This window comes from Crinia signifera, chromosome 1 (assembly GCF_055691185.1).
Source record: "Crinia signifera chromosome 1, ASM5569118v1, whole genome shotgun sequence".
NCBI classification, from domain to species: domain Eukaryota; kingdom Metazoa; phylum Chordata; class Amphibia; order Anura; family Myobatrachidae; genus Crinia; species Crinia signifera.
Genome location: NC_139217.1, coordinates 19,941,908 through 20,013,996, shown reverse-complemented (window position 1 = coordinate 20,013,996; position 72,089 = coordinate 19,941,908). Strand labels below are relative to the sequence as shown.

General features: G+C 43.2%; 1 long non-coding RNA gene across 1 annotated transcript; it reads right to left on the bottom strand.

The window, feature by feature from the left end:
• Positions 1 to 39,381: 39,381 nt before the first annotated feature.
• On the bottom strand, positions 39,382 to 65,545 carry LOC146025611 (uncharacterized). The gene is made up of 3 exons (XR_014454249.1): positions 65,469 to 65,545; positions 41,126 to 41,174; positions 39,382 to 40,082 (listed from the first exon to the last, which is right to left on the bottom strand). It is a non-coding gene; the product is annotated as an uncharacterized LOC146025611 (long non-coding RNA).
• Positions 65,546 to 72,089: the final 6,544 nt, after the last annotated feature.

Here is a 72,089-nt window from a genome sequence, read left to right as displayed (position 1 = left end):
CGCAGGAGAGTTTGTGAAAGAGACCATCAGGGATATACTTAAAGAGACAGCACAGGGGAGTTAGTGAGAGAGACAGCAGGAGAGATAATGAAAGAGACAGCAGAGTAGATGGAGAGAGTGAGAGAGACCACAGGGGAGTTAGTGACTGGGACAGCAGGGAAGAGGGAGATAGTGGGAGAGACCGCAGGGGAGATATTGAAACTACAGCAGGGGAAAGGTACAGATAGACCAGGGGTCAGGGGGTACATTTTTATTATGATGTGCAGTTGATCACAGGTCCAGCCTTCTCCATCCTGTGCAGTGTTGGAGGAAGCAGGGATCGGAGGAGATCAGTAGAAGACAGGAAGAGACTTGGGGGCGGGGCAACTGTTAGAAGGGGGAACCTTACAGTTGGTGCTGCTGCTGTCCTTGCTTGGACAGGCTGAGTGTCAGCCCAGCTCTGACACACACTCACAGAGCTGAGCACAGGCTGAGACAGTCTCCAACCACACAATGTGGTAAGGCTGCCTATGCGCGGCCGTATCACAGCTCGGTAATGACTAGGGACCTATAGGGCTTCCGTAGTTACTAGCAGTCTGTGATATGGCTGCGCATTGTCAGCCTTTCTACACTGTGTACATAGACCTGCATAGTGGGTTGTGCCTCCGACTGCCGACGGTGCGAGTCCGATCGCAGCCGCAGGTACAGAATCCGCTGGACCACCAGGGTACTTCTTACAAAAGAGGTGGCCCACTGGCCTTGTACACTAGATGGCAGAGTGGCCCGGGGGGGCATATGGCATCCTGCCCCCCAGCCCAGCCCGCCCCTGCAAGTGCTTTATGTCACTTTAAAAAAAAGTGTAGAAAAAAGTGACAGTTACAGCTCTGGGACCAAGGCCCTGATTCATTCTGTATTGTATGATAAAATGTCTTCAGCAGCTTAGCATCTGCGATCCATGAGCAATATAAATGCAAGAGGAGGTAAATACTGTTAGCTGCCTGCATTTGCAATCATATCAAACAGCAATGTGATCACAGTACAAGAAAATCATCGTGTCCATCAGTTAAGGTTTTTTTTTAATATATATATAAGGTTCCAAAATCTCACTAAATCGCATGTTTAAAAATTGCTAAATTTTCGCCCAAATCACAAATGTTATAGAATGCGGTTTTAGGGGTAGAAATGTATTTCAAATGTGACTTATGGTGATTTTTGATCACGGAAATGTGCACATTTTTACACATGGTAATGTGTGGTTTTTGGTCATAATTTAAAAAAGGTGTGGGGTCCCCCCTCCTGAGAGAACCAGTCTCTGACTCATTGAGCCGCTCCTGGTTCCAAATATATGGGATACAAAAGTATATGGGTCCCCCATATTTCTGAAACCAGCCCCGGGCTCTTAGACTTGTCCTGGTTCCAAAAATACGGGAGGCTAAAAACTGAAAGTTTCCCATATTTTGGAACCAGCACCAGGCTCCAACAGTCAGAGGTGTCATGCCAGAGCTGGGGGACACTTTTTAAACATAGTCCCCCGGTTGTACAATGAGCACTGTAGTGGTTCCATGGGGGAGTCAGAAACCCCCCATTAAAGGGGAGGCCCACATCCAGGGCTGAAGTCTGGTGCTGTCCCCAGCATCCCAGGAAGTGTGTAAAAAATAGGGGGAAAAAACACATTGCTTTGTACAGGGTATGCTCGCTGGGTTTCATAAAATAATAATAATAATAATAATAATAATAATAATAATAATAATAATAATAATAATAATAATAATGACACACACACACTCAAAAATGTAGACTCCTTTTACACTTAAAATTCAATAACACACACTCACCTGGTCCAGTGTTGTCATCTCTGCCACTGCTCACTCTGCACTGACAGCCACCGAGTCAGCAAGCTTTTCTGTAGTAGAGACAGGGTCCCCATATCCACTATAGGACACCCTGTTCACTCAGCGGCTGTCAGGCTGCTGGTGCTGTAACAGAGATGGATCCCTGTCTCTGCTACAGAAGCAGCCTGTCAGTGTTGAGTAAGCAGTGGCAGAGATGACAGCTCTGGCCAGTAATGACCAGCCATGGTGCTCATGGTATGGCTGGGGAACTTTGTTTAAAAAGTATCCCCTGGCTGTGGCATGACACTGCTAGCTGTTGGAGCCCGGCCTGGTTCCAAAATACAGGGGACACCCAGTTAATTTGTCCCACATATTTTTGGAACCAGGACTGGTCCAAGAGCCCAGGGCTGGATCATGAATATGGGGGACACCTACACTTTTTGTCCCCTATACTTTTGGAACCAGGGCTGGCTCAATGAGTCCAAGGCTGTTTGGGGTGTTTTTGTGTCAAATTTTCAGGATGAGAGAGACAGTCTGAGTGAGAGAGACAAAGTCAGAAGGAGAGTGACATTATGAGAGCTACAGATGGAGCGCCTCTCATTCTATCCCAGGGATCGCCAGAATCTGTCCACTTGCGATCGCTGGCGGAGAGGCGCTCCATCTGACTGGGACGCGCGTGCCTCCCACACGCACGCGCCTCCCAGTTTCCCGTCGGCGGGGAGACGGAAACCCTGTCTGTCTCCGCTTCAGGGAGACAGACAGGGTTAGCGGGGTGCGGCAAGGCGGTGGGGACCCGGGGCGACCGTCGGTGAGGCGGCGGGGACCCGGGGGGAGCCCCGTTGTAAGGGGATGCACGCGCATCTCATGCGTGCACTTCCCCTTACGGTGGCTGGCGTGGGATGGCGGATGGCGATTCTTCCGCCATCCCCTGCAAAGATTACTCCTGCTCCATCTGTAATACTGAAAGATAGAGTCTGGGGAGAGAGACAAAGGATACAATTACAGTAGAGACAAAGTCAGAAGGAGAGAGACACCGAGACAGAATCAGGGGGAGATCAATAGAGTCAGGGGAGAGCAATAAAGAAAGAATTAGAGAGACAATATCAGAGAGACACTGAGAGACATAGCCAGTGGAGAGATAGAGTCAGTGGAAGAGACACACTAAGTGATAGAGTCATAGGAGGGTGATAGAATCAGGCAAGGGCAAAAGAGTCAAGGAAGATTGAAAGAATAGGGGGTAGAGAGAAAGTTAGAGAGAAAGTACAAAATACATTGGGATAGAGACACTGGGAGATAGATTCAGGGGTAGGGAAACAAAGTAAAATGGAGAGAGAGAGACACTGAGACACAGAGTCAGGGGGAGGGCTAATGAAAACATACATTTGTTGTTTTTCTGTGGAAAAAGTAAAGTTTATACAAATGAATGCCTCCTTACCCCTGTGTGTTGAGTCAAGCATTGAGTCAAACTAGAAAAGAAGATGAGATCAGAAACAGATTGAGTATTGTTATATTTGCATGAAATACATGATTTACAAGAAAATTATAATAGTATTAAAATATATAAATCTATTCTTTAAATAAAAAAAAGACACATAAATACTTGGATTCAAACCTGAAACAACTTCTATGATATGCAGTGACTATAGCAATACACCACAATATTTTTAAGTGAAAACCCATTGGCTTATGATTCCTACATAGTCCAAATGAACTGAAACTGATAATTTTTCTATTAGATTAGCGACTCTGAAAACAGTTTTCAACAACCGCTCTGTCAGGTACTGAAAGCAGTTACAGCATGACATTTTACTATACAGTACTTTATGTGTAGGTAAAGTATGCAGGGCATTTTGTAAGCCTGCCTACAGTATCACAGTACATGATATTTTCTACTTACACAGCCACAGTATAGTTTTCAGAAAATATCACCTGCTGTCTGAAAAGTGATACTGCACTATAATTCAGCCTCTTTAGACATGGCCCCTCAAATATGTCTTGTCAGAGATTTTCTTGTGACATGAATGGCAGGCCATGGCATCTCTAGCAAAAATGTGTTGTTTTGTATGCACCTATCACAGTGCAATTGTCAGGACTGCCATTTATGTCATGTTTGGCATGCAGTACCTCTGGTTTGCCAGAGGTGCCGCTATTGTGTTTGGACTGCAGTACCTATAGATGGCCAGAGGTGCTGCTATTATGTTCAACTTGCAGTACCTCTGTGTGGCCAGAGGTGCTGCTTTCATGTCCGGTCTGCAGTACCTATGGGTGGCCAGAGTTGCTGCTGTTGGGCAGAAGTATTGTTTCTGAGAGCAGTCCCAGCTGGTATAATCAGCTGGACTAGGCTGATACACCAGCTGGGACTGCTGCTTCTGTACCTGATGCCTGTTGCCTGTACCTGTACCTGATTTATTATCCTGATAATACAATGAGTTAACATCCGTCTTGCCTCCGTTGTCTGTTCCTCCAGCAAGTATTATTACTATTAGTCTTGCATTCCACTGGGACTCCTTACATTATAACTGGCCATACAGACTTGCTGGAGGGGGAACAGTGAATTTTGCTGTGTGTCAATATGGAGCCTGTTAACCGCCATCAAGTCCTGACAGATCAGGTCATGGCCTTGGCTTGTTATCTGTCAGACTAGTGTCAGAAGGTGCAGGCCCCTGGAGCGGTGTCCGATGTGCACTTCCCTGAAACTGCATCCAATGTTTTGACCGCAGGAGGGGTTACCAATGCCGCAGCTGGTGGTGTGTCACTAGGAGGGTTGGCCGATGCCTCAGCCAATGGTGTGTCCCCAGTAGGGTCGTTGATGCCTCAGCCGATGGCATGTCCCCAGGAGGGGTGGCCGATGCCACAGCCGAAGGCATGCTTCTAGGAGGGGGTCCGGTCTGCCTAGCACCAGGAGGGGGTCCTGTCTAGCACCAGGAGGGGGTTACAACTGCCCTGGCCTCCGGGTCAGAGGACGCTATTGCACTGGCCTCTGGGTCAGAGGACATTATTGGCCTGGCTTCCGGGTCAGAGGATGTTACTGCCCTGGCCTCTGGGTCAGAGGACGCTATTGCCCTGGCCTCCGCATCAGAAGACGTTACTGCCCTGGCATCCGGGTCAGAGGACGCAACTGCCATGGCCTCCGGGCCTGAGTCTGTGGCCTATGGGCCTGAGTCTGTTGCCTCCTTGGCCTCCGGGCCTGTGTCTGTTGCCGCCGCAGCCTGAGACCATTTTTGCTCACGCCATTGGGCATAGATTGAGGGCCATCGTGCCGGCTGTCAGTCACAATGTCTTTTCTTTTAGTGTACTTATGCCTGACGCGCCAGAAATCCGTGAGGAACCGCCTGATGTGCAAGAGTTCTGTGAGGGTCCGCCTGCTGTTTCTGATGGTCCAGCCCCAGGTTGGGTTTCAAAGTTTGTCACCCCAGAAGGGGGGTCCATATATCATAGACCGAGAAGGGAGTCTATGTATCATAGACCCAGGAGGGGGTCTATCTGCCCTTGCCTTTGGGCATGAGGTCCTGTCTGCCCTTGCCTTCAGGCATGAGGACGTGGTTGTACCTGCCGTGACGGCTGTCAATCTCTGTGAATTTTTTTTCAGATTGATCAATATCCAGCCAGTGTCTGCCATGTCGGAGGTCCTGTCAACGTCCGATGTCCTGTTGGTGCAGAAAATGACTGTTGCTTTGCCCACTGAGAAAAGCCTGAACTTGAATTTCCAGGAGACGTCTGGAATCCACCTTCTACAGGGGGCATTATGTCAGTACTGCCATTTATGTCACGTTTGGTCTGCAGTACCTCTGGTTTGCCACATGTGCTGCTGTTGTGTTTGGACTGCAGTACCTATAGATGGCCAGAGGTGCTGCTATTATGTACAGCTTGCCATACCTCTGTGTGGAATCCACCTTCTACAGGGGGCATTATGTCAGTACTGCCATTTATGTCACGTTTGGTCTGCAGTACCTCTGGTTTGCCACATGTGCTACTGTCATGTTCGGTCTGCAGTAACTATGGGTGGCCAGAGTTGCTGCTGTTGGGCAGAAGTACGGTTTCTGAGAGCAGTCCTGGCTGGTGTAATTAGCTGGACTAGGCTAGGCTCAGAATACCATTTCCAGCTGCAGCACATATTGAGGATTGAGGGGACAGTCTCTGTGTACTGCAGGGATTGGCTTGCTCTGGCTTTAACCCCTTCCCGACATTTGACGTACATTTACGTCATGGTCGGGATGTACTTCCCGACACATGGCATAAATGTACGTCATGAATGTAATCTGTCACCACGTCTATAGACGTGGTGACAGAGGGACGATGGCTGCTGTCCCTGACAGCAGACATCTTCCCTCGTGGCCCAGGGGGAGCAGCGATGCCCCCCCCCATCGGCGATCGCTGTGATTGGCTGTTCAAATGTGAACAGCCAATTACAGCGTTTTCTGTGTACCGGCGAATAACGTCGCTCGGTAACACAGGGATCGGTGGTGATTGGTGCTGTTAAGTACAGCACCAATCACCACCGGGTGTAAAGGGCTCACTGGTGGTCACTGGTGGTCACCCCACCTCACATCACCTGCCCCCAAGTCTGTGATTGGTCCGTCGACCAATCACAGCCATTACACCTCACAGAAAATAACGGAGACAGCCCTGCAGCCGCCATTCCGGTCAGGAACAGCGTGCAGAGCGGTCTCCGTGCCCATCTGTCCTCTATACTGACCTGATCTGCGTTGGTGGCATCCGTGCTGCCAGCTGCTGTTGCTTACTGGTTGCTGTGGTTGCTGTTGCTTCCTGGTGCTTGTGCTGCTGCTGCTGCAGCGTCATTGTGTCAGAGAATATAATATTGTGTGATATAATTTTGTCTCTGCTGCCCCCTGCTGCCCCCCTTTTGTGCTGATCAGTATAAATTAACTGATCAGCAACTTTTTTGGGGTGCAGGGGTTTTTTTTATATATACCCTGTCAGGTTGCACCAAAAGTTGTGTGCCTGCTGCCCCTCACTGCTAATCAGTGTTGCATCACTGATCAGCAGGTGCTGTGGGGGTTTTTTTTTTTAATTTTTTTTACACCCACGGTGATTTTGTGGGTGTCCTGTGGCCGCTGAGCGCTGATCAGTGACGTACATCACGTACATCACTGATCAGCATTTTTGGCACAGGGTTGATCTAATTTTTTTGGGGGGGGGATCAAATTCCTGTTGCCTTTGACTCATCAGCAGTTTTTTTAAATTTTTTTTTTTGGAGGGTGCTGTGGGGTCTATTTTTTAAAACATTTTTACACCCACGGTGATTTTGTGGGTGTCCTGTGGCCGCTGAGCGCTGATCAGTGACGTACATCACTGATCAGCATTTTTGGCACAGGGTTGATCTAATTATTTTTTTTTTGGGATCAAATTCCGGTTGCCTTTGACTCATCAGCATTTTTTTTTTTTTTTTTTTTTTGGAGGGTGCTGTGGGGTCTATTTTTTAAAAAATTTTTACACCCACGGTGATTTTGTGGGTGTCCTGTGGCCGCTGAGCACTGATCAGTGACGGACGTTACTGACCAACATCTGTGCTCAATTTTTGGCGCAGGAGCTTTTTTTCTTTTCTTTTAACTTACACGTGTTAAAGCACTACATACACACTACATACCCCCCGTGTTGAAATAAAGTTTGTACCCCCCCTACACTATACACGTGTTGAAACACTACACTTACACAAACACAAAAATAATAAAAATGTCCCAATCATCGCAAAGACTGTTTTTAGCGGAGGAGGCATATGCCCTTATTGCCTCTGACACTGACACAGCCAGTGAAGAAAGCGATGAATTTGCATTCGTCTTAAGCTCCTCTTCCTCCTCTAGTGATGAGGGACCCCCTCAAAGACGCCCCCGTAGAGCAGCTGAGACCCCCCCCCAATGATTGATCTCGTATGGACCCCACCACCAGACAATTTTGAGCCCCAGGTTCCTGAGTTTTTGGCCAACCCAGGAATCCAATTTGATACTACAGGCCTCAAAGAAATTGACTTTTTCAAAGTCTTTTAATCTGATGATTTTATAAATTTAATGGTGGACCAAAGTAATTTATATGCCCAGCAGTTTATTGCCCAAAACCCCACGTCATCATTTGCTAGGTGGACCCCTGTAGATGCAGTAGAGATGATGACGTTTTGGGGTCTGGTGTTACATATGGGCATAGTTAAAAAGCCAGAAATTAGACAATATTGGAGTACAGATGTTCTGTACAGCACCCCACTTCATTGTATGGCCATGACCCGGACTCATTTTGAGACGATCCTTAAATTTTTGCATTACAACGATAATGCACAGTGCCCACCCAGAGATGATCCCACCTTTGACCGGCTATTCAAAGTCAGGCCGGTCATTGATCATTTCAGCGCCAAATTTGCTGAGATGTACATCCCCGAAAAATTCATTTGTGTAGACGAGTCACTGATACATTTTAAAGGAAGGGTTAAATTCCGCCAGTACCTTCCCAATAAGAGGGCAAGGTATGGCATACAAATGTATAAGCTGTGCGAAAGTACCTCAGGGTACACCCACAGGTTTAGGGTATATGAAGGGAAGGACACAAGAATTGAACCGCCAGAATGCCCCCCCTCCCTCGTAGGTGTTAGTGGAAAGATTGTCTGGGATTTAGTGCACCCCTTCCTGGATAAGGGTTATCACCTCTATGTGGATAACTTTTACACCAGCATCCCCCTGTTTAAGGCCCTTGGTTCAAGAGGTACAGCAGCTTGCGGTACTGTGCGCAAGAACCAAAGAGGCCTCCCAAAAACGCACGTTGCCCAATTACTGAGAAAGGGTGAAAGCAGGGCACAATCCACCGAAAATATGTTGTTGGTCAAATATAAGGACAAGAGGGATGTCCTTATACTGACAACAATTCACGGAGACAGTACCACCTCCGTCCCTGTACGAGGTACCAGTACCCACAACTCAAAACCTATTTGTATCCTAGATTACAATAAGTACATGGGCGGAGTGGATCTTTCAGATCAGGTACTGAAGCCGTACAGTGCCCTGCGGAAAACAAAAATATGGTATAAGAAGCTGGCCGTGTATATCATCCAGATGGCACTGTATAACGCTTACGTACTATTCCGTTCTACCAGCCAGACGGGGACATTTATGCACTTTCAAGAGGAAGTCATAAAGGGCCTAATATTTAGGAACCAGCAGGCAGAGGGCCCCAGTACTTCTAGTACTGGCCCCAATACTTCTAGTACTGGCCCCCGTATTGTATCAGGGCAGCATTTTCCTAACGAAATCCCCTCCACTGGAAAAAAGGGCAGGACACAAAAAAGGTGCAAAGTTTGCTATAAAAAGGGAATAAGAAAGCAAACTATTTTCCACTGTGAAACTTGCCCCGACAAACCCGGCCTATGTATGAAGGAGTGTTTTAAAATATACCACACATCTATGGATTATTAGGTTCATCATTTCACCGTGCTTCGGGGGTCTTGCTAATGCGACATAGCACCCACCATTCATTCCACCAGAATCTTTGCTGCAAAATCCAAATATCACTCCTTCCCTTCGGAGTCCTGCCATGCACCCAAATGGTATTTTTTGGTCACATATGAGGCATTGCCGTACTTGGGAGAAATTGCGGCACAGATTTTGGGGTGCTTTGTCTCCTTCATTCCTTGTGAAAATGAAAAATTTTGAGCCAGAACTGCATTTTTGTGTAAAAAATGAAATTTTTCATTTTCACAGCTCAGTTGTACCAAAATTGGAGAAACCCCTGGGGGTTTGAAATGTACACTATACCCCTAGATGAATTCCCTGAGGAGTGTAGTTTGCAAAATGGGGTCACTTGTGGGGGGGTTCCACTGTATTGGTGCTTCGGGGGTCTTGCTAATGCGACATAGCACCCACCATTCATTCCACCAGAATCTGTGCTGCAAAATCCAAATATCACTCCTTCCCTTCTGAGTCCTGCCATTTTTTGGTCACATATGAGGCATTGCCGTACTCGGGAGAAATTGCGGCACAGATTTTGGGGTGCTTTGTCTCCTTCATTCCTTGTGAAAATGAAAAATTTTGAGCCAGAACTGCATTTTTGTGTAAAAAAATTTAATTTTTCATTTTCACAGCCCAGTTGTACCAAAATTGGTGAAACCCCTGGGGGTTTGAAATGTACACTATACCCCTAGATGAATTCCCTGAGGGGTGTAGTTTGCAAAATGGGGTCACTTGTGGGGGGGTTCCACTGTATTGGTGCTTCGGGGGTCTTACTAATGCGACATAGCACCCACCATTCATTCCACCAGAATCTGTGCTGCAAAATCCAAATATCACTCCTTGCCTTTTGAGTCCTGCCATGCACCCAAATGGTATTTTTTGGTCACATATGAGGCATTGCCGTACTCGGGATAAAATGCGGCACAGATTTTGGGGTGCTTTGTCTCCTTCTTTCCTTGTGAAAATGAAAAATTTTGAGCCAGAACTGCATTTTTGTGTAAAAAAATGTAATTTTTCATTTTCACAGCCAAGTTGTACCAAAATTGGTGAAACCCCTGGGGGTTTGAAATGTACACTATACTGCTAGATGAATTCCCTGAGGGGTGTAGTTTGCAAAATGGGGTCACTTGTGGGGGGGTTCCACTGTATTGGTGCTTCGGGGGTCTTGCTAATGCGACATAGCACCCACCATTCATTCCACCAGAATCTGTGCTGCAAAATCCAAATATCACTCCTTCCCTTCTGAGTCCTGCCATGCACCCAAATGGTATTTTTTGGTCACATATGAGGCATTGCCGTACTCGGGAGAAATTGCGGCACAGATTTTGGGGTGCTTTGTCTCCTTCATTCCTTGAGAAAATGAAAAATTTTGAGCCAGTACTGCATTTTTGTGTAAAAAAATGTAATTTTTCATTTTCACAGCCCAGTTGTACCAAAATTGGTGAAACCCCTGGGGGTTTGAAATGTACACTATACCCCTAGATGAATTCCCTGAGGGGTGTAGTTTGCAAAATGGGGTCACTTGTGGGGGGGTTCCACTGTATTGGTGCTTCGGGGGTCTTGCTAATGCGACATAGCACCCACCATTCATTCCACCAGAATCTGTGCTGCAAAATCCAAATATCACTCCTTCCCTTCTGAGTCCTGCCATTTTTTGGTCACATATGAGGCATTGCCGTACTCGGGAGAAATTGCGGCACAGATTTTGGGGTGCTTTGTCTCCTTCATTCCTTGTGAAAATGAAAAATTTTGAGCCAGAACTGCATTTTTGTGTAAAAAAATTTAATTTTTCATTTTCACAGCCCAGTTGTACCAAAATTGGTGAAACCCCTGGGGGTTTGAAATGTACACTATACCCCTAGATGAATTCCCTGAGGGGTGTAGTTTGCAAAATGGGGTCACTTGTGGGGGGGTTCCACTGTATTGGTGCTTCGGGGGTCTTACTAATGCGACATAGCACCCACCATTCATTCCACCAGAATCTGTGCTGCAAAATCCAAATATCACTCCTTGCCTTTTGAGTCCTGCCATGCACCCAAATGGTATTTTTTGGTCACATATGAGGCATTGCCGTACTCGGGATAAAATGCGGCACAGATTTTGGGGTGCTTTGTCTCCTTCTTTCCTTGTGAAAATGAAAAATTTTGAGCCAGAACTGCATTTTTGTGTAAAAAAATGTAATTTTTCATTTTCACAGCCAAGTTGTACCAAAATTGGTGAAACCCCTGGGGGTTTGAAATGTACACTATACCGCTAGATGAATTCCCTGAGGGGTGTAGTTTGCAAAATGGGGTCACTTGTGGGGGGGTTCCACTGTATTGGTGCTTCGGGGGTCTTGCTAATGCGACATAGCACCCACCAACATTCCACCAGAATCTGTGCTGCAAAATCCAAATATCACTCCTTCCCTTCTGAGTCCTGCCATGCACCCAAATGGTATTTTTTGGTCACATATGAGGCATTGCCGTACTCGGGAGAAATTGCGGCACAGATTTTGGGGTGCTTTGTCTCCTTCATTCCTTGAGAAAATGAAAAATTTTGAGCCAGTACTGCATTTTTGTGTAAAAAAATGTAATTTTTCATTTTCACAGCCCAGTTGTACCAAAATTGGTGAAACCCCTGGGGGTTTGAAATGTACACTATACCCCTAGATGAATTCCCTGAGGGGTGTAGTTTGCAAAATGGGGTCACTTGTGGGGGGGTTCCACTGTATTGGTGCTTCGGGGGTCTTGCTAATGCGACATAGCACCCACCATTCATTCCACCAGAATCTGTGCTGCAAAATCCAAATATCACTCCTTCCCTTCTGAGTCCTGCCATGCACCCAAATGGTATTTTTTGGTCACATATGAGGCATTGCCGTACTCGGGAGAAATTGCGGCACAGATTTTGGGGTGCTTTGTCTCCTTCATTCCTTGTGAAAATGAAAAATTTTGAGCCAGAACTGCATTTTTGTGTAAAAAAATGTAATTTTTCATTTTCACAGCCAAGTTGTACCAAAATTGGTGAAACCCCTGGGGGTTTGAAATGTACACTATACCGCTAGATGAATTCCCTGAGGGGTGTAGTTTGCAAAATGGGGTCACTTGTGGGGGGGTTCCACTGTATTGGTGCTTCGGGGGTCTTGCTAATGCGACATAGCACCCACCATTCATTCCACCAGAATCTGTGCTGCAAAATCCAAATATCACTCCTTCCCTTCTGAGTCCTGCCATGCACCCAAATGGTATTTTTTGGTCACATATGAGGCATTGCCGTACTCGGGAGAAATTGCGGCACAGATTTTGGGGTGCTTTGTCTCCTTCATTCCTTGAGAAAATGAAAAATTTGGGGCCAGAACTGCATTTTTGTGTAAAAAAATGTAATTTTTCATTTTCACAGCCCAGTTGTACCAAAATTGGTGAAACCCCTGGGGGTTTGAAATGTACACTATACCCCTAGATGAATTCCCTGAGGGGTGTAGTTTGCAAAATGGGGTCACTTGTGGGGGGGTTCCACTGTATTGGTGCTTCGGGGGTCTTACTAATGCGACATAGCACCCACCATTCATTCCACCATAATCTGTGCTGCAAAATCCAAATATCACTCCTTGCCTTTTGAGTCCTGCCATGCACCCAAATGGTATTTTTTGGTCACATATGAGGCATTGCCGTACTCGGGAGAAAATGCGGCACAGATTTTGGGGTGCTTTGTCTCCTTCTTTCCTTGTGAAAATGAAAAATTTTGAGCCAGAACTGCATTTTTGTGTAAAAAAATTAAATTTTTCATTTTCACAGCCAAGTTGTACCAAAATTGGTGAAACCCCTGGGGGTTTGAAATGTACACTATACTGCTAGATGAATTCCCTGAGGGGTGTAGTTTGCAAAATGGGGTCACTTGTGGGGGGGTTCCACTGTATTGGTGCTTCGGGGGTCTTGCTAATGCGACATAGCACCCACCATTCATTCCACCAGAATCTGTGCTGCAAAATCCAAATATCACTCCTTCCCTTCTGAGTCCTGCCATGCACCCAAATGGTATTTTTTGGTCACATATGAGGCATTGCCGTACTCGGGAGAAATTGCGGCACAGATTTTGGGGTGCTTTGTCTCCTTCATTCCTTGAGAAAATGAAAAATTTTGAGCCAGTACTGCATTTTTGTGTAAAAAAATGTAATTTTTCATTTTCACAGCCCAGTTGTACCAAAATTGGTGAAACCCCTGGGGGTTTGAAATGTACACTATACCCCTAGATGAATTCCCTGAGGGGTGTAGTTTGCAAAATGGGGTCACTTGTGGGGGGGTTCCACTGTATTGGTGCTTCGGGGGTCTTGCTAATGCGACATAGCACCCACCATTCATTCCACCAGAATCTGTGCTGCAAAATCCAAATATCACTCCTTCCCTTCTGAGTCCTGCCATTTTTTGGTCACATATGAGGCATTGCCGTACTCGGGAGAAATTGCGGCACAGATTTTGGGGTGCTTTGTCTCCTTCATTCCTTGTGAAAATGAAAATTTTTTAGCCAGAACTGCATTTTTGTGTAAAAAAATTTAATTTTTCATTTTCACAGCCCAGTTGTACCAAAATTGGTGAAACCCCTGGGGGTTTGAAATGTACACTATACCCCTAGATGAATTCCCTGAGGGGTGTAGTTTGCAAAATGGGGTCACTTGTGGGGGGGTTCCACTGTATTGGTGCTTCGGGGGTCTTACTAATGCGACATAGCACCCACCATTCATTCCACCAGAATCTGTGCTGCAAAATCCAAATATCACTCCTTCCCTTCTGAGTCCTGCCATGCACCCAAATGGTATTTTTTGGTCACATATGAGGCATTGCCGTACTCGGGAGAAATTGCGGCACAGATTTTGGGGTGCTTTGTCTCCTTCATTCCTTGAGAAAATGAAAAACTTTGAGCCAGTACTGCATTTTTGTGTAAAAAAATGTAATTTTTCATTTTCACAGCCCAGTTGTACCAAAATTGGTGAAACCCCTGGGGGTTTGAAATGTACACTATACCCCTAGATGAATTCCCTGAGGGGTGTAGTTTGCAAAATGGGGTCACTTGTGGGGGGGTTTCACTGTATTGGTGCTTCGGGGGTCTTGCTAATGCGACATAGCACCCACCATTCATTCCACCAGAATCTGTGCTGCAAAATCCAAATATCACTCCTTCCCTTCTGAGTCCTGCCATTTTTTGGTCACATATGAGGCATTGCCGTACTCGGGAGAAATTGCGGCACAGATTTTGGGGTGCTTTGTCTCCTTCATTCCTTGTGAAAATGAAAAATTTTGAGCCAGAACTGCATTTTTGTGTAAAAAAATTTAATTTTTCATTTTCACAGCCCAGTTGTACCAAAATTGGTGAAACCCCTGGGGGTTTGAAATGTACACTATACCCCTAGATGAATTCCCTGAGGGGTGTAGTTTGCAAAATGGGGTCACTTGTGGGGGGGTTCCACTGTATTGGTGCTTCGGGGGTCTTACTAATGCGACATAGCACCCACCATTCATTCCACCAGAATCTGTGCTGCAAAATCCAAATATCACTCCTTGCCTTTTGAGTCCTGCCATGCACCCAAATGGTATTTTTTGGTCACATATGAGGCATTGCCGTACTCGGGATAAAATGCGGCACAGATTTTGGGGTGCTTTGTCTCCTTCTTTCCTTGTGAAAATGAAAAATTTTGAGCCAGAACTGCATTTTTGTGTAAAAAAATTTAATTTTTCATTTTCACAGCCAAGTTGTACCAAAATTGGTGAAACCCCTGGGGGTTTGAAATGTACACTATACTGCTAGATGAATTCCCTGAGGGGTGTAGTTTGCAAAATGGGGTCACTTGTGGGGGGGTTCCACTGTATTGGTGCTTCGGGGGTCTTGCTAATGCGACATAGCACCCACCATTCATTCCACCAGAATCTGTGCTGCAAAATCCAAATATCACTCCTTCCCTTCTGAGTCCTGCCATGCACCCAAATGGTATTTTTTGGTCACATATGAGGCATTGCCGTACTCGGGAGAAATTGCGGCACAGATTTTGGGGTGCTTTGTCTCCTTCATTCCTTGAGAAAATGAAAAATTTTGAGCCAGTACTGCATTTTTGTGTAAAAAAATGTAATTTTTCATTTTCACAGCCCAGTTGTACCAAAATTGGTGAAACCCCTGGGGGTTTGAAATGTACACTATACCCCTAGATGAATTCCCTGAGGGGTGTAGTTTGCAAAATGGGGTCACTTGTGGGGGGGTTCCACTGTATTGGTGCTTCGGGGGTCTTGCTAATGCGACATAGCACCCACCATTCATTCCACCAGAATCTGTGCTGCAAAATCCAAATATCACTCCTTCCCTTCTGAGTCCTGCCATTTTTTGGTCACATATGAGGCATTGCCGTACTCGGGAGAAATTGCGGCACAGATTTTGGGGTGCTTTGTCTCCTTCATTCCTTGTGAAAATGAAAAATTTTTAGCCAGAACTGCATTTTTGTGTAAAAAAATTTAATTTTTCATTTTCACAGCCCAGTTGTACCAAAATTGGTGAAACCCCTGGGGGTTTGAAATGTACACTATACCCCTAGATGAATTCCCTGAGGGGTGTAGTTTGCAAAATGGGGTCACTTGTGGGGGGGGTTCCACTGTATTGGTGCTTCGGGGGTCTTACTAATGCGACATAGCACCCACCATTCATTCCACCAGAATCTGTGCTGCAAAATCCAAATATCACTCCTTGCCTTTTGAGTCCTGCCATGCACCCAAATGGTATTTTTTGGTCACATATGAGGCATTGCCGTACTCGGGATAAAATGCGGCACAGATTTTGGGGTGCTTTGTCTCCTTCTTTCCTTGTGAAAATGAAAAATTTTGAGCCAGAACTGCATTTTTGTGTAAAAAAATGTAATTTTTCATTTTCACAGCCAAGTTGTACCAAAATTGGTGAAACCCCTGGGGGTTTGAAATGTACACTATACCGCTAGATGAATTCCCTGAGGGGTGTAGTTTGCAAAATGGGGTCACTTGTGGGGGGGTTCCACTGTATTGGTGCTTCGGGGGTCTTGCTAATGCGACATAGCACCCACCATTCATTCCACCAGAATCTGTGCTGCAAAATCCAAATATCACTCCTTCCCTTCTGAGTCCTGCCATGCACCCAAATGGTATTTTTTGGTCACATATGAGGCATTGCCGTACTCGGGAGAAATTGCGGCACAGATTTTGGGGTGCTTTGTCTCCTTCATTCCTTGAGAAAATGAAAAATTTTGAGCCAGAACTGCATTTTTGTGTAAAAAAATGTAATTTTTCATTTTCACAGCCCAGTTGTACCAAAATTGGTGAAACCCCTGGGGGTTTGAAATGTACATTATACCCCTAGATGAATTCCCTGAGGGGTGTAGTTTGCAAAATGGGGTCACTTGTGGGGGGGTTCCACTGTATTGGTGCTTCGGGGGTCTTGCTAATGCGACATAGCACCCACCATTCATTCCACCAGAATCTGTGCTGCAAAATCCAAATATCACTCCTTCCCTTCTGAGTCCTGCCATGCACCCAAATGGTATTTTTTGGTCACATATGAGGCATTGCCGTACTCTGGAGAAATTGCGGCACAGATTTTGGGGTGCTTTGTCTCCTTCATTCCTTGAGAAAATGAAAAATTTTGAGCCAGAACTGCATTTTTGTGTAAAAAAATGTAATTTTTCATTTTCACAGCCCAGTTGTACCAAAATTGGTGAAACCCCTGGGGGTTTGAAATGTACACTATACCCCTAGATGAATTCCCTGAGGGGTGTAGTTTGCAAAATGGGGTCACTTGTGGGGGGGTTCCACTGTATTGGTGCTTCGGGGGTCTTGCTAATGCGACATAGCACCCACCATTCATTCCACCAGAATCTGTGCTGCAAAATCCAAATATCACTCCTTCCCTTCTGAGTCCTGCCATGCACCCAAATGGTATTTTTTGGTCACATATGAGGCATTGCCGTACTCGGGAGAAATTGCGGCACAGATTTTGGGGTGCTTTGTCTCCTTCATTCCTTGTGAAAATGAAAAATTTTGAGCCAGAACTGCATTTTTGTGTAAAAAAATGTAATTTTTCATTTTCACAGCCAAGTTGTACCAAAATTGGTGAAACCCCTGGGGGTTTGAAATGTACACTATACCGCTAGATGAATTCCCTGAGGGGTGTAGTTTGCAAAATGGGGTCACTTGTGGGGGGGTTCCACTGTATTGGTGCTTCGGGGGTCTTGCTAATGCGACATAGCACCCACCATTCATTCCACCAGAATCTGTGCTGCAAAATCCAAATATCACTCCTTCCCTTCTGAGTCCTGCCATGCACCCAAATGGTATTTTTTGGTCACATATGAGGCATTGCCGTACTCGGGAGAAATTGCGGCACAGATTTTGGGGTGCTTTGTCTCCTTCATTCCTTGAGAAAATGAAAAATTTTGAGCCAGAACTGCATTTTTGTGTAAAAAAATGTAATTTTTCATTTTCACAGCCCAGTTGTACCAAAATTGGTGAAACCCCTGGGGGTTTGAAATGTACACTATACCCCTAGATGAATTCCCTGAGGGGTGTAGTTTGCAAAATGGGGTCACTTGTGGGGGGGTTCCACTGTATTGGTGCTTCGGGGGTCTTACTAATGCGACATAGCACCCACCATTCATTCCACCAGAATCTGTGCTGCAAAATCCAAATATCACTCCTTGCCTTTTGAGTCCTGCCATGCACCCAAATGGTATTTTTTGGTCACACATGAGGCATTGCCGTACTCGGGAGAAAATGCGGCACAGATTTTGGGGTGCGTTGTCTCCTTCTTTCCTTGTGAAAATGAAAAATTTTGAGCCAGAACTGCATTTTTGTGTAAAAAAATTTAATTTTTCATTTTCACAGCCAAGTTGTACCAAAATTGGTGAAACCCCTGGGGGTTTGAAATGTACACTATACTGCTAGATGAATTCCCTGAGGGGTGTAGTTTGCAAAATGGGGTCACTTGTGGGGGGGTTCCACTGTATTGGTGCTTCGGGGGTCTTGCTAATGCGACATAGCACCCACCATTCATTCCACCAGAATCTGTGCTGCAAAATCCAAATATCACTCCTTCCCTTCTGAGTCCTGCCATGCACCCAAATGGTATTTTTTGGTCACATATGAGGCATTGCCGTACTCGGGAGAAATTGCGGCACAGATTTTGGGGTGCTTTGTCTCCTTCATTCCTTGAGAAAATGAAAAACTTTGAGCCAGTACTGCATTTTTGTGTAAAAAAATGTAATTTTTCATTTTCACAGCCCAGTTGTACCAAAATTGGTGAAACCCCTGGGGGTTTGAAATGTACACTATACCCCTAGATGAATTCCCTGAGGGGTGTAGTTTGCAAAATGGGGTCACTTGTGGGGGGGTTCCACTGTATTGGTGCTTCGGGGGTCTTGCTAATGCGACATAGCACCCACCATTCATTCCACCAGAATCTGTGCTGCAAAATCCAAATATCACTCCTTCCCTTCTGAGTCCTGCCATTTTTTGGTCACATATGAGGCATTGCCGTACTCGGGAGAAATTGCGGCACAGATTTTGGGGTGCTTTGTCTCCTTCATTCCTTGTGAAAATGAAAATTTTTTAGCCAGAACTGCATTTTTGTGTAAAAAAATTTAATTTTTCATTTTCACAGCCCAGTTGTACCAAAATTGGTGAAACCCCTGGGGGTTTGAAATGTACACTATACCCCTAGATGAATTCCCTGAGGGGTGTAGTTTGCAAAATGGGGTCACTTGTGGGGGGTTCCACTGTATTGGTGCTTCGGGGGTCTTACTAATGCGACATAGCACCCACCATTCATTCCACCAGAATCTGTGCTGCAAAATCCAAATATCACTCCTTGCCTTTTGAGTCCTGCCATGCACCCAAATGGTATTTTTTGGTCACATATGAGGCATTGCCGTACTCGGGATAAAATGCGGCACAGATTTTGGGGTGCTTTGTCTCCTTCTTTCCTTGTGAAAATGAAAAATTTTGAGCCAGAACTGCATTTTTGTGTAAAAAAATGTAATTTTTCATTTTCACAGCCAAGTTGTACCAAAATTGGTGAAACCCCTGGGGGTTTGAAATGTACACTATACCGCTAGATGAATTCCCTGAGGGGTGTAGTTTGCAAAATGGGGTCACTTGTGGGGGGGTTCCACTGTATTGGTGCTTCGGGGGTCTTGCTAATGCGACATAGCACCCACCATTCATTCCACCAGAATCTGTGCTGCAAAATCCAAATATCACTCCTTCCCTTCTGAGTCCTGCCATGCACCCAAATGGTATTTTTTGGTCACATATGAGGCATTGCCGTACTCGGGAGAAATTGCGGCACAGATTTTGGGGTGCTTTGTCTCCTTCATTCCTTGAGAAAATGAAAAATTTTGAGCCAGAACTGCATTTTTGTGTAAAAAAATGTAATTTTTCATTTTCACAGCCCAGTTGTACCAAAATTGGTGAAACCCCTGGGGGTTTGAAATGTACATTATACCCCTAGATGAATTCCCTGAGGGGTGTAGTTTGCAAAATGGGGTCACTTGTGGGGGGGTTCCACTGTATTGGTGCTTCGGGGGTCTTGCTAATGCGACATAGCACCCACCATTCATTCCACCAGAATCTGTGCTGCAAAATCCAAATATCACTCCTTCCCTTCTGAGTCCTGCCATGCACCCAAATGGTATTTTTTGGTCACATATGAGGCATTGCCGTACTCGGGAGAAATTGCGGCACAGATTTTGGGGTGCTTTGTCTCCTTCATTCCTTGTGAAAATGAAAAATTTTGAGCCAGAACTGCATTTTTGTGTAAAAAAATGTAATTTTTCATTTTCACAGCCAAGTTGTACCAAAATTGGTGAAACCCCTGGGGGTTTGAAATGTACACTATACCGCTAGATGAATTCCCTGAGGGGTGTAGTTTGCAAAATGGGGTCACTTGTGGGGGGGTTCCACTGTATTGGTGCTTCGGGGGTCTTGCTAATGCGACATAGCACCCACCATTCATTCCACCAGAATCTGTGCTGCAAAATCCAAATATCACTCCTTCCCTTCTGAGTCCTGCCATGCACCCAAATGGTATTTTTTGGTCACATATGAGGCATTGCCGTACTCTGGAGAAATTGCGGCACAGATTTTGGGGTGCTTTGTCTCCTTCATTCCTTGAGAAAATGAAAAATTTTGAGCCAGAACTGCATTTTTGTGTAAAAAAAAATGTAATTTTTCATTTTCACAGCCCAGTTGTACCAAAATTGGTGAAACCCCTGGGGGTTTGAAATGTACACTATACCCCTAGATGAATTCCCTGAGGGGTGTAGTTTGCAAAATGGGGTCACTTGTGGGGGGGTTCCACTGTATTGGTGCTTCGGGGGTCTTGCTAATGCGACATAGCACCCACCATTCATTCCACCAGAATCTGTGCTGCAAAATCCAAATATCACTCCTTCCCTTCTGAGTCCTGCCATGCACCCAAATGGTATTTTTTGGTCACATATGAGGCATTGCCGTACTCGGGAGAAATTGCGGCACAGATTTTGGGGTGCTTTGTCTCCTTCATTCCTTGTGAAAATGGGGTGTAGTTTGAAAAATGTGGTCACTTGTGGGGGGGTTCCTAACTTTTAGCATCTTATGGTGCCTAGAAACCTACATGGTGCCTAAAAAATAATCTCATAAAAAGGAGGCTCCAAAATCAAGTAGGTGCTCCTTCTATTATGAAGCCTGTGGTTTGGTCAACGTGCACACTAGGGCCACATATAGGATATTTATGAAAACAAAAGAATTGGGGAAATCAATTTATAGTCACATTTCTCTAGTAAAATCTACTGTGTTCCTTAGAAAAATGTATTAAAATTGAAAATCTGCAAAAAAAATTAAATTTTGAAATTTCACCTACACTTTGTTTTAATTCCTGTGAAACACCTAAAGGGTTAACAAACTTCCAAAATGCTGTTTTGAATACTGTGAGGGGTGCAGTTTTTTAAATGGTCCCTCAAAGTCACATCAGAACTGAACTGGTCCCTAAAAAAATCAGTGTTTGAAATTTTCTTGAAAATTTGAGAATTTGCTATTCATATTTTAAGCCTCCTAGTGTCCAAAAAAATTAAAAGGAGGTTGAAATAATGATGGCAACATAAAGTAGACATATGGTCTTTGTTAGTTATTAACTATTTTGAGTGGTATGATTATTTGTCTCACAAGCAGAAAATTTAACATTTTGCAAATTGCAAAATTTTCAATTTTTTTACGACATTTTGGTATTTTTCACAAAAAAACACAGACTGTATCGACCAAAATTTACCACTAACTTGAAGTACAATGTGTCACGAGAAAACAATCTCAAAATCACTGGGATAAGTAAAAGCAAAAAAAAGTTATCCCCACATAAATTGATACATGTCAGATTTGAAAAAAAGGGCTCTGTCAGGAAGGCAAAAACAGGCTGCGGCGGTAAGGGGTTAAAGCTGCATTTGCCCTGAGTTTCAGGGCCAGTTATAGTCTTACTAGCCTTGTCTGTAGTGCTGTACCTTGGCTGTTCCTGTACCTGATACCTGTTACTGTACCTGATGCCTGATACCAGTACCTGTACCTGCTTTATTATCCTGACAATCCTACCTCCGTTGTCTGTTCCTCTAGCAAGTATTGTTACTATGGGCCTTATTCTGATCGGATCGGTGAAACGTGCGTACGGACGTTCACACCGAGCATTTTCCGTACTCTCACAGTGAGCATGAGTCCGCCCACAGAACAGCCGCTCACGGACAGTCACAGACACTGACAAAGGGGAGTGGCATACATTTGAGCGCATGCCACCGTGCACGGACGGCTCTCAGCCTTTATCCCACCGACACCTGGCGTACATATGAGCGTACGTCACCGTGCATGGACGGATCTCAGCCTTTTTCGCTCGGAGACTCAGCGTGTCTCCCCGATCGTGAAATTTATGTCCAAGGTAAATATTAGTGAGATTGTGGGCAAAATAGTGTCCATGAGCATACGACATTTAACAAACATTGCAAGAAGAAATGGTGACCCAAAAAAACATTGTTGGTGTTAGAAGTGATAGATTTGTTAGAAGAAAAATTAGACTTGTATGTTTGTGTTACAGTGAAAAAGTTGACACATGTCGACTCCCAGGGGCGGATTGGGAATTTAAACCAGCCTGGGAAATATCTCGAAGCAGCCCTAATGGGTGGAGGGGAGGGGAGCGGTTTTGCTGCCAGAGGCGCGCCAATTTTTGGGGGGGTGTAGCCTATCAGTATGGGGCATGGCCTATTTCACCAAGGCCCATTATACATATACCTCACATTGTGATGCCATTATACATATGCCACACACCGTCATGCCATTGTACATATGCCACACACCCTGATGCTCCATTACACATATGCCACACACCGTGATGCCATTATACATATGTCGCACACCGTGATGCCAATTATACATATGCCGCACACCGTGATGCTCCATTATACATATGCCACACATTGTGATGTCCATAATACATATACCACACACCGTGATGCCATTATACATATGCCGCATACTGTGATGCTCCATTATACATATGCCACACACAGATGCCCATTATACATACGCCACACACCCTGATGCTCCATTACACATATGCCACACACCGTGATGACCATTATACATATGCCGCACACCGTGATGCCAATTATACATATGCCGCACACCGTGATGCTCCATTATACATATGCCACACATTGTGATGTCCATAATACATATACCACAAACCGTGATGCCATTATACATATGCCGCACACTGTGATGCTCCATTATACATATGCCACACACAGATGCCCATTATACATACGCCACACACCCTGATGCTCCATTACACATATGCCACACACCGTGATGACCATTATACATATGCCGCACACCGTGATGCCATTATACATATGCCGCATACTGTGATGCTCCATTATACATATGCCACACACAGATGCCCATTATACATACGCCACACACCCTGATGCTCCATTACACATATGCCACACACCGTGATGACCATTATACATATGCCGCACACCGTGATGCCAATTATACATATGCCGCACACCGTGATGCTCCATTATACATATGCCACACATTGTGATGTCCATAATACATATACCACAAACCGTGATGCCATTATACATATGCCGCACACTGTGATGCTCCATTATACATATGCCACACACAGATGCCCATTATACATATGCCTCACATCGTGATGCTCCATTACACATATGCCACACACCGTGATGACCATTATACATATGCCGCACACCGTGATGCTCCATTATACATATGCCACACACAGATGCCCATTATACATATGCCTCACACGGTGATGCTCCATTACACATACGCCACACACCGTGATGCCATTATAAATATGCCGCACACTGTGATGCTTCATTATACATATGCCACACACAGATGCCCATTATACATACGCCACACACCCTGATGCTCCATTACACATATGCCACACACCGTGATGCCCATTATACATATGGCACACACCGTGATGCCCATTATACATATGCCACACACCGTGATGCTCCATTATACATATGCCACACACAGATGCCCATTATACATATGCCTCACACCGTGATGCTCCATTACACATATGCCACACACCGTGATGCCATTATACATATGCCTCACACCGTGATGCCCATTATACATATGCCACACACCGTGATGCCCATTATACATATGCCACACACAGATGCCCATTATACATACGCCACACACCCTGATGCTCCATTACACATATGCCACACACCGTGATGACCATTATACATATGCCGCACACCGTGATGCCAATTATACATATGCCGCACACCGTGATGCTCCATTATACATATGCCACACACCCTGATGCCATTATACATATGTCACACACCCTGATGCCCATTATACATATGCCGCACACTGTGATGCTCCATTATACATATGCCACACACAGATGCCCATTATACATATGCCACACACCCTGATGCTCCATTACACATATGCCACACACCGTGATGACCATTATACATATGCCACACACCGTGATGCCCATTATACATATGCCACACACAGATACCCATTATACATACGCCACACACACTGATGCTCCATTACACATATGCCACACACCGTGATGACCATTATACATATGCCGCACACCGTGATGCCAATTATACATATGCCGCACACCGTGATGCTCCATTACAAATATGCCACACACCGTGATGACCATTATACATATGCCGCACACCGTGATGCCATTATACATATGCCGCACACTGTGATGCTCCATTATACATATGCCACACACAGATGCCCATTATACATATGCCGCACACTGTGATGCTCCATTATACATATGCCACACACAGATTCCCATTATACATATGCCACACACCCTGATGCTCCATTACACATATGCCACACACCGTGATGACCATTATACATATGCCGCACACCGTGATGCTCCATTATACATATGCCACACACTGTGATGCCCATTATACATATGTCGCACATCGTGATGCCCATTATACATATGCCACACACCATGATGCCATTATACATATACCACACACTGTGATGCCCATTATACATATGCCGCACACTGTGATGTCCATTATACATATGCCAAACACCATATGCCATGGGTCCTCAAACTGCGGCCCTCCAGATGTTGTGAAACTACAAATCCCAGCATGCCTTGCCACCGTTTTAACACTCCCTTATAGCAAAACTGTGGCAAGGCATGCTGGGATTTGTAGTTTCACAACATCTGGAGGGCCGCAGTTTGAGGACCCATGCCATATGCCCATTATACATATGCCACACACCGTGATGCCCATTATACATATGCCTCACACCGTGATGCTCATTATACATATGCCACACACCGTGATGCTCCATTATACATATGCCCCACCCCGTTATGCCCATTATACATATGCCACTCACCGTGATGCCCATTATACATATGTCACACACCGTGATGCCCATTATACATATGCCACACACCGTAATGCCATTATACATATGTCGCACATCGTGATGCCCATTATACATATGCCACACACGGTGATGCTCCATTATACATATGCCACACACCGTGATGCCCATTATACATATGCCACACACCGTGATGTCCATTATACATATGCCACACACCGTGATGCCCATTATACATATGCCCCACACCGTGATGCCATTATACATATGCCAAACACCGTGATGCCCATTATACATATGCCCCACACACCGTGATGCCCATTATACATATGACACACACCGTGATGCCCATTATACATATGCCGCACACCGTGATGTCCATTATACATATGCCGCACACCGTGATGCTCCATTATACATATGCCACACACCGTGATGCTCCATTATACAGATACCACACACCGTGATGCCCATTATACATATGCCACACACCGTGATGCCCATTATACATATGCCACACACCGTGATGCCCATTATACATATACCACACACCGTGATGCTCCATTATACATATGCCACACACCGTGATGCCATTATTCATATGCTGTACACTCTGATGCCATTATACCCATGCCACACACCGTGATGCCCATTATACATATGCCACACACCGTGATGCTCCATTATACATATGCCACACACCGTGATGCCATTATACATATGCCACACACCGTGATGCCCATTATACATATGCCACACACCGTGATGCCCATTATACATATGACACACACCGTGATGCCATTATACATATGACGCACACCGTGATGCCCATTATACATATGCCGCACACCGTGATGCCCATTATACATATGCCACACACCGTGATGCCATTATTCATATGCTGTACACCCTGATGCCATTATACCCATGCCACACTCCCTGATGCCATTATACATATGCCACACACCTTGATGCCATTATACATATGCATATATACATATACATTGACTGCACGTGCATGTGATATGGGAGGGAGGAAGAGCCAGCAGGGTGGAGAAGGTGCAGAGAGGTTAGAGAGGGACACAAGGAGGCCATGATGCACGCGTCTTCAAACAAAGCTGCGTGCCAGTGCCACTGCCATGCAGCAAGCCAGGGCCAGACTGCCAGTGAGTGCTATAATTAATAATAACTGTCTACTGCTGTCCGTGTGCTTTACATTGCAATAGTACATAGTGTGCCATATTTGGCTGGATATAATAGAGTTTTCCTTGCACTACAAGTCCCAGCATGACGTGTCAGTTTCTACTAGCAGTCTTTTGGCAGCTGCCAGAGGAGAGGACCACAGGCTATCTGCTCCTCAGCATATAGGTATACATGAATGACCAAATCTGTGTACTAATCAAAACTAACTGGTCATGATGGGACTTGTAGTGCAGATAACTAACTACTATCTATATTCAACATATAGTTAATTAAAAATTAAAACATTTTGTGTGGTATTTTTTAGTTTTTTGGTGGGGGGAGGGCGCAGCATCAAATTACTGCCTTGTCCCTCTCCCTCGTGTGGGTACCGACACTTTGACACACATGCTGTATATCATTACACACACACACACACACAGTATCACACACACTCAGTGACTGGTCCCCAGTCCATACACACACACACATTACCTTCTGGACGGAGATCACAGGAGCAGCTACTGCAGACTGCAGAGCAGAGCCAGGGCCAGGTAAAGTTGGGGGCGTGGCCTAATCACGGACCCCCATGGCCACGCCCCAAAAATGATCTTGCTGCAGCCGTAGCCGCAGGGAGCAGGTACCACTAACCAGCCAGGGAGTGGGGGCACTTACAGGCAGGCTCTGCTGCTGGGGGATCAGGGTAGGGCGCACACCAAAGCACCGTGGGAGGAGCTGTGTGTGGCCGCGCATGCGCAGCAGCCCTCCAGCGGCCATTTTTAATCTGGGCAAAACACTGTGGTTGAGCGGTGCACGGCCCAGGGGGGGGGGGGGGGGGGGCCGGTTCTGGGGTCTTAATGGACCAGCCCAGCGAGATATGGCACGGTTTCCCGGTGGGCCAATCCGCCTCTGTCGACTCCTATGATTTGTGTATCCTTGCACTAAGGGTGTAGATGGTTACAAAATAACTAACTGGACATATTAAAACATGTGTATTTGGAATAATACTACATAAAAATTAACCAACCTTTAAATGGTGAGAAGTGTAGAAAGAGAACCTACCTATGTATTTCTGAGCTGTGTCTGGCTTGCAGGTACTGAAATGAGGCCTTTCACTTAATAGCCTGCAGCATTGCTTAATATTGCAGTCAGGTGTATGCAATTTACTTCTAATTGGCGTTAATTAGCAGACCAGGGCGCACGCACTCAGGCGGAAACTCTAAGAGTGGTATTGAGCACTCTTTGGCATCCCACTGTGTTTGCACTAAAATGCACGGTGCGTTTGCTAAGCAAGGTGGTTGTCCCACCGTGCTGTTTGAGTGCACACCCCGTGTACGCCAAGGTATACGCCCAGTTTTGCCCAGTTTCCTAGCCTCTCCCTTAAAAACGCCCACATCACGCCCACTGTCACCGTGGGATTGCAGATAGGATTTTTCGCTCGGGACAGTCCATTCGTCAGCAATGTGCCGACGCCGCACATGCGCATAGCAAATGATACGCGTGTGCAGTACCAAAAAAACTCCGAACCGTGTGAACAAGGTCCGCCCGCACCAACCGGAGTAACCCCCTATTAGTCTTGCAGTCCACTGGGACTCCTAACAGCAATATGGTATTTCCTCTTTGCACAGTTGCCTGAATTTTTATAATCACACACATATGTCCATTTTTTACAGAAGAAAACATCATATAATTTGTCAAGTTTTAATAATTTGGTTTCCCAGGTTCCCCGAGGTTTGTGTACTGAAGTCTGTCTTCCGGGAACCAGACGAGCACTGAGGAAAGGCTCTCACACCTGCTGCTATGACTGTATCCCATGCTCAGAGGGGGAGATATCCAATGTGACTGGTAATAATGTAACCCTGCTCCAGCTCCAAACGTCTGGTGTACAGTTTTATATTTTTGTCAATGGATTGCCCTGGCTCAGTGCTGATCTCTGATCCCCAAGTTCCCAGCACCTTCTGAAAGTTGGGACTCTAGGTTTTTATACTATTGAAGGCTAAGATATCTATTTCCAGATAATGGAGATATCTGCAGTCAAACAAGCTGCCCTTCCACCGGAAAATGACGAATATTAAGCCCACTCCATTATCCAACCCTCCCCTGCGTATAAAACACCCCCTACTGTACCTCCCTGGAAGTCATTTACAAGGGACCTTCAGCTCAGTGCCCCCTTCCACATGTTAGTGTGTGTAGTGTTCATAGTAGTTACTGCTCCAGGTCCTACATGTTGAGTAGAAGAAAGAGCACCCACTGCCACCCGTAGGACATAAAAGCTGCTGCTGATAGCACCCCCCACCCCTAGGAGGGGAGAATGGGTAAGGGCCCCAGTTCATTGCTTTGCTCAAGGGCCTACACTGCTGTTAAGATGGCCCTGCACACACACACACAACTCACTCAGCCATCTCTCTCGTGCAGAGCTCCACACTGAAATTCTGGCATCTAGTGGCACCTGCCAGTACTGCAGTTAGTAGCGACTCCAGAGCTTCCTCTGCAGATCACTTTCCCCTCCCTCCGCCGATGTTCACACTTCCCAGTGTGCAGGCGGGTGCTTTATGTTGCTGATGCTGCTGTCTGTCATGCCGTGTCACAGGTATCAGCAGCCGACAGGAGCAGGGTGCAGAACAGGGAGAGTGCCTCTGCTGGCTGGCGCCTCGATGCTTTGCATCCCTCGCTGAGCGGGTTCCGCCGTCTCTGGATACATTGCTATGATAACATATTATAGACACAGATGATGCCAGTGCCATAATAATTTGTTATATGATGCAGTGTCAGACCCAGTTCTAGAATCCCCCAAACACTATTATGAAATGGGAGAAAAGGTAGCATCGCTAGTGACAGAAGGTGTTTATATAGACCTACAAATCCAGCTGCTAACTTAATAGGATCACCAATCCTAATAGGGAAAAAGCAAAGAAAACAGTAGAAAGCGCTTGGATTGTAGAATGAATTGGAGCCAGTCTTAGTAGTTTAGAAATTAAAAAAATTAAGACATTTATAGATACAGTAACCAATATTAAATAACAATATAAATATAATTTAATAATCAATTTCATAAGTGCCGGCCAATACCAAACACACATAAAAATAATCCTTAAAAAAATATTGATACTAACAAATCTCCTGTACTTCAGAAGAAAAAAAAATGTTTAAAAACAATTAGCTAGGTCCACTGTTTCCAGCCTTAGCATACATGTATTAGTACAGTAATTTTCAACCTTTTTACCTTGCGGCACACTAAATAAGTTTTAAAAATTCCCAAGGCACATTATGATCCCCAAAGGGCAAAACACATCGGCCCCCACATTAAAAAAAAACAAAAACCTATTGGTCCCCATATAAAAAACAATCACATTGGTCCCCACAGGTAACAAAAATAAAATACATTGGCCCTTTACATGAAAAGAAGAGACCAGTTGAACTGGTGGTGACTTTAAACTGGTTTGGGCATCTTTAGATCTGGGGGCACACCTGAGAACAGCTCAAGGCACACTAGTGTGCCACGGCACAGTGGTTGAAAAACACTGCATTAGTAGGTATGTCTTTGTTAGTAATGGTAGTATACAGGCAGTCCAATGGTATTAGTAATGTAAGCAGTCTGGAACAACCAGTCCAATATTAACTACCAGTCTTTTGGTAATGCTTGTAATTAACTGGATATTCTACCAATGATGGTAATAGTAGAAAGAATAATAAATTGGAGTTTATATTTACCAAACCTCTGCTTGCTGGCTGAGTGGCATGTAAGGAGGTGCATTTAGCATCAGTATTCACTTATCATTGTGATATTTAAAGGATCTAGGATAATTAGAGACACAGCTCTTGTTCCAATTGGAAATCCAGTATGCCTGCCGGCAGTACCTTTGAAATGGCAGAAAAAAATCAGGACTGACGCGTTTCCCCACTTATATCAGCGGCTTTCTCAAAGATCAAGTGGGGCCATCTGTATCCAGCGTAGGTTTAAATAAGGCACAGGACTTCCCATTTTTGGATACTACCAGTCATGTGACCGGAAGATTTTTAGCAATCTTTTTGTCTCTAACAATCTTACAGTAGATCCTTTAAATATCAACATGATCAGTGAATACTGATGCTAAATGCACCTCCTTACATGCCACTCAGCCAGCAAGCAGAGGTTTAGTAAATATAAACTCCCATTTATTATTCTTTCTACTATTACCATCATTGGTAGAATTTCCAGTTAATTACAAGCACTAACCAGAGAACTGGTAGTTAATATTGAACTGATTTTTCCAGACTGCTTACATTACTAATACCATTGGACTGCCTGTATACTACCATTACTAACAAAGACATACCTACTAATACATGTATGCTAAGGCTGGAAACAGTGGACCTGTCTAATTGTTTTTAAACAATTTTTTTTGCTCCTGAAGTACAGGAGATTTTATGGTATAAATAATTCTTTTTAGGTTTATTTTTATATGTGTTTGGTATTGTGCGGTACCTATGAAATTGATTATTAAATTATATTTATATTGTTATTTAATATTGGTTACTGTATCTATAAATGTCTTTATTTTTAAAATTTCTAAACTACTAAGCCTGGCTCCGATTCATTCTACAATCCAAGCACTTTCTTTGATTTTCTTTGCTTATTATGAAATAGCCCTTTCTTACACAATTTGACCCACCGGGCTGACAAATCATGGGAAAAGTGTCATAGCGTATATCATTTACTTCTGATCTGATGTGTGGTCTCCTGCCCATAGGATCTTGAGATTGTTATGGCTGCCACAACGATACATCATATCCTGGTGCAGTGAATGGCATCACATAGGATACATTGGGGCAGATGTATGAATCTGCTTATAACGTTTTGCACATAACGAGCCCTGCTTCTCCAGCATAATGTGGAGAAGCGTGCAAACATTATAGGCAGATGTATTAACCCCCCAAAGCCGATAAGGAGAGCCGTTATGCCCAGTGTGAACGGCTCTCCTTACTGTCTCCCCCTCCGCCCAGCACATGCGCACTTGCAGCCCCCCCTGGCCGGCTTTCTGGGCATGCGCGAGATCTCGCTAAAACCACAAGATCTCCAGTGCAGCCCAAGCCAGAAGAAGGGCTAGCGTTGTCCCCACAATGGGGTATAGGATAACGCTAGCCCTGAGCTGGCGAAGCGGCCGTGATGAATTAACGCCTTGAAGGCTGTTACTACATCGCCCCGGCCGCTAATCACTGGGGGGGATTGCAGGGGACAGCCCCACCGAGCGTAACTTGGCAGGCACGATAAGTGCTCTAGTGATACATTAGGATAAGCGTAATCCCCCCAGTTAACCAGCGTTTAGTGCACTTCTGCACTTAACGCTGGTTCATACATCTGCCCCATTGTATGCAAAATAACTGCAAACCTAACTGCCAGGGAAGAGTTGCCGAGGTACCTTTTGTGAGGCTGCATGTTAGACCTCCTGCTTGTGTATGGTGGCCTCCAATCTCTGACTACTGTGAATTGTCACTGACTTGAGGTTCAGATCTGAGACAAGACCCTCAGGCTGGACTAATGGAGATCAAATAAATTTTAGAGGTTAATTATAACTTTTCACATAAACCAGAGTGGTGATAATTACTCTGAACCCCTGAAGGCATTGCCCAGACAACTGGAATCAGCTCTAGAAACAAGGAGAGGAACTCATCTCAGTACTTGATACCTAAGTCAATGGAGAGGAAATATACTACCCGGAACTCAGGAAAGTGCACTAGGGCCTGATTCCTACCTTCTCGCTAGGCTGCATATACACAGCTTATCAAGAAGGTTAAAGCATCCCCAGAGAATGCAGGCCCAACCTGCCAGATCCACTTGCTACACTGCGAGCCGATGTGTACACTTACACATCCGCTTGCATGTGCCCGCACAGAGGAAAAATCATTTGATGGTTACTCTGTTAATACAATACAAATTACAATATTTTATAAGACTATTTAATGACATGTGGGTACTGGAGTTATCATAACATTATTTCCAACTTATTTTTTAGACAGTGAAAGCTGCCAGAAGTGTCCGGACGATGAATGGCCTAACGAGTATAAAGATGTTTGTGTGCCCAGAATATTAGAATATCTATCATACAAGACCGACACAATAGCTATGATTTTTTCTTCAATATCTGTCCTATTTGTTATCTTAACTATCTGTATAATTGGAATATTTGTTTCCTTCTGGGACACTCCCATAGTAAAAGCCAATAACAGAAACCTCAGCTTCATTCTTCTCATCTCCCTCAAGCTGAGCCTCCTCTGTGTGCACCTGTTCATCGGTCGCCCAGTGGACATAACCTGCATGTTACGCCAAATATCCTTCGGACTAATATTCACTGTGGCTGTGTCTTCTGTACTGGCCAAGTCTATCATGGTTTGCATCGCTTTCAAAGCCACCAGACCTGGAAGCATCTGGAGAAAATGGCTGGGTGTTAGATTGCCAAATTCTATAGTGTTGATCTGCTTATCTGTCCAAGTTCTCACAAGTGCTTTTTGGTTGTCAGTTTCTCCTCCCTTTCAGGAGAATGATAGGAAGACCTATAACGGAATAACCATAATTCAGTGTAATGAGGGTTCTGTGCTGGCCTTTTATGTCATGTTGGGTTACATGGGGCTCCTGGCAGCTCTGAGCTTTGTCCTGGCTTTCAATGTAAGGACATTGCCTGACATCTATAATGAGGCCAAATATATCACCTTCAGCATGCTGGTGTTCTGCAGTGTGTGGGTCTGTGCCATCCCGGCCTATCTGAGCAGTAAGGGGAAAAACATGGTCACTGTAGAGATATTTGCTATATTGGCATCAGGTATTGGAATACTGAGCTGTATATTTTTCCCTAAATGTTACAATATTCTACTGAGACATGACATAAACAGTAGGAGACACCTGTTAGAGAAAAGTTTTTCATAAAAAAAAACAACAATAATATACTGTATAGTCTTGTTGTGAAAATGTAAAAATGCTTCCAATATAAGATATATTGCAAGCATTTGTGTAGACAAAACACATATTGTCTATGTACAGTACATGAAACTAGATTAAATCAAGGTGTTAAATAACACTATATAGTAATATAATAGTACAGTATATTCAAAAGTTTATTTGGGCTAATTGTATAATTTGTGACACAGGAAACAGTCAAAGAATTTGAACCTTTTAAAAAATGTTATCTGAAGGCACAAAAAATAAAAACGATAAAGTCTATATTGTTATACGTCCCTTGATCAGGATGCAAATGCTCACGAAATGTAATGTATTCTTATTCAGAATCATGGAATACCCATGTCACAGGACTTGGATAATGTGGAGAATAAATATATAACATCCAATGTGTAGTATTGTTTCAATTATGAATAAAATTTAATTGTTATAGTGCTTTCATAGTAATGAGAGGGCAAACCCAGACTCACCCTCAAAGGGGAGCAAAATATCTATCAAGGTATCTTTTGTTGGAAATATCTCATAATACCCTTTGCAGTGTGGTCTGATGTTACCCCTCTATTTAACTAAAAAGCCAAATAAGAAACTAGAATGAGCCTACCTCACTCACCTTTCAAGGTGGGGGAGATATACTTCTATTGTTTTCATTTTTGTAGTATAAAGATAAACCGTGAACGAGGAGTGGGCATACCTTATTCAAATCTTCTTATATTTTAACAAACATGACAAACAAATGGCAGTTTCTTTAACATACCTCCCAACTGTCCCGCTTACCGCGGGAACGTCCCGATATTCGGGGACGTTCCCGCGTCCCTCCTGGGCTGCCATTGTCCCGCGGTGGGGGGGATAGTTGGGAGCCCCCCAGCCTGCCAAGAATAGATGCTGGTCTATTCAGCGCCAACGAGCAGAGAAAATGGGGCGTGACCGGAGGTTGCATCATCCCGCAAGGCCACGCCCCTTTCCTCAAGGCCGCGCCCCCTATTCGGGAGTTGGGAGGTATGCTTTAATGCACCCGGACGAACTTCAAGGCCTTCTGCTAGTATGGAGATTTGCTTGAAAGCTGCCAGGCTCAGATTTTTCTCCACATGATCCAAGTCTCTAGTACACGGACATTCCATGATACTGAATAAGAATACATTACTCATATTGAGCATATGCCTCCTGATCAAGGGACTTATAACAAATATAAAACTTTATTGTTGGTTGTTTTGTGCACTTTGATATTGTTTTTTTCCCTCATTTTTTATGTTTCATACGTTTGTTAGAAGTGTGGTGGCATTTCAGAAGAACAAACACATTAGGACTTAAACCCTGTATCCATTACATTTATTGAAATATGTTGTTTTACAGTGTGATCTATTCATAATAATAGCCATTACTTGTTCTACTGTCCTGCCAGCATAGAATGCATCCAATACATGTAACTGTTCATGACAATGATGTAAATTAAACACTTGAGCGCTGACATATTCTTGTTATTATTATTTTAGAGTATTGTATATGTTTGACTACTATTCTTAAGGCATATTTTCAATTAAATGACTTCAAAGTATTAATTAATTTAGTCAATTCGGTCTTGCCGGCTATTTTATTGTTTAATCGACTTGACTTTTTATCGCTGACACTAAATCTTAATAACAGAAATGTGAAAGGCTTACTTTACTTCCTTTGAAAAAAATATTTATGGTTATCAATTTGAATTGACTGCCCCATGTTCTGGCAAATTTGCAAACAAATGCTGTAATGAAAGTGTTACTGTACATTATTGGAACTGTGAATCAAGAGGATCATGTTTTTGATGGTATAATTTGTTAACAAAAAATATATTTTGTACATGTTGTAGTGTCTGAGCACTGACGGTGCAAAACCAATCAGAGTGGGTCAATCTCAGAAGAATAAAAGTGGGTAGCTATTCAAAAACATTCAGACATTATCTGCATTTTACCATAAAGCAAAAGTGGCAGTCGTGTGGAATGGCTATACCTCAATGTGTTCTCCATACTTAATGTTATTTAACAACGTTGCCTCCTAACACATGTAGTTTCCACTCTTTCAATTGTACGTCTAGCTACAGCAAATTGAATATACTGTACTCATATAGGTAAGGTGTCTTCACGGGTAGGACCCAACTTACCAAGACATCAATCTGATTGGCAATTTTTAGAGATGTGCACTAACACCAGTGTTCTATTTTTGTATATGGATTCATCTTTGTGGTTTGTTTCTGCAAAACTACCCTCACATGTTTTAAAAATGGTTAAAAACAACTTTTTCCATTGTGTAATGTCTTTTAATAAATACCTAATAAAGATGAATTAAAAAAAAAAGATTAAATTCCTTCCTACAGTATTTTAACCTCCACATCCAACATGAAAATCTACTCAACAGCTATCTAAAAACAATTTTATGCTCTTATTTAATAATTTATATTCTTACTGAATGCGTAAAGTTGGACAAAAGCTCACCTTGGTGACTATTTATCATACTGTACAAGCATAGTGTGGCTGCATAAAAAAATCTGCTAAATGGGTGTTTTCAGATATTTCCTGAGTGGCAATGGTGTAAACACTTATATATATATATATATATATATATATATATATATATATATATATATATATATATATATATATATATATATATATATATATATATGGGAGGACTTCAGAGGTGGAGCTGCAGACCAAGTTCAAAATTCAAAAAGGGTAGACACTTTAACTGACATTCCAAACTGACTGACTGGCAGTTGGTCTTTCTCCTCTATTTGAATATTGAACTGTGCTGCTGTGAGTGGTGGTGGGCAGTGTGGTGCCTGCTGCAATGCTGGTGTAGCTGGCACCACACCCTCTCACTATTAGGCCATAATAAACCAGCGGTCCTAGTAACTTGCCTGCACCCAGACATGAGGATCTAAGAGGGAGGAGAGGAGGTGAGTACATTCATTCCTAGATGCAGACCTATGTTCCCTCCTTCTGATGATGTGCCATCAAAATTATCTCAGGGCTTACATGAAGGTCATCCTAGGCAATATTGGCCTAAGAGACAGAATTAACACCTATTGGCACTTGAGCACCAGGTGAAAACTCAACCCTGCACTTGGGTGCAAAGTCCACAGTCCAACCAGAAGGAAAGGAGATAGGCAGACACAGGCACACAAAAGAGAGGTGGACAGAGATGATGTTCACCAGCACTTCTACCATTTCTCCACTTTCAGGACCCTGTAAGGAGACAATGACAATATCACCATTCAGTGCCTAAAGCTAACTAGAGTGGCACAGCTACAGATGGGGCCACACTTTTTTATAGTGTAGGAGCACCATAACTTTCCACCTCAGCATGCAGTTTGCTGAAAAGGGGGAGTGCAAGTGTGTCAGATGCATGCACATCCCACCACCCAGATGTCCGGCTGTTACTCTATGATTTACATACATCTCTTTTTTTTTTTTTTTTAATTACAGGTATAAAAATACATATATATATCAAGATTATTATAAGCATGAACAATACATGAAAAGTGATAAAAAAATGATGATGGTTCCACATTATGATGTACAGTATATCCAAAAACAGAGAAAAGACATAAAGTGCATCAAAAAAGAATTACAGCCCATGACAATTATAAAAAAAATATTTGTTCTCAAAATCGCTATTTAGACCATTTGGTAGCAGTGTTTCATATTAAAAGATCAATTCCATATCTTTTTTTGGCTATTCTGCTCCCTATATTTTTATTACATATATCTGATTTAATTGCAACCAAACCATAAAAGCCTTTTATCACCATAGGGCCGCATTTGTGTACATTTTTGAAGTGGAGAGAAAGAGCATGGGTATTTAACCCTTTTTTATATGCTCGCCTAGTCTTATCTTCAGTTGGCGAGATGTTCTACCAATATAACATTGTTGACAATTACATTTAATGGCATATATAACTTTTTGGCTATTGCAAGTGATGAAGTCTTTTATGTTATGATTATTGTTGTTTACAATGACTTCACCATTTTTCTTACATCACTTTTCCATCATCATTGATTTCAGTCTGCTTGATACTAGATGGGTCTTTAAATTAGGTGCATTTCTATATACTGTATGCATCCCACTCTGGGATTAGAGTTCCAATATCTGGATCTTTCTTTAAGATATACAAATGTTTCCACATTGTTTTCTTTATACTGTGATGCTGATTATTGAACCCAGTAATGAAGGGTCACTCAAAAAACTTTTTATTTTTCTTAGGGTTTTTTTGTCCAAAAGACTCTCTCTTTTTAATGCAGCCACCTCATCCAATGTTTTATCTATTTTCTTTTCTGATTTATACCCTCAAGCTTTGAATTTGTTAGACAATTTATTAGATTTTAATTAAAAAGTACTGTCCTTGATACAATTTCATTTGAGGCGCTTCAGCTGCCCACTTGGAATTGAGCCAATTTCTATGATGATAGCTGGTTGCATCAACATATGTCCTGGAGTCAAAAGGCTTCATAAAGGACATATTTTGATTCATACCCTCCTTGATATATATTGTAATATTTAAAACGTAATTTTTTGGATTTTGATCTCAAAAGAAGGTTTTATGTTTAGATAATTAGAATTTAACAAAGAGCAAAACTCATCCACCTTATTTCTTCCCCCTCTCCAAATGAAAAAAAATGTTGTCAATGTTGCTAACGTACTGTGCATAAATAAGTTTGCTTTGCTGGGGGCAAACCTGGTGCCCATCGTTGTACCAGTTTATTGTAAGAAAAAATCATCTTGAAACAATTTTCTAGTGGGGACGTTTGTGGGGTGCCACAAACATTCCCACTAGAATTATGCATCTCCCCATGCATTGAATAACATAACACAATAGAACCATAATAACTTTTAAAAACAGTTCTAGATTTCACAATCTTTAGCATAACTTACTCATAACAATGGAGGAAATGATACTATAAATTTCTAGGCTTCACTTTAAGCTGTAAACATTTACCATAAACCATGTCAGTTTACCATATACTGTAACAACAATAACATTAAACGTTTCTACCAAATACACTTTCTTACAAAACTATTGTATAAACTGATACATTTATTACATAATCATCATATACATATATTATTTCTAGAATATAATTTTTGGTGATGTTCCCTTTTTCTCCCTTAATACTTAACCAACATCAATAAATGTTGTACCATAAAAAAAATTAAGTTCTCTGCTTCTGAAAAGATGTTAATTTACAAATGAAAATTGTCTTGTTTGTTTACAAATTGAAGTTAAAAAATAACTTTGGCACAGTAAGCTCTGCCCCTTCACCTTCCTGCTGCACTGAATCTGCTCAGTGTACAAAAAACATGGGTGATCACCTGGATCCACTCATTGTATGAAAAACAAGATGGATTGTGAGTAAGCAAGGTAAAGGGTAAAGAGACATGTGGTGCTTTCCTGTATTTAAAATGGAAAGAATTACCATATTGTCCAAGTTTTGTGTTCTTAAATTGAGGCCCTCAGTCTACAGAGTTCACAAACCGGAAGCCTTCCATAAGCAGACAGTAAGGAAGTGTTCCTATTTTCAAAATCCCTCACCCTTCCCCTTTTCAAAAGACTTACAGCATGGTCCACTAATCAGAAAGGAGAAAATAGAAAGAGCCAGCAGAGGAGGATTGTGGAGTGAGGAAGCAAGGAGAGTGATAGACTGTGTGATGAGGTGAAAGCATTTTTTGTGTGATTTTGCACTGGAACCTGTTGTGCCTATCAGAAGTATAAGAGACTAATATCCATTAGGTAAGTAAAACTCCAATTCCCATTTTATTGTATAAGCAAGATTTGCTAGTTACGAGGTTGGAGGTGCTCCCCCAAGTCAGAAACACAGTCAAATTATACACAAAGAAAAGAAGACTTTTGTTGGGGGCACTGAGAATATTTGATCAAAATATGATTGTATTAAAACTTAACTTTTAATTGTTGTTTAACTTTTAATTGTTTTAGGAGTTGACCAGAAAGGTATTTATGGTAAGGACAAAATTACATAAATTACACACACACACAAACAGACAAACATTTATAACCCCAACACACTTGAATTGGACTATTTGAATGCAATAACCAGGTACTGTATAAGTTACTGTATCTATTGTGACATGCAGGTCCAAAATTTACTAGTCACAGAAATTGTCTATGGTACTCCCTCTGTTGAACTCTAGTGATTTTTCACAAAATCGATATACTGTCAAAGGGTTGTATTGTAATCAGGTAATTCATTATTTATAAGGAGAAGCAAGAAGCTGAGTACAAGATTATCCTCCACAAACTGCTTTCCCTCTATCTTATCCCAGAGGATAGAGAGATGAGTGTTGCGGGGAGAGACTCTAGCTCTAGAATGAAGGAAAATGATTCCTTCTACTGTTCTCTCTAAGCAGGAATTAAAAGTTAAGTTTTAATACAATCATATTGTGTGATGAGGTGCACATTTATACTCACTGCCGGTTGGGGTGCCATCCCCTCTCAGTGCTATCATTGATCAGCCATTATGTGTGCTCTGCTACAGCTGTCATTGCTGCTAAGAAGTGTAGAGCATCTTGAAGAGACTTTGCTGAACTGTGGGTGGACTTTGTATAATCCTCCTGCTGTTCACTGGATTTCTGAGTCTACCTGAATAAAGTTCATCCTGTTTTCATTATATCCTGCTCTGCTGTGTGATCCTTTGAACCCCGGGATACCCAAGTCACCCGGTATATTCATATTTTGCGGCAATGGTGGGATATCACACAGTTCCTGCAGAGATTACAAGGTAGTGAGTAGGAGCAATGCAGAATATCAGAATGGAGAGTCAGACAAAAATTGTGGTAAGCGATAAACATCCATTCATATGCTGCGGGTAACCTCCCACAACTTTTGATAGTCACCGACCATTGAAACATGTGGAAGGTACACGCATATAAAAGTGACTTTCAAGTCACTTCCATATGCATGCACCCTGGGACAGATATGGGTGGGCAGTTGACATCAGGTGATGTCAGCTGCCAGCCCCCCACACCCGCGTCACCGCCTCATTACCAGGAGAACACCCAGCTTTTTCATGGGAACGCCCATGGAACGCTGGGCATTGCCATATGGTAATGGGGCAGCCCAGCTCCCCCCGCCCTTCTCCACCCCCTGGCACGCCATGTAGGGTGTGTGCAACCGGTGAACCGAAAGTTCGCCGTGGGTGCATGCACCCTACATCTGCACATGTGCAGAAACATGCCTGTGCAGACACACAACATTGGTCCTCCGTGCGAATGCATGGAGGACTGATTGGATACGAATAACGCCTAAGTTACCAGGTATATTTCTTTAACCTTTTGATTTTATTTTGGATTTGCATATGCGTAATAGAGGTGTCCACAGTACTGGAGCATGATCGCCATGTTCCTGGAGATCTGTGCATGCATTAGAGACTCAATAGCCTACTGCAGCTCTGCAGAGGAGGGGGTCCAATCAGTGCCACATGGGCCCCTCCTCTCTTACAGCCCCTCTTGTTAGCATTACCTATGATTCGGAACCAGGCCCAATATCTTCTTGAAATTTTCTTTGCTGCAGCACATATAAGAATGTACCTAGGTCTCTAATATAGAGTATGACATACAGAATGCAAATGGCCCAGTTATATTTGTAATGTAGAAAATAATATACCAGGTGAATGTAAATGTGACATCTCCCTGGTGTTAGGTCTATTTTGCTGCTTGTTTTTCATGTAAAGTAAAACCTTTCTTTTCTTCTAAGTAAATGAATATACTACATAACATATAAAAACCTCTCCCGGTCCCATCTCTCACCAGACGGCTGATTACACCTCTACACTCCATGCCGCTGTCTGTGCTGAGCCTGCAGGGAGAGGACACAATCTCAGCCATGTGTCAGATATTCAGCAACATTCTAAGCACTTCTTTATTTATACTGTTCTGGTTGCTGGTCCTGTGTGTTCCCACCTGCACATCTGCGGCACCCACCCCAGCACCCGGCTGTCACCTTGCAACGAATAAATTTATTTTTGAATATGAATATTCCAAGGATGGAGATATAATCATTGGAGGAATATTCACTGTACATTCTAGGACAAGATTAATAGAGTTTACAAAACCTCTCTGTGCCCATTTGTGTGACAAGTAAGAGCTGTGTCTGTCTATAACTTTTGCTTTGCCATAAATCTCTTAGGAAGAGTCGGTGCTCTCAGTGCCCCAGTGAGTAAATGTACAGTAGGTGACAATGCCGGTGCCAGGATCCCAGGGTGGGTACAGTATAACGCTACTTACAGCAACCTAACCATTCTGGTGTTATAACATTAAATATGCTGCTTTCTGCTGTATGTGTAATACCTGTATGTAACAAATAACAATTAATAAGGTAGCATTATACCCCTGTCAGGATACTGGACGAGGCGTTGTCATGGAGACATACTCACTGTGGTCATAGAGGAAGTGTCCGCCTCCTGTATTGAACCCAAGATGAGTATGGCCCAGTCTTATTAGGCAGGAGCAGTATACGTGTGGGGACAGAATCAGGGAACGTCACAATATTGTGTATGTTATATGTGATATCCTGTGATATATTCTGTGTATGCAGGGGTAATTGTATAATATCAGACTTGTGATATTGTATTTCTCCTCTTATTATTTATGTAATACAGAAAGCACATGGTATTCCATGTAGTAAGTGGCTTTCCCAGATCATTGTATTATAACACACCTGTCTGAGTGAATATAACAGTATAATGTGTTTCCTACTGCAGACATCTATCATCCTTAGCTATTTAATACATTTTACATGGAGAAGAAAAGTTCCACAAGAGAAAACTAAATATTTTCTTTTATTATATTTACTTAATTATTCCATAAGTAATCCTGGGACTGATTCTGAGATGTCTGTAAATGTCTCGCCACGTTGGGGTGGCTTGGTATGTGCAGGCCCCTTACTGAACTTATGCATAATAGGTCCTGCATCCTTGCACGCAGTGCCTCCAAGTAACAGCTTTATTGACAGGATGCTGGCATTTGGGGGGTGGGGTGGACAAAGCTCAAATGTGGGCATATTACCTTTCCCCTGTTTTCTATTAGTGCTGAGGCCAGGGTCTGCGTTTTATTAGCAGTTATAGCTTTGGCAGCATTCATGGCTTAGTCCTCCTGTGGGTTAGATGGCGAATGTTCACACAAATTATCTGATGCTCTGAGTACAGACACAGCCGCAGGTCACACAAGTTATTTGATGCTCTGAGTACAGACACAGCCGCAGGTCACACAAGTTATCTGATGCTCTGAGTACAGACACAGCCTCAGGTCACACAAGTTATCTGATGCTCTGAGTACAGACACAGCCGCAGGTCACACAAGTTATCTGATGCTCTGTGCTCAGACACAGCCGCAGGTCACACAAGTTATCTGATGCTCTGTGCTCAGACACAGCCGCAGGTCACACATGTTATCCAATGCTCTGTGCTCAGACACAGCCGCAGGTCACACAAGTTATCTGATGCTTTGTGCTCAGACACAGCCGCAGGTCACACAAGTTATCCGATGCTCTGTGCTCAGATGCAGCCGCAGGTCACACATGTTATCCAATGCTCTGTGCTCAGACACAGCCGCAGGTCACACAAGTTATCTGATGCTCTGTGCTCAGACACAGCCACAGGTCACACATGTTATCCAATGCTCTGTGCTCAGACACAGCCGCAGGTCACACATGTTATCCGATACTCTGTGCTCAGACACAGCCGCAGGTCACACAAGTTATCTGATGCTCTGTGCTCAGACACAGCCGCAGGTCACACATGTTATCCAATGCTCTGTGCTCAGACACAGCCGCAGGTCGCACAAGTTATCCGATACTCTGTGCTCAGACACAGCCGTAGGTCACACAAGTTATCCGATACTCTGTGCTCAGACGCAGTTGCAGGTCACACATGTTATCCAATGCTCTGTTCTCAGACACAGCTGCAGGTCACACAAGTTATCCGATACTCTGTGCTCAGACACAGCCGCAGGTCACACAAGTTATCCGATACTCTGTGCTCAGACGCAGTTGCAGGTCACACATGTTATCCAATGCTCTGTTCTCAGACACAGCTGCAGTTCACACAAGTTATCCGATACTCTGTGCTCAGACACAGCCGCAGGTCGCACAAGTTATCCAATACTTTGTGCTCAGACACAGCCGCAGTTCACACAAGTTATACAATGTTTTGTGCTCAGACACAGGCACAGGTCAAACATGTTATCCAATGCTTTGTACTCAGACACAGCCGCAAATCACACAGGTTATCTGATGCTCTGAGTACAGACAAAGGCCCCAGGTCACACACTTTATCCTATGCTCTGTGCTCAGACACAGCTGCAGGTCACACAAGTTATCCAATGTTTTGTGCTCAGACAAAGCCACAGGTCTGATAAGTTACAGTATCTGATTCTCTGATTACAGACACAGCCACAGGTTACACAAGTTATCCTATGCTCTGTGCTCAGACAAAGCCACATGTCTAATAAGTTATCTGATGCTTTGATTACAAACACAGCCACAGGTCACATAAGTTATTTGATGCTATGAGTACAGACACAGCCGCAGGTCACACAAGTTATTCGATACTTTGTACTCAGACACAGCCGCAGGTCACAGAATTTATCTGATGCTTTGCGTTCAGACACAGCCAAATGTCACACAAGTTATTTGATGCTATGAGTACAGACACAGCCACAGGTCACACATGTTATCCAATACTTTGTGCTCAGACACAGCCACAGGTCACACACGTTATCAGATGCTTTGTGTTCAGACACAGCCAAATGTCACACAAGTTATTTGATGCTATGAGTACAGACACAGCCACAGGTCACACATGTTATCCAATACTTTGTGCTCAGACACAGCCACAGGTCACACACGTTATCAGATGCTTTGTGTTCATACACAGCCAAATGTCACACAAGTTATTTGATGCTATGAGTACAGACACAGCCACAGGTCACACATGTTATCAGATGCTTTGTGCTCAGACACAGCTGCAGGTCACACAAGTTATCCGTTGCACTGTGCTCAAACACAGCCACAGTTCAAACAGGCAGCCTGGAGGTGTCTATGTACTCAAGAAGCCTACTGCTGCTTTCACATTTCCTCTTAAGGTAAATGCATCCACATATGCTTTACTGTATGCATAGGCAACCACAGGGGAGGGTTATTTCCAGTTGCCCAAAACACCCCCCCCCCTTCCCCACTTGGTCAGCAGCAAAAACAGTAGCAATAGTATATATTATGACTACTATAGCTGCTTACTGAGGAACAGAGTGGAGCTGTTGCACATGCACAGTGGTAGCAACTTCTTCTATACAGTATGTTTACTGTGAGTGTGTAATCTAAGCACTCATTCAGTGCAGTGGACCATAGAGCAGCTGCCAGGGATAAAGGAAAGGTGCCATACCATGTGGTGGGAGCATGTGTGCATAGTCTTCTACTCTTCTATTATGTCTGTGTATTTATTTGTTATGGGATGTTTAACCTTTTTACCTTTAACTATATCTTATATGACCTATACTATAGACCACATTTAGTGTTGCCTTATAATATTGTATTCTATACACTTTCCATTGCATAAAAACACCAAAGTGTATATACATGTTTGGGGTTTCTAGTTTGTTCCTTTATTTTCTCTCCAAGACTCCCGCACTTGCTCCAACTTTTTACAGAGCAGAAAATAGGGGAATGCATTTGAAACCCTCCTCCCCCTTCCTGGGGGATGCAGTTATAATCCAGGTGGACAAGATGTCAGTTGCTGAAAACCCGACTGTCATCATGACATCTACACCTGAACTTCAACATGGCTGAGGCAGCCGGCATCCCAAACATAAGTAGAAGCACAGCCCCATTTTTTTAATTAAAATTTTTTATTTTCTATATAGTGAAGCATGCCCGGGTCTAATAGATCTGTTCATGCTTCAGACAATGTGGGAAGAGGGGGGCCCTAGACTGCACACCCTGTAATGAGAGGTGCTACCTTGCTGAGATTTTTAGCTATATGCAAGACAGAGGGGGGTTTGCCGGTGCACTATGCAATCATTACTGCTAACATGTGTTCCTTTTATAATTCATTTATGAGGATGTTAGCATACATTTGGCCAAATATATCTACCTGCCCACTGCGTTAGGGTCACCTCTTTAGAGCAGGTCCCTAGCACCATGGGGTTCATGCCTGGGGCACAGGGAACCCCCAAGCCAGTCCAGCAAAACCACCTCAGGTCATCACATAAATAAAATATAGCTGTGAAGTGTAATAGAGTGTAAAGTGTCATAGAATGTAGAATTTTTTTTTCTTTCTTCTTCCTTCCCCGCATTTGTTGATTTCCCTTTTTTGTTATGTCTTGTCTCTGTCTAATATTTTGTATATCAAATCAAAACTTTAATAAAGATTAAATTATAAAAAAAAGAAAAGGTTGCCTGACAGTTCCTTATATTGGCCCCTGATAATTTTGTACATGTTTAGCATGTTACCCCTTAAATGTCTCTTTTCTAATGTAGACAATCCCAATTTGTTCAATCTGTCTTCATACTTAAATACTCCAACCCCCCTTTATTAGCTTTGTTGCTCTTCTTTGGACTTTCTCCAGTTCTAAGATGTCATTTTTATAGTGCAGGGTCCAGAATTGTACTCTGTATTCTAGACGTGGTCTAACCAATGCTTTGTAGATTGCCAAAATTACATTTGAACAAAAAGCAAAAGAGGGAACCCGCGCTTCCTATTGGGGAACTACAACCCTAATAGTAAGTGCAGGTTCCCTCTTTTGCTCTTTGTTCATTGTATTTGTAGGGGGTGGTACTACCGGGTACCCTGCTGCATCCAAGTGGGAGCACAGAAATTTTATTCTTGTTAATGGTTTAGAATTACATTTGAGTCCCTATTCTCCATACCACTTCTTACACATGTTGCTACATGACACTGAGCACTATATCCCAGTTTTCTATCAATTTGAACTCCTAGAGTGACATTTAATGGGATGCGAAAATTGTGTTTTTTTGAGATGTTAGTAAAAAAAAAAAAAACAGCCGAATGCTCACATTTTACCGAAATCATCAACTTAATGGGATGCGCATTGTGCTAAAAATTTAACTTTTTGCAGCAAATTCGCACATTCTGAAATGGTGATTTTTTAACGCACTTCAATTCGCATCCACATGTTTTCCAATGAAAAAGTATACAATTTGCAAATGTAATGCGATGCGATTTTGGTAAAAACGTTTCCAAAAATTATCACAAAAACAGACCAGGTTCTGATAGGCAATTTTGACAGAAACATGAACAGACCAGTGTGATCTGTCCAAAAATGTGTAAAATAACAAAAACTAAAAAAAAGACAGGTGTGTGGTCCCCCCCCCCCCCCCCCCCCCCCCTCCTGAGCATAACTAGTCCCAGGTTCAAAGAGCCAATCCTGGTTTCCAAAAAATTACAGGGCAAACTGAATAGGGGTCCCCTGTATTTTATAAAACAAGCACCAGGCTCAAGGTCCGGTCCTGGTTCCCAAAATATGGGGGAATGAGTAGGGGTCCCCCATATTTCAAGAACCAGCAATGGGCCCAACCAGCCAGCGGGGTAATACCACAAGTTCATACATGTTCCACCAGCCAAAGAATTTACCCCCTGACTGGTCAGCGTGGGCAGGAATCCTGGGGAAGTGGGGACCCCAAAAGAAGGGGGCCCCCTCCAGAATATACCTGCCGAGACAGAAGTCTGAGCTGTCCCCGATGCCCCTTGGGTGGTGGTAATCGGGCTGATAAATGTGTGAAAATAGACATAAATATTGTGTATTGCTGTGGAACTATGAGTCTCAGCAAGCCTGCACCACATGAAAGGACTTGGAGAATCACAAGTCCCACCATGCAGGGCATTAGAGGGCCTGCTGGAACTTGTAGTTCTACACCAGTACAAATAGTGAAATAAACACACACACAATAAAAGTATAACTTCATTACACCCACAGTCCATCCATACAGATACTTACCTACCTTGACACATAGGTAAGTATCTGTCCCTCCGCTGATCCTATAGTAAGCCATATGGCTACCTGTGGAAGGAAACCATACTCAACATGGTCCTCTTGGGTCCATATAGGCATCCAGGGGACTTGGCAAAAGAAAAAAAAAAAAAAAACAACAGGATGCAATGCCAGAACACACCGGGGAGAAGCCAGAGAATGTGTGTTTAAATCCTGTGTCTCCTCCTCCCAAATAGCGCTATTGTCCGCTTAGTGACCTAATGACTTCTGATTGGTCACTAGGCACCCCTAAATACAGTTGTACACACTTTCTTTATAGTATTAAGGTGTGTATAACTATGCTAATAGACCCAGTTCGAGTCTGCAACAAACTATCTTATAATGTTTATTACTGTAATTTATGGAACATAACAACCCCCCTTATCCAACCTCCCTTCTCTCACTTTTCTGCTCCTCACTACTATTTCTAGCCCATAATTTATTTCTTTGTCCCCCTATATCTAGGTTAAAGGTGCTCGAGGAGCCTGAACCCCTCTTTCCTACACCACCCCTTTAGCCACACATTAAGCTCCATAAGTTTAATCTGTTTCCCTTGACTAGTGTGTGGCACAGGTAATATTTCTGATAACATTTCCCTGGATGTCCTTTCCTTTAATTTATGTCCTACAAGTCGCTACTTGCTCCTGAAGAAGCCGGACGCAAACATCCAGGGAAACGCGTTGAGTTGATCCAATTGCCTGGGTTATCCATCCTAATGTGACCTGTCCTTTCTCCCATCGACGTTAAGACTCCTATCTGAACTGGACATTTGCGTTATTGGGTTATCTGCATTATCCCTAATTCCAGCTGCAAGGAGGAAAACAAACACGCCAAATCGGGAGGCCTGAGCCCTTGCAAATATAGGGCAATCAAGGACATTGCTGTCACCCCCACTGGACATTATCCAGACGATACCCAAGGATGGTAACAAATGATATTTTTACCTATCATCTATAATACTCCAACAATTGGAAATCTCATTTCCACAACATCCCTGATATATTTTATCAATTGCTAATTTTTTTATGTATATTTCTTTTTATGTATTATGTGATAGATGTACATCACTTATGTTATTAATTAAATACTAATTGTTGAGAACCGTCTTGTCACATTATTGGAAGCAGCTAACACTGGCACATTTCTTGTTCCTTTAAATATATCTTTTGGGCTTGACTACCCTGTGCCAGCTGCTATTGATAGCGCACCACCCCATTCTCATTGTTTTCTTTTTTGTCTTCCTCCATCGTCTTTCAAGTATACAACCCCTATGATCCCTATGTATAATGTATATTAACACTGTGGGTTGTGTTGTTGTAATAATTATCAGGGTTGTTTTTGTCACAGCGTACACCGGAGAGAATATCAGCAGCTGCAGGCTTTTATATTGGCCATTGATGAGATTAACAGCAACCCCAAGATTCTTCCCAATGTCACTCTGGGATATCATGTATATGATTCCTGTGGAAGTACAAAGAAAGTTCTAGTGGATGTTCTACAGATAATGTCTGGGCCCAAGCTGATCGCTCCGAATTATGCATGCATGGAACATTATAAGGTGGCCGGCTTTATTGGAGATCTCCACTCAGTCACTACACTTCCCATGGCGCAAATGCTGAATTTGCTAGGATACACACAGGTACTGTCATTTTATATAGTTTTTTTCTTTAGCATATAGGATATACGATACACATTGATGGTATCCTCATTACATGTGATATTCCTCTGACATCCAATCTGCCAGAAGAACGTCACTAGATCACAATCATCTAGTACCGTAAGCTTAACTTACTGTTCTGGTGAGAAATTTCAGACTGTCTGACCATTTTCATGTTTCTGCATACTGTTTTCCAGGCCACAGCCATAACAGACACCCTATTTCCATCTGCATGCCATAAATACGCACATAGATCAGCCTATAATATATATATATATATATATATATATATGTATATATATATATATATATATATATATATATATATATATATATATATATATATATATATATATACAGATAGAGTGTTCTCCAATTGGAGATGTGGGGCACTCTCCAAGACAACTTAATTCAATTTGATGTTGTCAAAATCAATATACAAACGTCCAAAGATGCATAAAGGGTTTTAATCCGTAATTGTTATATCCAAAACATGCCCCGACGTTTCGGTCCAAATGACCTTTATCAAGGAGCCTACAATAATGAAACATATAGGTATAACATCTCATATGCATAAATTGACATAGAGTATTTACAAAAAAATGCAGAATAAACACACTTACTTTGTGTCTGGTACAAATGTAGCATAACAGTGCAAATGAGGCTCACAACCTCATCCTGGAATGGGACCGCCTGATCTAAGGGACTCACCATCGCCGGCTTTTATACCTAACTGCTTTAGGTCTGCGTCCCCCACGTTTGTCGCCGTATATATATATATATAGAAGAAAAATAAAATCAAGGGTATTTATTATTTGAATTGTATAAATATTGACAATGGACACACCTGGATGGGTGGGTAGTAGAATACTACTAATGATCTGATATGCTAAAGTAAGCTCTGATTGGCCGAACGAGTGCTACATATCCCTTAAATACCAACCACAAAGTTGACACACATATCCGTCTTAAAAAAATTCTCCGCACCCTGAGACGAAACGCGTCAACGTCACAGGTCAAGTCTGCAAACCTACGTGATTCTCCTCCCTACTGCTCTCCATACGGGCTGGTCTGCTGCAGTCAATTACACCTGATCCACCGTCATCTGGCAGCAGCCGCTGGACACAAGTCAGCGGTCGAGATCCAACTCCCGCTGCACAGCGCACAACCAAGCCGTTCACTTACCGGACGCTACACCCTCCACTTCTGCCAACGGACCACGGGTAGAGCTTCGCTCCCCGCCCCACCATCATTCTACAACCGGGTAGAGCCTGCATTCGCTCCCCGTCCGACCATCATTCTACAACCGGGTAGAGCCTGCATTCATCAGAAGCTCCCTGTAATCATCCCAACATCCCATTAACGGAGGGTGAGATATTCAAACAAATTCCTGCACTCAGTGCCCATTCACGGCACCTTAGTGATATACTAACCCTGCATTGAGCTAATTGACAGTGTTGTTGGCTATCTGCCTTAATCCATCTCATCCTTCATTTCATCCTGTTTCATTATTTCATCATCCTAATGACTGTTACTAACCACTAATTATACATATACTCCGGAGCTCCCACAATAAGTTTGCAAACGTGACCCCTTTATGGCCATTTAAGCACTACAAATTTCATATTGCTTGTTGCCTACATATTTTAATTATTGTCATTTATGTATGTTTTTGTGTACCCTTGATTTTATTTTTCTTCTATATATAAAATTTTAATAATTATCTAACAGTGTGTCCGGTGTTATTCTGTCCAGTGGTATATTAATCTAAATTTATCCACTAGCAGCGCAAAGTGGTATAAAAGAACTCCATACTCCATTTTGTACCTTTATGAGTCTTAGCCAACTCATATAAACCATCTGATGATTGGCTGGACATTTATCTCTACTTATCACCTTTGCGTTTATTGCTTGTTAAGGCTTAATACATCTGCCCCAATGACCCCTAATTGGCACTAATGTTTTTTTTTTCTCCAACACAGCACGGGATCGAGCACGACAGGCCCGGGAGGAGGCAGAGGCGGGCCAGGCCCAGGAGGAGGTGACAGAGGAGATGGCCGAGGAGGTGGTGCTGGAGGAAGGGGAGGCGGAGGAAGTGGAGGCGGAGGAGGTGCCGGAGGAAGGGGAGGAAGTGGAGGAGGAGGTGGTGGCAGTGGAGGAGGAGGTGGTGGCAGTGGAGGAGGAGGTGGTGGCAGCTGAGGAGGCCAGGGAAGAAGAGGAGGAGGTGGAGCTGGAGGAGGATGAGGAGGCCTGTCAGGTGGTGCAGGCGCCCGAAAGTGGTATGTATACATAAAGAATCATTATTCCTTTTCTCATCTACTATTTGCTATGTAGCACTGGTGATTCAATTGTGTTTTAAAATACTATAAAGTCATAAAACAAACTGGGTACCAACAGACACACTTAGGGGTTAGATAGGGTGTCCAAACCATCCCTTTCATCCTGGACACATGTTAATTACACAGGTTGTGGGGATGGCTTTCAGGTCGATTTTAACTGCCACTGAACCTGTGTAGTTAATCAGTATCCTGGAAGAAAGGGATGACGTGCTCATCTAAGGGTTACATGTCCCTGCTGCAAGCGTACAATCTGTAGCCTCATATAGTTGAATTGAGTTTACAGTTGATTGATATTTCTAAACTCGATTATGTATGGCATAAATGGAGTATGGACAGGCGTGGCTTAGAATGGAGTCACAAGTGGTCAGTGCCCCTGGGCCCTCCTCTAGCTAACCACCCCCTGTGGTTTGCATGTATTTTTGTGAACATAATTTTTGGTTGATTTTGTCTTAATAATGATTTTGGGCATGGGAGTGGGTTAGTGCTGCAGCTTCACCTACCTGGCATTATGACAATGATTTATGGAGCAGACCATCAGCAGCCAAGCCATGCATGATTGCACAAATGTACTGTGCATTCCTGAGAGTTGACTAAGTCCCATGCCACGTTGCATCAGAGAACAGAGACTGAGCGGTTTTTGATGAGTTGTTATTAATGGAGCTCATGACATGCTTCTCATAGCTTAGTCATGGGTGGGTTTGGATTCAGAAGGAGCACTATGACTGTGAGGTGTTCTACAGAGTAAAGGGTAGAGGGAAAAAAACAGGCTTTCCATCTAGTATGTATGCATGTATGTATCGAGGTATGTGTCATATATATAGTTATATATGTCTCTATATACATATATATATATATATATATATATATATATATATATATATATATATATATACACACACATGTCACCTTGCATTTCTTAGATTTATGTATGACTATGTTAAATGTATTCATGATTATCATTACTAATTTTACACCCTTTAACATACATATATATATATATATATATATATATATATATATATATATATATATATATATATATATATATATATATATATACACACACATGTCACCTTGCATTTCTTAGATTTATGTATGACTATGTTAAATGTATTCATGATTATCATTACTAATTTTACACCCTTTAACATACCCACAGATGAGCCTACCCAAGCAGATGAGGGTGTCTGTGGGGCCCTCTTGCGATTAAGGAACCACCTACACCTCGTCCTTGCAGACCTGCAGGACCTAACAGATCTCCTGCTGTAAAGGTTTTTTTTTTTTTTAGTTTTAAAAATTTTATGTAAATAATAAATAGTTGTTCACAGTTAGAAGTTGTCTGTGTGTTTTTTAACATTAAACAGTATATGTGTAAATTGTTTTGAATATTTTTAAGTAGAAAAAGGTACATACTGTATATAGATGTATGTTATTGTAGTGTGTAGATCCTTGCAATACACAAATGTACTATAATTGTCGAGCAATTAACATTATCCAAACAAAAAAATACACACACTGTGTTTATACCTGTTGTTAAGCACTTCACATGATGTAAGGGTTAATGTCTGCAATGAATGTAGTAGTAATGTGTTTAAGTATGTATTAGGATTTAATTGATTCCAATAGCAAACAAACACTTTTTAATGAGGTTACCTAATTGCATAAGTGGGTCATGTGATCGATTTCGGAGTTCAGATAAGAGTGGTGATTTTTGCGAAAATACATCGCATCAGTGCGTACGGCCAGGGTCCCGTCCATTCTGACGCGGTAAGACCGTGCATACACTGTAAGACCTTGCAGAATATGTGTGTGTCCACCGCACACGCAAGGTTTGGATGTCGTCCGTAAACATGCCCTGTTCTTCTAGTGTGAGTCCGTCCGTATGCGGCGGAATAACCTCCCAAGCTTTAATTTGCCTTTATTGATGATCTGGGGAAAAGATTGACGATCTGGGAAACCGTTGACGAACAACTCAACACCTGATTTCATTGCTGTAATTGAGTATGAATGACACAGTCTAACATTATGGTGAAGGCTTTAAACAATTAGGAATAATTGAGGATATACATAGACCACACATAACACACATACACGTACACATTGTACATGCACACACACACAGTACACCACATATGCACACATAGCACACAACACACACACATATATATATGTAGTGCACCTCACACACATTGGACAGATACACACAACAAAACACACACATAACAAACCACATGCAGTGCCACACAAACCCAGTTGATGAGAAAGTTTTACTACAGTTTCACCGTAGGGGGATTTCCAATTAGGGTTCAGGTGGTCTTTTAGGGACCCCATTACAATCCAATTTTCTCTTCTCCTGGAGCCTATGGTCTCCCTAAGTGATTGATTATCATTAAGGGAGACCGTAAGCTCAAGGAGAAGAGACCTACAGGATTGTAAAGGGTCCCTAAAAGATCACCTGGACCCCAATTGGGAATCCCACTGTGACTGTGACACTGTAGTGAAAATCCCATAAATTGAGGACCCCCTGTAGGTGTACTAAACACCAATTATGCCCACAATATTCATAACCCCACCTATAGATTTGTTTCGCAACCCACCCCATCCACACAATTATCAGTTTGAATCAGAATTTATTTTTTAATCCTACTTTCATTTCTTGATTGTACTTCTATGTACACTTATATTTTTTTCACAATTTATTGAGTATTGTACACTTTAACATGGCAGGGGGGAGGATGGTTAGAGGGTTGGAGGAGATTTTAAACTAGGCGACGGGGGGGGGGGGGGGCAGCAAGACATTATGGGACCATCAGGGAGAGAAGCCGGACTGGGATCAGGAATCATATGGGGGAAGGAGATGGGGGGGGGACGGAGACATAGACAAAGTCCTGGGACATAACAAGGGTATAATCGGGGGTAACTCTCAGGGTGCATCAGGAATGTCATGTAATAAAATGTTATGTTGTAACAGTCACGTTACCCCATTACAGTTCTTAGGTACAGATGATCTTAGTATACGGGAAGGAGGGAATGACAGAGGAAGAATTCCCAGAACTATAAAGAGGGCAGGCAGTGTGCATGGTGGGGAGGCCTGTAGAGAGTCTATTGAAGGGGAGAGGGGAAAGAGGAAGCTAGTAAAGAATTCAAATGGGTCCTGGGGTGAAACTAATCACAATATTAGAGCCATATCTAAAAATAAACATAAATTAAAATGCTTACTGGCTAATGCAAGAAGCTTAGTGAGTAAAATCGGGGAGCTAGAAACGGTGATTAGTAGGGACGACTACGACATCATTGGTATTACAGAAACATGGTGTAATGAGTCGCATGACTGGGCATTAAACATGGAGGGATATACACTCTACAGGAAAGACAGGGAAAATAGAAGAGGCGGGGTGTGTGCCTATATGTAAATAATAACTTAACATCATGTGAGAAAAATATGAGCACAGACCTGGAAGACGACAACTCGGAGACAGTGTGGGCAGAGATAACTGACAATAATAAAAAAACAAAAAACAAATTTATAATAGGGGTATGCTATAGACCACCAAATATAAACGAAAGGGAAGAGTCTCTTCTTTTAAACCAAATCAAACAAGCATCAAATCAGGGTCAGATATTAATTATGGGGGATTTTAATTTACCCGACATTGATTGGGAAAACGAAACAGGTAAATCAGCAAGAAGCAATGGGTTCTTAAGCTTACTTAAAGACCAGTTTATTACACAAACGGTAGAAACTCCAACTCGTGATGAGGCACTCTTGGACCTAGTATTAACAAATAACACAGACTTAGTTTCAAACACAAAAGTAATTGAACAATTAGGGAACAGTGATCACAATATGGTTTCACTGGAAATCAACTTCAGTAAATTACATCAAAAAGGATCTGCAAAAATACTAAACTTCAGAAAAGCAAACTTTGAATTATTCAGGGAAGCCCTAACAGGAATTGGGTGGGAAATGGTTATGGAGGGAAAAAATGCAGAGGAAATGTGGGATACTCTAAAAAATATGCTTGATTCACTAACTATTGAATACATTCCTAAAGTAACTAAAGGTAAATTCAACAAAAAAAGCCACCATGGTTGGACAAAGAAGTAAGGTCAGCTATCAACAATAAAACCAGAGCCTTTAAATTCTATAAAAATAACTTGAATGAGGAGGCGTTCGCAAAATACAAAGAATCAAATAAAACTTGTAAAGGGGTAATCAAAGCAGCTAAAATATTATATGAAGAGTGCATAGCCACTGAAAGCAAAACCAACCCAAAGAAGTTTTTTAAATACATAAATAGTGAACGTTTAATTAAGGAAAACATAGGCCCACTAACTGATACTAGTGGAAAAAGTGTTACTGATCAACCAGCCTATCTTACATTCAGTCCCCCGATTGGCCTGGCTATCCAATAAATATTCAAACCAGCAGCAGACGATCACACACACCCCCCTGTGACCAAGCGCAGACGCGAAACATACGTCAGGGATTGCCGGACAACGTGGTGCACCCACGTGACTGACCGGCCGGGCAGGAACTCAGACAGGAGGCAGTGAACGGGAGACACATCTGCGGACCCTGCATCAGCACTCGCACAGAGACTGAGCGGGTCCTGAGGTAACCACTGGCTGAAGTCCAGTGGATTCTCTTACTATTGTAGTCTGTATTACCGTGCACTGAGTACTCATACATATATGCACGTATCTATATATATGTTGAATTGTGTCACCACACTGCCCCCTGGCGAGTTTTCACGCTATTACAGCAATCTAAAAACCTGTTACCAACTATAATACCTGCCTTAAGGTGAGATCACAGGCTCTCAAAAATGATCCAATGATTTGAATCCCACTATATTTATACCAGGACCATGGTGAAATTAGAGGCTTAATGAGGATCACCCATTACAAAAGAGAAACCTGTCTCTCCCTTTCTTTCCTTAAAGTGGCAAACACTGCCCCTCATTTATAAAATATTTTTGCAGCGCTATATATGTGTCACTGTAGTACATTTGTAAAGGAACACTTATCTTAAAGTTTAATTATTAAAATAATTTATTTTACATAGTATCATAAACACTCACAGAAACTGTAATATAAGGGTGCCCCCACCCCGAGTTTTCTTTTTCTCCTCCTCTCTTGGCAAATAAAACATATTGCTTTTCTAACTCTGGGGTGCACCACTGACTGTCCTACAACCAGGCACCAATTGGTCCAAGTACCAACAGTGCGTTAGGACTCATATACCTTGACAACCAAGGTCCTAGTCAGTCCTTACAGTTTCTACTCATTACCTATCCTACACACACACCAGTGTGGTTATACTCCAACCTCCCAATTTCCCCTGTCCCTTATTGCAAACCAATGTATTAAGAGGGGAATGGAAACTAGGGACTCAAGGGTAATTATGCCACTATATAAAGCATTGGTGAGACCTCACCTAGAGTACGGAGTACAGTTCTGGGCCCCACACTATAAAAAGGACATCATAGAATTAGAAAAAGTCCAAAGGCGAGCAACAAAGCTTATTAGGGGAATGGAGAATTTAAGCTACGGGGAGAGATTAAGCAATTTGGGACTATTTACATTAGAAAAGAGACGTTTAAGGGGGGACATGCTCAACATGTACGAGTATATCAAGGGCCAATATAAGGAACTGTCACACACCCTCTTTTCTACTAGAAAGGAATCTAGGACGCGAGGGCATTAGTATAGATTAGAAGAAAAAAGATTTCATTCAGCTAGTAGAAAGAATTTCTTTACGGTCAGAACAGTCAAACTCTGGAACTCTCTTCCCAGAGAGGTGGTAACGGCTGGCTCATTAAATGCGTTCAAGGCAAAGTTGGACAAACATTTACTGGAGAAAAACATCCATGGGTACAAATAAGAAATATAAATTGTCTGTAAAATACCAGAACCTACCAAATCAGCAATGGATATCTATACCAGGTTGAACTAGATGGACGCAAGTCTTTTTTCAGCCTTACCTACTATGTAACTATGTACCTATGTAAATCTTTATCTCAGTCTTATTCTTCAAGCTCTTGCACTTTAAACCTTATAAATGCACCCATTTATGATTGAGATGGCTGGATCGGTGGATTGGCCTGGCGGGTGTAGGGAAGAATTTGGCCCATTGCACCCATTCCCAGTGGTGCATTGTAGTGGTGCGGGTAGCGTCCGTCGCGTCATGACGTCATGTGGCCAGGCCCGTGGACCTGCTCCCAATTTAATTAATTATGATGTGGTAGGTAACGCCCACCCCAGTCTCCACGCACTCAGCTCCTGTAATTACACACCCTACAAACTGTACCATTGAAAGTATGGAAATGGAGGTGTGGCCACATCCCTTTCTGATTTTGTACCGAATTCTGACCCTCAGATGTTGGAGGGTATGTCATAGGTGCTAAATCTCAGGAGTGGATGTGGAATTCATCAACACATACACAAGTTATCAACTCAGGAGCGTTGTGTTTCAAACAACAACACCACACCTGATTTCATTGCTGTCATTGAGTATCAATGCAAACACATTCTAACATTATGGTGGAATATTTAACAAATTACAATCTTAGGTCTTTGGCACAGCATACTGTAAGATGACATTTTTCAGCAATTTTGGAAATAAAAAATACCCCAAGGTTTTCCTGGGCAACGCCGGGCGGGTCAGCTAGTGTAAAATATAATTGTTAATAAACGCCCAATTCCACACCAAATCAGCAATAGGAGAGTCCATGGATCAACCTGGTTAACTATAAAACCTAAAGGCTGTTATAAATGTGGAAGCACAAGATGTTTAACCTGTCCTCATATAAGAACCACAAAGAATCTGTTGATCCCCACTTCAGGCAAAACACATGATTTAGCCACCTTTGTAAACTGCAACACCACATATGTAATATATGTTCTATCCTGTGATTGTGGGAAACTTTTTGTTGGCCGAACCACTAGAAAACTGCGAGTACGATTCTTAGAGCATAGACGCAACATAATTAATAAAAATATGAAACATAGCGTCTCCAAACATTTTTTTGAAAATCACCAAAGCAATCCAGAATGGTTGAAGGTTTTGGGGATAGAACATGTAGCATCAACCACCAGGGGGGGTGATCGCTTTAGAAGATTATGTAGGCAGGAAGTCTATTGGATACATCAGTTGGGCTCATTGTATCCGGACGGACTAAATGAGGCCTTGGAATTTAATAATGTAATTTGAAGTCACCAAACCATCCCTTCCTATTCTTCCCCCCTCCCCCTCCCTTCTCCCCCCCCCCTAATATCCGTGTATGTAAATTTAAAGTAACATTATTGTATACAAATTACTATATTCCAAGACTATTTGGGGATATTCATATTTATAGCATGTATAAATTTATTGCTATCAAGACCCTGAAGAAGTAAAATCTAACCCCTTGGGTGTAATGGTTTTGAAATGTAGACATTTTATTTTATTTTATAATATTTATCTAATATCAGCACCAATGTTTTGGGGTTAAAATATGGGGTCTTAAGATAAAACTATTGTACCCGACAAGAAACGCGATCTTCTACTTTTTTGTAAATAGCTTATCTAGTTATAAAATTATGTGAATGGATATGCCTATAATGTTTCAGGATTCCTTATGGGGATCTCTATTCCCCTTCTGATTATTAGCTTATGCTGAATACTAGACCATTAAAAATGGGAGTTATTTGTATATTGGTATCCTAGCAACCATACAAACCTGGAAGCCAATCACAATCTACAACATAGGCTCACGTGACCGGGAGGACGCAGTGACATTATCCTGCGTGCCCGAGTCATACGAACAAATCCGGAAGCATGAATATAGCTGCATGCGCCGGAGAAGAAACCACGTGAGCGGGATAAACCAGCGTGATTCTGATCACGTGATCGGACCTCCGCAAACCTGAGCTCCAAGCCTCACCTTCAGCCGCAATGACCCGGAAGCACTATTATAGCAATGTGCAGTAAGGGTCGAGGCACGTAATTGGGTTTAATAAACCAATCAGGTGGACGGAGATTCCGACCACGTGACTGAATCCCGGCAGCTTGAGTTTCAAGCCTCGTTCTCATTCCCCACTCTGTATGGCTGAGACTCGATCAAGCCTCTTTCTGGTGGAGTCACATGACAAGACTCCACCAATGACTAAGTTACAGGAAGTATCTCTGAAAAGTTCTTCTATGCATTTGGTGTAAAATAAAGCAAAATAAAATGATTTTTTTGTACATTTATATCTGTATTCACATTAGTTTACATATGCCTCCTCCTCATACATGCATATAACTGTTTTGTGAAGTTTAAAATGTTTGGATTGACTAAGCAGTGCTCAGGTGCAATGAATTGACCTCATCCACAGAGGTATAAATATCAGGCCAGAGGCCAGTCTCTCACTACCCATGCTACCTTTGAGAAAGCTTTTATAAGCGAAACGCGTTAGTTGGACCTACAATTCCCAGCAGGAGTGGACTCTCAGCCGTGATCACACCACAGTAACCCCAATCTGCCCGAACCAGCCTGGAAAGGACCAGATAGAACAGCTTCTACCAACCGATACCACTTGGTACTTACCATTAATTGGATTTACAAACAAGGGACTTTGGACACAAAAGGGAAATTTCTCATTCCATCAGGATCCAGTGCCCCCTTCATCCATCAAAGTGGACGGTAACTATACCCATCTGTTATACTATAAGCCACAGAGGTGGTCCAATCAATATACCAGGCAATATAGGAACGGACAGTAAGGACTTAAGGACTGAGCCACTATCTATTACCCCCTGCATGCACCTTTTCTTTTTAATAGAATTACTATGTGTAGCCAATAGGCTTATTAAGTTGTGTATTTTGTGTAGCCAAAAGGCTTATTAAATTGTCATTTTTTATGCTATTTTTATACATAAAAATCTGCTAAAGTCAATCCATTAGTCAGAATATTCTTTAATAACTACAGAGCGCTGCATATTCTATTTTTTCTTCCATAGGAGAGTCCATTCCTAGTAAGCCCAGGTTTATCTAGAGGAAAACATAGTTACCGCTCCATATATGTTAGTTGTTGAAATGTCCTGGTATCCATGTGGCTGGCCCAAGATGGCACAAATAACCGCAATCCACTGGAGCTGATCTAGGACAGTTAGAAGGATAACCTTATTGTAGAAGGCATATATACCCAGCCATGCCTCAACAGCACTATACCTTATATAAAGCTGCTGTAGCAGCGAAACACGTCAGGAGTGCTGTTGCCCTTTCTGCCACCTCCACCACTTTAGATTGTAGTCTGGACCAGCCCAGTACATTTCAACAACTAACATATATGGAGCGGTAACTATGTTTTCCTCTAGATAAACCTGGGCTTACTAGGAATGGACTCTCCTATTGCTGCTTTAGTGTGGAATCGGGCATTTATTATCAATTTTATTTTATACATGACAATTATGTTAATTGTGTTTATGTGTTATGATGCTTGTTTTTTATTCAAGTAAAACTTTTGCAAAGATCATCCATTTCTCTTTTAAAATTATTTTTAGCACTGCTACCGCCTTTGTTTTTCTGTTTTCATACCTATACAGGAGTAACTAACCTGTTACATAGCAGCTGCTGGGAAGCCACACCTACCAAGTGACCCCTAGACCCCTCCTCTTTCCGGGGCGGGCTCGCCGTTTATCTTGGTATTGCACTGGGAGGTGAATATTTTGCCCAGGGGGAGATTCTGGTAGATCACCGGTACGTATGTGTACAAAATGTAGATCCTGGGTTACAAAAGTCAGGCCACCCCTGCTGTACTGAGACTGCTCTCCATAACCCAATGTGTATACTTTGCTGTCAATGCTGGCCATAAGCCATAAGTTCATAATGTACTGTGACTGCTGGCCATAACCCAACTGCATACTTTACTGTGATTGCTGACCATAACCCTACTATGCATACTGGGGGGTATTCTGATTCACTCACAAAGGCACAATCACTCTATAATGGTCAAAACCATATTCACTACAGGTGGGGCTGATGTAACATGCGTAGAGAGAGTTAGATTTGGGTGTTTTATTGTTTCTGTGCAGGGTAAATACTGGCTGCTTTATTTTTACACTGCAATATAGTTATCAGTTTGAAGTACACCTCCCACCCAAATCTAATTCTCTCTGCACGTTACATCTGCCCCACCTGCAGTGCATATGGTTTTGTCCATTGGAGAGTGATTGTGCCTTTCTGAGTGAATCAGGATAACCCCCACTGTACTGTGACTGTTCTCCATAACCCTACTGTGCATACTGTACTCTGACTGCTGGCCAAAACCCCCACTTTGCATACTGTGCTGTCCCTGATAGCCATAACCCCACTGTGTATACTGTACTGTGACTGCTGGCCATAACCCCACTGTGTATACTGTACTGTGACTGCTGGCCATAACCCCACTGTGCATACTGTACTGTGACTGCTGGCCATAACCCCACTGTGCATACTGTACTGTGACTGCTGGCCATAACCCCACTGTGCATACTGTACTGTGACTGCTGGCCATAACCCCACTGTGCATACTGTACTGTGACTGCTGGCCATAACCCCACTGTGTATACTGTACTGTGACTGCTGGTCATATCATAACCCCACTGTGTATACTGTACTGTGACTGCTGGCCATAACCTCTTTGTGTATACTATACTGTGACTGCTGGCCATAACCCCACTGTGTATACTTTACTATGACTGCTGGCTATTACCCCACTGTGTATACTGTACTGTGACTGCTGGCCATAACACCACTTTGCATACTGTACTGTGACTGCTGGCCATAACCCTACTGTGTATACTGTACTGTGACTGCAGGTCATATCATAACCTCACTGTGTATACTGTACTGTGACTGCTGGCCATAACCTTTTTGTGTATACTTTACTGTGACTGCTGGCCATAACCCCACTGTGTATACTGTACTGTGACTGCTGGCCATAACCCCACTGTGCATACTGTACTGTGACTGCTGGCCATAACCTTTTTGTGTATACTTTACTGTGACTGCTGGCCATAACCCCACTGTGTATACTGTACTGTGACTGCTGGCCATAACACCACTGTGTATACTTTACTATGACTGCTGGCTATTACCCCACTTTGCATACTGTACTGTGACTGCTGGCCATAACCCCACTGTGTATACTGTACTGTGACTGCTGGTCATATCATAACCCTACTGTGTATACTGTACTGTGACTGCTGGTTATATCATAACCCCACTGTGTATACTGTACTGTGACTGCTGGCCATAACCCCACTGTGTATACTTTACTATGACTGCTGGCTATTACCCCACTGTGTATACTGTACTGTGACTACTGGCCATAACCCCACTGTGTATACTTTACTATGACTGCTGGCTATTACCCCACTGTGTATACTGTACTGTGACAGCTGGCCATAACACCACTTTGCATACTGTACTGTGACTGCTGGCCAAAACCCTACTGTGTATACTGTACTGTGACTGCTGGTCATATCATAACCTCACTGTGTATACTGTACTGTGACTGCTGTTTATAACCCCACTGTGTATACTGTAATGTGACTGCTGACCATAACCCCACAGTATATACTGTACTGTGACTGCTGGTAAAAATCCCACTGTGCATACTGTAATGTGACTGCTGGCCATAACCCCAGTGTGTATACTGTACTGTGACTGCTGGTCATAATCCCACTGTGTATACTGTACTGTGACTGCTGTGCCCTTCTGTGCACACGGTACTGTGACTGCTGGCCATAACCCCACTGTTTACACCAGGGCCGGTGCTAGGGTGTTTAGCGCCCTCCTGCGAACTATAAATTTGCGCCCTCACTCTCATAACTTCAGCGCATGTAACAAAACTAAAAGGCTTACTCTCACAAGAAGCATTGTCACACAAAGGTACCCACGTTTCATATTACACTGCAGAGTGGCACAATCTTAATCACAATACACCACATAGTAGTCTACCTTTTTCAAATACGGACTGCTTTATATTTACACTGACATATAGATCTCACTTTGAAGTAAAATCCCACCCAAATCTAACTCTCTCTGCACAAGTAACATCTGCCCCACCTGCAGTGCACATAGTTTTGTCCATCTAAGAAGGAATTTGCCAGAAGGAGTGAACCAGAATAAGGCCCTAAATCCCTATCACCCAATACCCTGAACTACATCACTACACTACATCCCCCAATCCTCTGCACGACATCACTACACTACCCTCTACACCAGGCATGTCCAACCTGTGGCCCTCCAGCTGTTGTGAAACTACACATCCCAAAATGCCTTGCCACAGTTTTGATATTAGGGCATGCAAAAACTATGGCAAGGCATGCTGGGATGTGTAGTTTCACAACAGCTGGAGGGCCGCAGGTTGGACATGCCTGCTCTAAACTATATCAATCGCTACATTCCCTATTTATGCTGCACTACATCACTATACTACATCTCCTTAAATGCTACAATACACAACATTAACATTACAGCTTATGCAGGAAAGGGATCTTTTCAGATTCCTTTTCCCTGCTCTTCACTGCCTCCAGCTCAGTGGACAAAGTCTGCAACACGTTGAGCCCTGCTCCTGCCCATTACCCACACCTCCTATCCCCCTGGAGCACAGATTTTGTCTGCTGAACAGATACTGTATTGTAAATATAACTCACCAAGTACAGAGACGCAGTCAGTGCAGACACATAGGGCCCATTCGGCCAAGTCCGAATTCGCATTGGCCCGGCTGTGAACGGCCTAGGCAAATATTTCTATTAGCAAGCTGCTCGCAGCGTGATAGGGAGTGGGTATTTGAGGGTGTATCCCAGACATTTCATGTACATGCAAGGAAATATGGTGGGCGTGCCCAACAAAATGCTGGGAGTGTCCAGGAAAATTCAGGAGAGTCTATGCCTGCTAGCGGTGGGCGAAGGACGTTGGTGCCCGGCCAGAAGTGACTATTTTGCTCACAGACGCTGAGTAAGCCCTAGGCTACATGGCGGCTGGGATAACCAGGGACCAGAGGAAAAAATCATCCGAAGGAGAGTGAAAAATCAAATGATTTTTCCTCTAGACGGCCACATGCGAATGGATGTGTACCTGTACACATCCATTCACAGACCCTGCAAACAGATTCGTAAGGTGGGCTTTCATGGGGCAGTAGTTACCTGCTCACTTGGCGCCAAATACTCGAAGTCCAGTCCCATAATTTGTCCACTGGCCACGTCCAAAGCATTATTCTGCCTGGTGGGGGTTCCACAGAGTGCTTTGGGGTAGGGGCACCACCTCTGGGTGCCTTAAGAGGGGAAGGATTGGGGCTGTTAGAGGGGAAGACAGGGATAGGTCTAGTCCTTGGAATGGGAGGAGTCAAGCACATTAGGTGGGAAGGTGAGCTGCATTGTGGCAGAGTGAATGAAGACTGCAGGCTATTGTGCATGACCACTCACAAAGCATTGTGCATAGTTATACAGCACAGGGCTTATACTGTACACACGGCATAGGGAGCACTCATTAGCACAGTACAGTACAGTGTATGGAGGCAGAGCATTGGTAGCACAGCAAAGTGATCATTACCATTAGTCAGCAGCCCAGGATGTCACTGACTTGTGTTAGCTGCATGGTACTGGCCGCAAGTGCATCATGTACCTGAAGTCTAGGTGCAGGGTGTCCAGCTTGGAGTCGGGGAACACCCAGGGCAAGCTGGAATGCCTAGCTCAGCATCCGCATTCAGGCTCTCCCGGGCACCCTGTCCTCCTTCCTCTGGGGCTGCTTGCTGTGCTTGCTCTCCTTGGAGGAGCAGGGCACCTGCTTTCTGTCACCGCTGCTGGCTGTGGCTGCCCCATTTCCTCCTGCAGCCCACCGCAGCCAGAGCCAGCCCTAGCCAATTTGATGCCCTAGGCAAAATTTTGGCTGGTGCCCCCTAGCACTCCCACTAGTTCCACCTCTGACCCAGCATCCATCACCTAGCAGCACAGATCCCAGCAGCAGCCAGCAACACTCACCATCCACTGGCGTATCTATATATAATACCTGTAGGTGCAAGGTGTGCAGTGCACATGGGCCCCTGGGTCGAGGGGGCCCCACACACACTGTACACCCTGCACCTATTTAATTCTACTTACCTCTCCCTTGGTCCAGCATCACAGCTGTAAAGATCACTGGGAATACTGTATGTCCGCTGTGGGCGATTTCAGGTGTTTCATGCATGTCCTCAAGCAGTGTGGGTACCATGATCCTGGAGACAGGAATTCCAGGACAATGAAATATGAATATGGGTCACTATGTGCTGTTTAATGTAAATAAAGGTCACTATGTGCTGTGTAATATCATTATGGGTCACTACTTGCTGTGACCCATATTAATTTTATTATTTATTAGCGCACACATATTCCGCAGCGCTTTACAGAGAATATTTGAACATTCACATCAGTCCCTGCCCCAGCGGAGCTTACAATCTATATTCCCTACCACATGTACATACAGACATTCTAGGGTTAATTTGTTGGGAACCAAAGTATTTTTTTGGATTGTGGGAGGAAACCGGAGTACCCGGTGGAAACCCACGCAAGTACTGGGAGAATATACAAACGCCACGCAGTTAGGGCCATGGTGGAAAATTAACCCATGACCTCAGCGCTGTGCGGCAGTAATGCTAACCATTACACCATCCGTGCTGCCCAATATTCACATTACCTAGCACGTAGTGGCCCATAGTCATATCACACAGCATGTAGTGACCTATATTCACATAACAGTGCGTACTTACCCATACTCGCATTACACAGCACATAGTGTCCCACAGTTACATGACACAGCGCATAGTGTCCCGCAGTCACATGACACAGCGCATAGTGTCCCGCAGTCACATGACACAGCTCGTACTGACCCATTGTCACATTACACAGTCGGGATCCTGACAGGCATTTACCCGATGTCAGGATCCCGACTGTCACAACACTGACAGCCGGGATCCCGACGGCCGTCGGCTATTTTCCCTCGTGGGGGTCCATGACCCCCATAGAGGGAGAATAGAATAGGTGGCGAGTGTAGCGAGCCACCACACCTGCAGTGTGGCGAGTGCAGCAAGCCCGCAAGGGGCTTAGTTGCGCTCACCATGCTGTCTGGGTCCAGCCAGTCGGGATCCCAACGTCGGGCTAATGACTGTCGGGATCCCGACTGTCGGACCCCTGTATCACACCCACTTAGTGACCCATATTTAAACACACACACACAGCAAAACACAGACAACCAGTAAACATTACTAACACCCCCAGCAAAGCATTAATGATAACCCCCCTCAGCAAACATCATTTACTGACAACCCATCTCCCATGAAACATTACTGACACCCCAGCAAAACATTAATGACAACCCCCCAGCAAACATAATTTACTGAAACCCCCCTCCAATTAAACATTACTGACAGCCCACCCCACAGTAAACATTGCTGTCACCCCCAGAAAAACATTAATGACAAACCCCCCCCCCCCCAGCAAACATTACTGGCATCCATATTAGGACTTGCCTGAGCCCCTGTTGCCCGAGTCTGTGCTCCTGTAGTGTGGCTGCTGCTTTGTGTCTGCTGGCCGGGCTCCTCCATTGCACACGAGTGACTTCCTGTTCAGGAAGCCAGAGAGGTCAGGTGGCATTGTGTTTATACTGATGGGAGGGAGGAGGGGGGACCCGGAGACGCTGTCTGTCGGTAATAGCTAGCCTTTAGCTGCTAGCATGACAGGGCAGCGCGGAGGAGAGGGAAGGGGGAGCCTGCCTCCTTACACAGGAGATAGCACTGCCAGCGCTGCTGCTGCTGCTGCCTGTCGTACAGTATGACAGGCTGGAGGCTGCAGCAGCAACACTTTCTCCACAGCCCCGCTTCCTTCTTCCGACATGTCCTGCCGCCGGCGCACAACATAGCCCCACTTCCTCCTACTGACCTCCGCAGCCAGGGGCGGATTGGCAGCAGCGCACAGCAGCAGGGTTGGCATAGCAGGCCGGGAGTGCGCCTCTCCAGACCGGCGCCTCCCTGCTTTGCAGGCGCTGCTGAGCGGGCAGCGCCGGCCCTGGTTTACACTGTACTGTGACTGCTGGCCATAACCCCACTGTGTGTACTGTACTGTGACTGCTGGCCATAACCCCACTGTGCATACTGTACTGTGACTGCTCTCCATAACCCCAATATGCATACTGTACCTGCTGGCCATAACCCCACTGTGCATACTGTACTGTGACTGCTCTCCATAACCCCAATATGCATACTGTGACTGCTCTCCATAACTCCACTGTGCATACTTTACTGTACTGTGACTGCTGGTTATAATCACCTGTGCCAGCCACTCAGCGCTCACCCCACTTCATACCCCCGCCGGGGGGAATGTGGGGGCAGGGCATCCAGGTGTCAGGGGAATTACTGTAGCTATGCTCCATGTCTGAGCACCTTGGGGAAAAAAGGAGCCATTTTTCCATGGCAAACAACAAAAAGCATCACTCGACGTGCTTAAGCAAATAAACTTATATTTGAAAATCCATGTAACAAAACATAATTAACCATAATCATAGACTGGTGGTCAGTTGTCGACATTTCAAGACAGTGAGACCTTTTCATTTGGACGTAACGCTTGTGCAAAGTGCATATTGCAAAATGATAATCTCCATGGAAACGCTTTCAGACAATCAAGGCGTATCATCTTCCGGAGCAGTATGACAGCAAGATTGTCCACTTTCAGTTCACAGAGGACCGGGCTCACCCCCGCTGTTACCTCTGGAGCGAGGCAGGGTACTGTATCTTGGTGTAACATGAAATTAATAAAGTTATTCTGTATGTGGGCCCTTATTCTGGTTCACTCGCAAAGGCAAATTCCTTCTCAAATTGACAAAACCATGTGCACTGCAGGTGGGGCAGATGTAGCATGTGCAGTGAGACTTAGATTTGGGTGAGTTTTCTTGTTTCTGTGCAGGGAAAGAAATGACTGCTTAATTTTTACACTGCAATATAGATCTCACTTTGAAGTGAGACCCCACCGAAATCTAAATTTCTCAGCACAAGTTACATCTGCCCCACCTGCAGTGCACATTGTTTTGTCGATTTGAGAAGAATTTACCTTAGCGTGTGAACCAGAATAAGGGCCCTGGTTTGTATGTGTCTTTTTTTGAACATTCATTTAACAGGTGAACTGCAAATCTAAGTGGGCCCATTGTGTTTTGCCAAGTCCCAGCATGTGGGGGAGGCCTGCTGGTACTTGTACAGTAGTTTGACTATAAAAAAAGTAATATTTTTTAGCCTAATGTTACATGTATCAGTCCGGCGTCCACCACCTTGGGACGCTGGGGACAGCACCAGGCTGGACAGCCATGGTATGGCCCGGAGACCTTACGTAAAAAGTGTCCCCAGGCTGTGGCCTGACACCGTGGGCTGTTGGAGCCTGATACTGGTTCCAAAATACGGTTACCCCCAGTTTTTTTGGAACCATGACCATTCCAAGAGTCTCTGGATGGTTTCTTAAATATGGGTGACCCCTACGCTTTGTGGCCTCTTATTTTTGGAACCAGACCTGGCTCAATGAGCCCGGGGCTGGTTATGATCAAGAGGGAGGAACCCATGGCATTTTATTTTTATTTTTACACATTGTTTAAGACATGGTTCTGTCTAAATTCGCCAGTCAGAACCTGTTCTATTCGAGTTGAGATTTTTGGTAAAGTTTGCAAAAATTACATTTGCAAGTTGTAAAATTTATAATGGGAAAACATCTGGATGCAAATTGAAGTGTGAGAAAAACCGACAGGTCAAAATGTGCTATTTTTCATGGCAATAAGTGTGATTTTTTTTCCCTGCAATTTGCATCCTTATACAGTTGCAATTTTTGGAAAAATTGTGAATTTGGATGTTTTTTGTAAAAAAATTCACAAAAGTCTAATCTCTATTATATCTTGCCATTTGTTTGAGATCACCAAGTGAGTTATTATAACTATACAGTAGTTCCCACTATCTTGTGTAACACAATTACCATTACTTTTTTCTTATCCACCAACAGAATTCCTTATTTGTTACTTGTGAAAATTTGCTATATTATAATTTCTATTATAATTTCTAGATCAGCTATGGGGCGAGGGACCCGCTTCTGAGTGACCGGACTCTGTATCCAAACTTCTTTCGCACAGTACAAAACTACCAGATGCAGCACGTGGCCATCGCAAAGTTACTGAGAAGCTTTGGATGGAACTGGGTGGGAATCATCACATCAGATGATTACAATGGAGAACAAGAGCTGAATTATCTCAGCCAGCAATTGGATAATTATGGAATTTGTATTGAATTCAAAGTAAAAGTTTCACAAACTGAATATATGTATGAAAAAGCACTTGAGTTAAAATCATCAACTACTGAGATCATTGTTATGTGTGGAACACATAATGCAATGTCTTTTGAGTTTTTGATTAGCGTAAGATATAGTCTTACTAACAAGACAATTATCTTCCCAGCCTCATGGTCACTAGCAGCAGAATTTGTAAGTGATTATACAAAAAAAGTAATAGAGAACAGTTTGGTGTTTTCCCCTCCATTTCGTCATATCCCAGCATTACAGGAGCGTATGTCCTTTATTCCTTCCACTGAAACAGGTGACCCATTAATGCAAGATATTTGGCTCCACTACTTTCACTGCTTGTCAGCAAATTCTTATAAGAACAGGATCTTTTCATATACATACAACTTAATTTATGGGAACTGCACTGGGGAGGAGAAGTTTACCTACATGTATAATTATTCTGGAGAACCAGCCACCTACAAGGTGTATACTGCAGTCCTCACCATGGCACAAGCATTACATGATGTGAATATCGCCTTAAATATGTATATGGAGAAGCAGGATTTAAAAACATTTATATTTGAACACAAAGTGAGTGAGTGCAAGTTATGTGGTTATTGATTCTGCTTGTGGATTTCCCACTCCAGACATGGCTATTGGGTCTGTCGCTCCTGCTTTAAATTTAAATTGTCCCACCAAAAAATGGCCACTGTCTCTTATAGCATCCGTAATATTGGTATCCCCTGAGAGGGCATTTTGGGAGGGACATTTTTAATGGGGGCCGGCGCAATGTACTGCAGGTTCAGGCAGGAGTGTAGCATTAGCCCTCACAGTGCCCGCAAGCCACCCAGGGCCTTCAAGCCACAGCTGGGTCTGTAGAGGCTATTTTTGCACCACTGAGTATATCTCAGCAGATCACATAAAAGTAATTTACCAGATGGATATGCAAAACTTTTTTAAAAAGTTGTTAAGCTTCTATTCTTTCTATGGAGACTTTTTTTTATTCCATCTTTATTTTAGCATTTTATAGTTTAAAAACAGATAAAGCAGGATGACGAGCTTGAAAGTTTTTTGCCAATTGTACAGGCATGTCTACACAAAATACTATTAAAGCAGAAGGCCAAAGAATACATTTCAAATTACTATTGATCTTAGGGTGCTGTGCCCATAGCTTCCGTGATCTCGTCTTCTCTTTTAGCCAAAGTGGCTACTTCAGCCCACTTATTAGCAAAATAACCTATTTCTATACCTATGTTTCCTTTACTCCTACTACCTCTGGTGATCTTTGTGTTAATTTATTTTATTTATATATATTATCTTTATATTTTCCTACTAGTGCTACAATTATTTGTCATCTAGTCCTTTTAGTGATATGTTTACTTTCTATTGTGCTTATTCAAAGTGTAATTGCAACCTTAAACTTATTAATGTGTGATTGTGTTTTTATTTATATGACACTTCCTTGCTTAACCAAAGGGAACTTTTCTAGTGATTATTGACTTATCTCTAATATCATGACTATTCCTCTTCCACCTACTGCTTACGTATAGGAACACGTGGACCAGGGCACAGCAGTCGTTTTTCAATTGTACCTTTACGCACAATAGCTATTGTACATTCTGTTTGTCTTGCTTTGTCCTTACCCTTCCAGTCCCGCCCCATTAGGTTAACAAAGATTCCCTACTTCTATGCATTATACTGTACCAGTTGTCTCTTAATTATCTTGTTAATGATAATAATCCCCTAATTCTCCTGACTATTCCACCATCTAATTCCATTTAGTCCCCATCTCCATTGGCCTCCACCAGATTCACCCATCTATCCCATGTCTTATGGAATTATTGTTCCGTCGCTCTGGCCAAGTATGTATATTTCTCATGCTTCTTGGTCGAATTTAGCAGGGCTAACCACATCTCTACCTTTGGTCTTTCATTTGCCATCCACTTACTGGTGATACATATTTTAGCCAAGGAGCCTAAATTGATTAGAAATAATCTAGCACTCCTATTTTGTGGTGTATACTCCACCATAGATAGAACACACACTCTTGAGGTACATATGTTTTTAGGATAACCATAGATGACATCACATCTGTCACTGCTATCCAAACTTTGGCCACTTTTGTGCAAGTCTATAATAAATGCCAGAATGATCCACTGTCAATCAAACCCAAGCTAGTTTTATCTCTGCCTCCGAATTGAAACATGCACTCGGGTGTTACAGTATATAAGTCCTATGTATTATGTAAAGTTTAACTTGTTGGAACCTTGCCTGGTTTGTTGCATTTCATATATTAACCAATGCTTCATTCCAGTCATCCCCTCTTATTTCCCCACTTCCCTTTCTTATTTCAGTCAATCACACTAAGCCATCATTGTGTTGTGTCTGAAGATCCCCACCTGGAAACCTCATGTCCAGGTGGGGATCTTCTAATCAGTTTTT